The 55636-nt window shown below is 38.7% G+C and overlaps 7 protein-coding genes across 21 annotated transcripts; 3 read left to right on the top strand and 4 right to left on the bottom strand.

Moving 5' to 3' along the window:
• Positions 1-4492: 4492 nt before the first annotated feature.
• On the top strand, positions 4493-14424 carry LOC122768807 (tetraspanin-2-like). 3 transcript variants are annotated; one of them, XM_044025045.1, is made up of 9 exons: positions 4493-4685; positions 7033-7135; positions 11635-11732; positions 11972-12046; positions 12137-12229; positions 12305-12376; positions 12542-12625; positions 12707-12775; positions 13821-14424. In XM_044025045.1, exons 1-8 carry the CDS (start codon positions 4518-4520, stop codon positions 12770-12772), a joined length of 759 nt encoding a protein of 252 aa, XP_043880980.1. In that variant the 5' UTR covers positions 4493-4517; the 3' UTR covers positions 12773-12775; positions 13821-14424. The 3 variants fall into 3 exon arrangements, with proteins under 3 accessions (XP_043880980.1, XP_043880979.1, XP_043880978.1); XM_044025044.1 differs by having other exon boundaries at positions 13799-14424; XM_044025043.1 differs by having other exon boundaries at positions 13148-14424.
• A 1242-nt stretch (positions 14425-15666) lies between these two features.
• On the bottom strand, positions 15667-20912 carry slc25a55a (solute carrier family 25 member 55a). Its single transcript, XM_044023293.1, has 10 exons — positions 20809-20912; positions 19818-19930; positions 19517-19642; positions 19060-19115; positions 17885-17975; positions 17682-17800; positions 17346-17547; positions 17099-17253; positions 16937-17012; positions 15667-16829 (listed from the first exon to the last, which is right to left on the bottom strand). Exons 2-10 carry the CDS (start codon positions 19835-19837, stop codon positions 16670-16672), a joined length of 1005 nt encoding a protein of 334 aa, XP_043879228.1. The 5' UTR covers positions 19838-19930; positions 20809-20912; the 3' UTR covers positions 15667-16669.
• A 2721-nt stretch (positions 20913-23633) lies between these two features.
• On the bottom strand, positions 23634-34133 carry tshba (thyroid stimulating hormone subunit beta a). 3 transcript variants are annotated; one of them, XM_044023297.1, is made up of 3 exons: positions 34072-34133; positions 24843-25028; positions 23634-24161 (listed from the first exon to the last, which is right to left on the bottom strand). In XM_044023297.1, the coding sequence occupies exons 2-3, from the start codon at positions 25002-25004 to the stop codon at positions 23892-23894; spliced, it is 432 nt and encodes a 143-aa protein (XP_043879232.1). In that variant the 5' UTR covers positions 25005-25028; positions 34072-34133; the 3' UTR covers positions 23634-23891. The 3 variants fall into 3 exon arrangements, with proteins under 3 accessions (XP_043879232.1, XP_043879233.1, XP_043879231.1); XM_044023298.1 differs by lacking the exon at positions 34072-34133 and adding an exon at positions 25362-25541; XM_044023296.1 differs by lacking the exon at positions 34072-34133 and adding an exon at positions 25128-25355.
• slc5a8l (solute carrier family 5 member 8, like) lies at positions 25559-32610 on the top strand. 2 transcript variants are annotated; one of them, XM_044023292.1, is made up of 16 exons: positions 25559-25618; positions 26475-26857; positions 27082-27147; positions 27345-27396; positions 27698-27765; positions 27977-28131; positions 28276-28416; positions 28508-28637; positions 28745-28833; positions 29116-29228; positions 29760-29827; positions 29925-30011; positions 30115-30302; positions 31444-31553; positions 31639-31724; positions 32023-32610. In XM_044023292.1, the coding sequence occupies exons 2-16, from the start codon at positions 26504-26506 to the stop codon at positions 32134-32136; spliced, it is 1821 nt and encodes a 606-aa protein (XP_043879227.1). In that variant the 5' UTR covers positions 25559-25618; positions 26475-26503; the 3' UTR covers positions 32137-32610. The 2 variants fall into 2 exon arrangements, with proteins under 2 accessions (XP_043879227.1, XP_043879226.1); XM_044023291.1 differs by having other exon boundaries at positions 26199-26857.
• Positions 32845-34630, top strand: LOC122767809 (mucin-3A-like). Its single transcript, XM_044023295.1, has 4 exons — positions 32845-32986; positions 33297-33770; positions 33851-34003; positions 34091-34630. Exons 2-4 carry the CDS (start codon positions 33308-33310, stop codon positions 34216-34218), a joined length of 744 nt encoding a protein of 247 aa, XP_043879230.1. The 5' UTR covers positions 32845-32986; positions 33297-33307; the 3' UTR covers positions 34219-34630.
• sycp1 (synaptonemal complex protein 1) lies at positions 34546-44506 on the bottom strand. Of its 10 annotated transcripts, none has more exons than XM_044023281.1 (34): positions 44477-44506; positions 42565-42694; positions 41923-42004; positions 41779-41822; positions 41503-41667; positions 41316-41383; positions 41161-41234; positions 41009-41067; positions 40847-40913; positions 40692-40765; positions 40490-40598; positions 40171-40265; positions 39906-40090; positions 39750-39817; positions 39609-39670; positions 39220-39315; positions 39012-39113; positions 38818-38912; positions 38608-38725; positions 38442-38512; positions 38274-38355; positions 38122-38184; positions 37975-38037; positions 37809-37871; positions 37588-37704; positions 37384-37494; positions 36941-37033; positions 36776-36850; positions 36620-36706; positions 36373-36534; positions 35415-35477; positions 35216-35323; positions 35022-35075; positions 34546-34896 (listed from the first exon to the last, which is right to left on the bottom strand). In XM_044023281.1, the coding sequence occupies exons 2-34, from the start codon at positions 42691-42693 to the stop codon at positions 34762-34764; spliced, it is 3039 nt and encodes a 1012-aa protein (XP_043879216.1). In that variant the 5' UTR covers position 42694; positions 44477-44506; the 3' UTR covers positions 34546-34761. The 10 variants fall into 10 exon arrangements, with proteins under 10 accessions (XP_043879216.1, XP_043879217.1, XP_043879218.1 ...); XM_044023282.1 differs by lacking the exon at positions 44477-44506 and adding an exon at positions 44405-44461; XM_044023283.1 differs by lacking the exon at positions 36776-36850.
• A 348-nt stretch (positions 44507-44854) lies between these two features.
• Positions 44855-53302, bottom strand: LOC122767791 (monocarboxylate transporter 1-like). Its single transcript, XM_044023262.1, has 5 exons — positions 53011-53302; positions 49632-49900; positions 46847-46990; positions 45874-46647; positions 44855-45773 (listed from the first exon to the last, which is right to left on the bottom strand). The coding sequence occupies exons 2-5, from the start codon at positions 49846-49848 to the stop codon at positions 45538-45540; spliced, it is 1371 nt and encodes a 456-aa protein (XP_043879197.1). The 5' UTR covers positions 49849-49900; positions 53011-53302; the 3' UTR covers positions 44855-45537.
• Between the last annotated feature and the right edge of the window lie 2334 nt (positions 53303-55636).

The following is a 55636-nucleotide window of genomic DNA, read 5'->3' as shown; positions in this document are numbered from 1 at the left end:
ACATAACCCAAAGGATGCTTAGATATATATAACCATACTCTTACAGTGTGTTTTATGTAGATAATTCTTTCATCCTTGAGTAGAACATGAGATGTGCTGTCACTTCTCCCCCCTGAAATTGGCTGCTCCTCAGGATGGTTTATGAAGATAGTTGGTGTTATATGAGCACAGGTGGCCTCCATTATGACACCCACACTGTTGAGGTAAACATGACATCACATTTAAAGATCAAAGGGAACGAAAAGACATGCCACGCGCTGTCGCAGCCCACTGTACGTCACAGAAGTGAAGTAATGTAATGTCGTACTGGCAAATGTCAGACTGACGGATTAAACGCTATACATAAACGAAATTAACCCGGAATTACACTGAACGCTGGAAGAGAAAGAAGTAGTTAGTAAATAAAGTAACTTACATGTTTCGTTCACGTTTCCCAAAGCTTGTTTTCCTTCAAAAGTTAGCTGTAGGCGACTGGACTAGCTTGAGTTAAAGTTTGAAGAGGAAAAATCCAGGTATTTATTTAGCCCTTGAATCCGCTCCTGTCAACTGAGAGGGATATATGAGTTCAGACATGACAAACTCAAGGCCCGTGGCCGACAAAACATATATTGTTTTGTCTAATATTAGTGGCCCGGTGGTAAAATGGCACATGTACCAGTTGTACTACAAGTCCCATAATGCACTGCTGTAGACGCTGGGCAAATCAAGACCTGAGAGCACCAATCAACCCCTCTTCCCACTTCTCATTGGTTCAGCACTAATATGTTGGGTTTTTTTTACCTGAAATAACACTGATTTGTTCATATTTTAAATATTCTCATTTTGCTTGAAGGTAATGGTTATATATATATTTGAAATGGTTTGTTTAAACATGTCTGGCTGTTTATTTCATATGTTTGATTAAAACATAAGTCAGGTTTAGACTATATGCTATAACTCCCTCCACCAACATCTCCTTTCCAGTGAAAAGATCAAGATTATACAGAGCATAAAAGAATAAATACAAATTAAGATAGTTTCTTCGAATAAAATGTTTAGATCAGAGGATTAAAACATAACATTTTATGTGCATTGATTTCTTTTTTTTGTCCACTAGATGGAGACAGACATTTCTAGACACCCTGGCACATAATGCTTGTTTGTTCGTTTTAAAGGTCTCATTGAGATTTTCCCTCATGGCAAGAAAACAAATATATGACTCTGGTTGACACATGATACGGATACTGAAGCATAGCTTGATAAGCACCAGTATACACTGCCATATCACATATTTATAATCCAATCTTTGAAAATGTGAGGGCACTAATTGCCTTTGATTACCACAGTGACATGACCTGACCTCATGAAAACATTTGAGGGAGTTATTGTTTTTGGTACCATGCTTGATTTCTCACCTCTGATCATGAAGATGAGTCATTCTGCACCATATGGAGATCAGGTTACATTGCAGCAGATTTACATATCTAGCAGTTAGGAGGAGGGTGAGGAGAGGGACTTGGGAAACATAATGGGAATTTGACTTAATTATCTGGAGAGGATATGGTTTCAGTTTGGGGCATATGTGCAGCAAGAGAATATCAGCTCTGAATTCAGGACAGGATTGGATGACCAAACTGACAGCAGGTTAACATTGATACTGTCCACTGACTGGAGCTACATGGCAGCTATTAATCACCCATAATTCTACAGTATAATCATCTATTATCTTATTAGCTGGAAAATAAAACCTGCAACTGAATTTACTGTTTTCACTGTTTTAACTCACAGAGGCATGTGGTTTTACTGTCATAGCAAATGTGTTTATTTTTACATGCACAAGGCATAAAGATAAGGTCAATCTGTCTACATTATCCATCTTTCTAATATTTCAACTAATCAATCAATCCTTAGACTGTGTAGCCTAGTTGTCATGTGATCACAGTAAATAGCAGTGGGCAGTGTTGCAGTGATGTGATGTGTCCCGTGATCCTCTCTGGCAACTGATCAGGGAGTCGCCTGCTGTTCCCTCCCACACCAGTGCAACAAACAAAGGCACAAACACAAGAAGCCTGACTGTGAGAGCGCGTGAACCCAAACTGCCCCCCCTCCATGCCCACAGGAAAAACAGAGGAGTTCTGGTGATTCACAGGAGCTGGTCTGAAAGTCAGTGTGGAAAGGCAACATTATAAAACACCTCATGCACATTATAGTATTATAATGAGACTATGCAATACTGATGAACAGACAGTTGTAGACATACGTACACTGTAACCAAGGAAGTCTCAATTTAAAGTAACTCATGATAATTTGCTGTTCAAAGTTGCTTGAACTTCAATATTATGTGAAGCAAGCAAACACAAATTCTTCCCTGTCTGTACTATTTAAATTTAAATTAAATTATTTATTGTTTATTTAAAAGTTTGCCCATTTTTAAGTCATTGTATACTGTATATGTATTGTTTTTTAAGTTGTTGAACATCAACATTATAAACTCACACACACATGCAGAAAGGCCCTTGTTTCAACTCAGCAACAGCACTAACCACTACACCACCGTGTGTCCTATCAATGGATTAATTGACAGAAAATAACCAAGAGTAACATGCATTTAAACATGCATTACTGTATGTCAACACTCTATACTAGTGACAATACCCTGTTGACAACACAAGTTCTGTAATATAAATAAATAAATTGTACACCTGTGAGAATGTCCTGAATAAAAAATATTGAATCAGTAGCTAGTGACTAAAATACATATGGAAGTATAATAAAGAATAGTTATAGTGGGGATGTGTGGACTCAGTATTCACACGAATTAGCAGGTATTTTGTTATTGTGATGGATTCATGTTTTTAAGTAAAATGTCAAAGATTGTATAGTTTCAGTTTCTTAAAAATGTAAATTTGATTGCTTACAAAAACGATGCCATTTTGTCACAACTCTATTTCATTTTATAGACAAACTATTAAACGGTAATGAGAATCATCAAACGTGCAACAACTTCCATTAAGGACACTGAGGTCATGTCCTTTGAGTAGAGTTTACACTTCAGTCATATCAGTCTGGGACATCTCTCCAGGTCACTGTGCCTCAGGTGTACACTGTAGACAACATCCCACATTTTGAAAATAAATATGAATCAGTAAAATGTAGGCAGGTTTAAAAGCATCTGTGTACGATCACAGAGTTGATGAAGAGCCCATAAGAGCTCCTCAACAAAATCAGCAGCCCTTTAAACTAAATGCACTGTATTTAAATGGTTTCATCATCTCCAACTCACACAGTGTGTTTTGTGTGATTACATTAAGTATCTTCAATCAACCACTCAATCTTTGTTTATTTGTTGTTAGTGTAATTCAGTGAGCGTCAGGTATGATTAATACATCAATAACTGAGCAGACTTGACTGCTGGATGTAGGTGTATAAAATATAAACAACATAAGACATACATAGTAGATCTGAGAGCTGAATCTTAACAGTGATAATAAACCAGAGTGAAAGTAAGTAGAAATTAGTGTAAAATGTGAACTTAGACATAACTAATAACAGCAGCAGCTGCTGCAATAAAATAATCACAACAAATTAAAATAAATGAGGCAAAGAAAATATAATGTATGATTGATGGTGTGTATTCTGCCTTTTTCATCCCTTATTTTGTCTTCGAGATTTGATGATAGCTTGTGCTTGATGATTTAAACTTGTTTACTTGACTTCTGCTTTTGGTGTTGCACTATTTGTTTTTACTTGAATTTCTTATGTTATTGACCCCATTATAAAGCATCCGAAAAGGGCTATTCACACTATTATTGTTGTATAATATTATCAGAGGTGGATAGAGTACTGAAATGTTCTACTCAAGTAAAAGTACTTGACTAGTAAAAATTACTTAGTAACTTTTTTTAACAAGGTTGTGGTTATTTCCTGTGTTGTGCAAAAAGGGGCAACAAATCTCACATTAACTGTTTTTCCTGTCCTCATCTTTGATTCACCTGTCCTCATCATTCATTGTCAAAGATTCCGATGCATTTGTTTTTATTTAAAAAAAACAAAAAACAAGAACTAAAGACACAATAAATAAAAGTTCATATTCGGGCCAACCATTAAAACTTTTAAACATGACTTTAAAAAGCACAAGTACAGAAAAAACCTACTCAATTACAGTAAAGCGAGTAATTAATTACTTTCCACCTGTGATAATATTATTATACATTTAATATTATATGAATAAAAGGTGAGATAAATAGGCTTTTTAGACATGGTAAAATTACAGCCCGGGCTAGTGATATTATACGCTGTAATCAACATCGTCCTCGTGTATGTCGAGGGACTTCTTCGCTCGTGGGTCCCAGGTGAGTCCTGAACAGAACACCCACCCTTAATCACCTCAGAGCGCGCGCACGCAGATGGGCGGGGCAACGTCGAGACACCAGGCAGCGTGTGCGCGCAGCCCTGTGAGCTTGTTTCCACGCGCGCGCTTGTGTGTGCGTGTGCGCGCGCGCGTGAGTGTGGATGTTGTGGTCGGTCGGCATCGTTGCATGGTGTTTGATGTTCAAGTGGAGGAAGAGAGGACTTGCTACATAGGAGCGTTCAGCGGCTTCAGGGGGAAAAGATCCAGCGACACAGCAGGCGACATCATGGGCAAAGTGCAGGGAGGGATGAAATGCGTGAAATATCTGCTCTTCGTTTTCAACTTCATCTTCTGGGTAAGTCCCCGTGCACGCAACTTGATCACATTTGTGATTGTGTATTTGTTTATTGTTCTGCTTCTGTGTGGGGAAACGTGTGAGTGTTGTGTGTAAGATGTCCAGCAGACTGCAGGCTAACACTGTCGTTGTCGTTATGGCTTTTAGGATAATTTGACCTGGTTTCTTTATTCACTGGAGAACCGGGAGTGGTGCTGATTTTCTCACCAACCTCTGTCTCCCTCTCAATTTAATTCAATTCAAAGGGGCTTCTTTATTGGCATTCTGTAGTAAAATATTATCGATAAAGATCATGTGCAGTCTGTTTACCTTACATGGTAATTACACTTGAACTGTAAACTGTAAAACAATACAATATACTACAAAGATAAAAAAAATGTAATGGTCCAAAATGCTGTTGCATGACTCTCTCTCCCTCTTTCTCATTGTAAATAAATCAGTCATCTTCATTTCCTCGAGGCCCATTAAACAGCTCTGAAAGCACAGCCAACCACCAATGAAATGTATTTTAATGATTAATGAGTGTGTCTAATAAGAGTCAGTGTAACAGTGATATGATTCGTGTGCTGTGTTGTGTTCACACTGACTGCAGCACAGACAGTACAGAGCTGCAGTGTGCTGTGACTTTTCCAACACACCCACTGTTCAGATGCTCTCTCATGATTTTTGGCGTTGTGCTGTGACTTATCCACTGTGGGCCCGGGACATAAACACACCACCAGGTTATTATACAGCACGATACAAAGCTCCCACAATAAGTTCTGGGGGAAAATCTTTACAATGTTCCTGTGAGTGAGTTGGGAAAGCTGACTGTAGCCTGCCACCATACAGTCCTAGTGGTTTCTTTTTGAAGTGCCACAAGGGGGAGCTGAAATCTGAAAGTTTACAGATATGAACTAAATTAAGTTGTGTTTTGCATTTTTTGTGCCATGCCAGGTCTGGTCTATGTGTGAAGCACTGACTTGATCAGTTTTGAGTTGATGGTGGAAGGTTTTGTTTGGTGTGTGCATCTCCTCAGATAAGGTTACCCGTGGCCCCAGCTGCAGCAGAGGCTGCTTTGTTTATTTATTTTGTATTTATTTTATTTTTTTCTTGTGACTTGTCCTGTTATCGTCTGTCCACACATATGGAAAACATAGTTTGCAGTGGCACTTATTTTGAAAATGTGATTTACGTTCATCAGCAAACTAACTTATCATTTGCTCCAAATGCAGACTGGAATGAAGGATTATTGCAAAATGATACAGTATACACAGATTTAAGTGGCTGCACTGACTCATTTGTGCGCCGTTAAATGATCGCTTGTGTCACCCAATCAGACAGCGGCGTCTTTGTCCGCACAATTTTGGGACTGAAAGCAGAGCTGTTGTGGTTGCAGCTCAGCTGGGTCTATACAGTACGCTGTCATTTTGGGGTTCAAAGCCAACCAAGCAGCCAATGCCAGTGTGAATTACATCACTCAGGCACTGTGAGGCTGGCACAGCCTGTGGCTGAAATGCACCATGGGAGATGGACTGCTGGTACGAGCTTCAGTCATGATACTTTGATGGGCCGTACAAAGTGTTCTGTTCAGTTTTCAGCTGATATTTAAACCCTTAAACCCGAACAGATAAACAAAGGAGAACTAGGATCATTTATTAACTGACAAACAGCCTAACACTTATGAGCAGAGAGGTCCGCCTCGTTGTGGAGTTCTAGCTCCTGATTGGGTGAAGTCTTTACAGGAGTTTCTCCTGCATTTCCTATCAAAACCCTGAGATGGATAGATCTGTGATAGTTGTTAGAATATGGAGCTATTCAGGAAACATTTTCACTGAAGTATTTTACTGACAGCAGCTTTAAATATCTTTAAAAGATATTCTCAGCCTGCAATGATGTTGTGACAAACTAATCTGGCACATCTCACCCGACGTTCTATATTTAATCTTAGTAGATGCATGAAAAAGAGGTTTATTACATGATATTATTAAAACACAGCTCTTACTCAGCTCTGTTTGAGAGTCTGAAGAAGCCTGAAGATAACGGATGTTCTTCCCTTTTTTTTTTTCCCTTTTTTTCTTTGAAAAACCATTACTCACTCATTAGCATTTCTGGTTTGCTTAGAATGAACTGGAGGGGGAAAAAAACAGGCAGTGAGTACCAGTAGCCACTTTAGTGATGAGACAAAGATGAGAGTGATGCCTGCAGAATCTCAATTAACTGAAGAGTCAGAAAACAAAAAAACACATGAATCTCAGTCTAACTGCGAGGTGATTGAATCATAAGCCTTAACCCGGGAAAGTTGCACTGTTATTGTGATGAAGAAGATTGTGATGATGACATGAGTATTGTTTTTATCATCCCTCAGCTGTCAGGCTTGTTGGTGCTGGCTGTGGGACTTTGGCTCAGGTTTGACCCAGAAATAGTGGAGCTCCTGACAGAGGATGGCGCCCCTGACACCTTCTTCATAGGTATGTCACGATTTCTGCAGCTGTCCAATCACACGTCACTTTACATCTATAAGTCACTCCTTATTTAGTTACGTAATTTATACTCTACTCTTTGACTGAGTATGTGGCATTACTGTAGCACTGACATACCAGTAAAAAACATTCAACACAAATCATAAATTGTCACGACTTTAAAGAGTTTATTATATTATATTATAAGTCATCTTAAAACTGTAGGCCGTGAACACACACAGACCTGTGGTTATAGCCTTAATATAACCATATTTCAATGTCATAGGGCTCGTTACACAAGACAAAATGCACTGAATGCTCAAACCCAATTGCTTGAGTTCTACGATGCTGCTCGATCATAAAGAGGAAAGCGTTTTCCCTTTCAAATCTTGGGACATTTCAGGCAAAAAGCATCAGACCATTACTGAAATGCACCATTAGTGTTAGTGCTCTGTTTTTTCTGGGCTGTGGAGAGACTGGTTGATGTTCATGTACACAGCGATCCCCTGGAGTTATGCGGATCGATCGATCAAATGGTGACAAATGGTTCCAGCTGATTAATGAACTTTTGCTGCGATATCTTGAAGCCACTTTGTGCTCAACGTCTCGCAGGGCTTCTACAACCCAGTGGATGATTAAAACATACAGTTCAAACAACAAGACAAACAGTCCTCAGTGCGTACTCGTGTAGCTGGACTCAATACAATAGACGCCTCTCTCTCTCTCTGTCTCTCTCCCGCTCCCTGTGTGTGTGTCTCTCTCACTTTATGTGTGTGGCTCTGTCACTCTGTGTAGGAGTAGATAATTATAATGAGGCCTATTCTTGTTACTGGACTAACTTCTATTTAGACGGTGACCTAAAATGGTGATCTGACTTCTTCATTGCTCTGCTGTGCTTTCATGGAAGTGGCTGCTTCACTCAGGACATGAGTGACAGGTTGACAAGACTCTGACAGGACTCTGTCTACCTTCTGCAACGATCATTTTATCATGCAGTGGGAAAAAGAACAAGCACAGAGTCCACCATGCAAGACACGACTGGAAACCATACAGTACAAGAGCATTAGCTCACGTTCTCAATGGTATCTCTTTATGTAAATTATAATATGTGAGATCATTTTCTTTTCCGTTTACATGCAAATATCAACCTCCCTCTTAAAGTTAAATGCACATTCAGTCACACCCTGTGCCTGAATATAATAAACAATGAAACAATAAAACAACAATGATAGCATATTATATATTGATGTGATGTTAACGCATTGTTGCAAACACACTGAACTACTATAGACTCACGTTAGAACAATATGTTTTGACCAACATTAAAACAATTAAACCATTTTCAAATGAGTTGACACATTGCTGATAAAAGACTATCAGCTCCACTCTGTGTTTCTCAGAATAGCAGTGTTTAGATCTGGCCTCATTCCCATGCTGCACACAGGAAGTGATGTGTTTTATATCCAGACTAGGGACGGGGGGAAAATCGATACAGTCAAATATTACAATATTTTGTGTGGTAATATTATATCGCGTTTGAGACACCAAGTATCATTTTTTAACTGATCTTACTAATAAACATTAAACATTTTGTGGATTAGCGCAAAAAAGTGAATTGACATTTGCCAAGCGCTCAGTCTCACTAGAGCTTGTTATGTCCCAGCTCGTTAAAATGAAGTAACGTAAAACCAAGGTGGCATGTGGTAAAAAAAGAATTTATTTTACACAGGAGTTGATAATAATTTACAAAAAGGCAAACAGAAAAGGGCAGAGGATGTGGTACAAAATGAAACTCCACTTGAAAATAACTAAGGTTCACTTGACAACAAAAACCCACAAATTACAAGGGGGAACAGCATCTCTAAGCCTAGTGTCTCTAAACACAACAAATGAATCCTACGTGTAGACAGAATCAGTTTTTAAGGTCTACGGCCCTAAGCCCAATTTCTTGTAAGCCCAACTTTCAATAATACACCACTCAGCATTACTTGAGACTAGACTAGACTAGACTCAAACACAAGGTCACAATTCACAATGCAGCATGAGGCGCTCTGGCTCTCAGAGGCGCCCAGTGTGGACTGGGAGCCAGCTTCTTGTACTCTTCCGGTGGGCGTGAGGCAATTTCTGGTTCCGTGGCCGCACCAATCGCTGTCCGGTCCTCCTGAGACTCCGCCCATCTGCTCCAGTGGTATGTGAGGAACCACACAGACCAATTTGCATACTCAACTCAGGTTAGTTAAGGAGGACAACGTTCAACAACAGCCGTAACAAGCTGTTGTGCGAGTATATCACAATGTATGATTTTGCAAATACTCGTTACTTAAATACCGTGACGATGACATTTTTCACATCGAGTGAGGAAAAACTCTCTTCTTGAGGAGAAGAGTCACAGAGGAAGGATCCCTCTGCCTGGACGGTCAAACATGCAGTCGGTGTCGCATGTACAGACACAAGTTCAGCAGATTACAAAAAAAATATCAAATATACAGAGAGGAAATAGGAGAAGATTAGAGAGCAGGAGCATTTCCAAACCTAATTGCATAAATGACAATTATTATCATCACTATTATCTTCATCATCACATCCAGGGTATGACGACATGACATAAGAGTGTGAAGTTTCAGAAGTGAATTTTACTGCTCAAAAACCTGGATGTTTAGCAGTTTGACAGGATAAAGGCTTCCGCTGCTGTATACACACAAATACTCCCTCATTCAGGTCTGATACTATTGCATGTTAGCAGCATACACATAATCTGACTACATCGTCTCTGTGTATGAAGACCAAACAAAGGCAGAATGAAAAAAAAAAAAGCCTTTTGTATTGTTGGCAACAAGAGAAGGCTGCAGGAGACGATCGACTACAACTGATCCGTTTATCTACATACAGAACAGTATGTATGTGATGGATCCCCCGCAGGATCGATGTTTTTACAATATTATCCTGAGCAGAATGTCAGATCACTGCTGTTACCATGCACCTTTAGCAGGGACACTAAACAGACTGATGCCATAACAAAGACCAAGAGGCAGCATTCCCTAATGGTGATTCACTTTCCATTCTGTCACCTTTGTTGCCCTGTGTTTCCTCAAGTAACATCACAGGCAGTGTGCGCAAAATGGAGACGCTGAAGATAAGCGATGCAGACGCATACATGGCCAGCCGTTATTAACCAGCAGCTTGAACAAAGTCGAAGAGCACTTGGCAGTCGTCTGCTAGATAGCAGTGGTTTTTACCAGGAGGAAGCCGTATTAAAGTGATGGAAAACATCAACAGCTTCTGTGTGCTCACAGTCTCAGCTGTCTTGGCCCATTATATTTTCCTTCCTTTGAGCCAGACACCCAGATTTGAAGCAGCGCATCCCTTTCCTCCATTTCCCTTCAGCGTCTTTACCTCCTCTTTTGTTCAGCAGCAGCAAAAACAACAGCTTGCATTTTTCCCATGTGGATTAATTAAAATGCTGCAGTGGTTGATGTCTGTGTCACTGATTAGGCCCTTAGCACGGACCTCAGAGACAGGTCCAGTGTTTAGTTACAGTCTAAAGGGCTCTGTAGTGAGGACTGGGAGCAGCGAAGCAGACCGGGGAGGTGACGCCATTGAGGCACACGGAGGAAAAGAGGATGTGAGGTCTACTTCTGCAGCAATCAAACCCACAACAAATTTATTTGCCTTGTGTGTTTTTTTCACCCACAGATTGCATCTGTTTTCCAGCTTTATAAAACTAATTTATTAGATGAGTAATCTGGAAGTCTTGTCTCTCAGTAGACTCTCCAACTCCATTTCCACTTAATTCAGATGGATCATGGTGCAACACAGCGTTTGCCCATACCTCTGAGACATGTGGTTGTATTTCCAGTTTCTGCTCTTTATCAGTGGTATCAGCTGTTGGACTCACTCAACAAGCAATGATCCATCTTCAAATGACTATTGTTACATCTCAACCGATTAACTGTACTTAACTGTACTGTCTAATGGGGACACAACAAAATAAATAAATCAGTTTATTTATAAAGCATATTTCAACACAAGCAGGGTCATTGTATTTGCCGTGCAATTAAAGGACACAATGAATGCATTTCTTTTTGCTTTGCCTTTTAGTTAAGTTGCCTTTATTTATTTAGTTATCAGTCGTTACAATACGTTTAAAATGACACATCATCAACATAATAACGGTAACAAAGTCTAAAGAGTCTTTCAACCTGAAAGAAAACAAACGTGAATTTCACCTTTTAGATGTTATATTGTATTTAATAAGTCTGTATATCATTAGATTTATACAGTAATCAGCGGCTGCAGAGAATGAGACGCTGATAAAGCGTGGGAGGAAATTCACAAGGCTTTAGGCTTATAAGGAGTTTTCGACCTACACATATTCTGGTACTCAAACACAACAACAGTCCTTTTATGAACTGAGCATCATGGACAGTGACGGCTGTTGGGTTGTACTGCCATCTTTGGTTGAAACTGTGAACTGCAGTCATTCGATTTTTGTCTTTTCCTCTTTTCAGCCGTGTACATCCTCCTTGGTGCAGGAGGCCTGATGATGATTGTTGGGTTCTTCGGTTGTTTCGGGGCTGTGCGCGAGTCACAGTGTCTTCTTGCATCGGTGAGTTTGAATTCATAGCTATATTTTGTAACCTATCATACAAAGAATAACTTAACTGATATAACTGTTATTTCCAGTTATTTGTCAGTACAATCAATAGTATTTAATCAATGTTAAGTTGTATATCCATGTCCAAGTAACTTTGAGATAAGATAAGAAATATGAAATGCATCACCAACATGATAAGTAAAGTAAATGAAACCATCTCTTATTTCTACATGTTCTGTTCTGTTGTGCAGTTCTTCGCATGCCTCCTCATTATCTTTGGAGCAGAGATTGCCGCCGGTGTGTTTGGATTCTTAAACAAAGAGCAGGTACAGAGTGGTTGAACTTTCGTTTTTATCAGATCATAGCATGTGTTCAAAACCAGATGTAACTGATTCTTCATCTTTTCTCACTCTCAGATCGTTGAGGAGGTCCAGAAGTTTTATAGCAGCTCCATTGCCGATGTGCCCAGTTCCAGCAACTATACCATTGCAGACACTTACCACAGAACTGTGAGTGAAATGTTCAGTAACCTGCGTCATACACAGTAGTTGTCCCTCCGTGTTAACTCTTTTATTCACCTACAGTTGAACTGCTGTGGAGGTTCCACGTCGGACGTGTCCAATGACATGTGTGCAGACTTCCCAACAGAAACCCAGGTAAACCCTTGTAGTTTCTGTAACACCTTAGGCCCACATGGTGGCAGTATAGGCCGTGCTGTACAATTTAGCACTCTGACTAAGTCAGCAGGATTGTTGTGTTCCGTGGTGTCGGTGATAATGATGGTGTGAATGTGAATGTTAATGCTTTGGTTGCTTCTACAGGACTGCCTCTCTGCAATAACAGACTTCCTCAATGAAAAGCTGCATATCATTGGATACACTGGGATTGGGATTGCGGGCGTCATGGTGAGAGTTTACAAAATCCAGAACATGTGTCACATGAAATGAAATGATGAGCTTATGGTTTTCCTCCGCGTGTGTTTTCAGGTCATAGGAATGATCTTCAGTATGGTGTTGTGTTGTGCCATCAGGAACAGCAGGGAGGTTATATAGCTGGTGAGTTGAACGCTCCCCCCGTCCCCTCCCTACCACACACACACACACCCACACACCTTAAAGCCCACAAGCCAGACTACGTCAAGAATCATGATCGACCAATCAGAGGGGTTTCAGATGAGTCTGGGGAGACTGAACCCCCCCCCACCCCTGAATTGAAAGCAAAAGTTCAAACAGTTCAGAAGCGACCTTCAGATTACCGATCAGATTTGATGGTTCACATTCATGAATACAAGTGTCTTGCATCTGTATCATTCTGTAACAACAGAAAACATCAGATAAGTTATGATGATGTCCCTTTTTTGATCCCCCTGTAGAGGAAACTCACGAATGGAAGCGATCACAGCAAATTTTGTTGTTTGATTTTTGCAGTGCTTCTGCGGCGCAGGTCCAAGACGACGTGTGTAAAGGCAAAACGCAGCATGGATTCTGATATGACCACATATTGTAAATATCTGATCTGGGACCACATACTGAAGTGACAAAAATGTGATCTGAAAATCAGATCTAAGTCGCATCACCCAAAAAAGTTGGATCTGAGTCACTTTGAACTGGTAATCTGAACGTATCCCAACAATCCCTTGTCCTAACTAATTTATACCATCTCTAGTGTCTTGACTTCCTTAATCATACATCGGTTTCATGGTTTGTGTGTCAAGACACAAAATTACAAAGCTTTCGGCAGCAAGCGTGTGGTCACAGGATTGCTGTAGCTGTGGACTAATATACGCTGTCATTTTTGGGGGGGACGCCCTCTTAACTCAGGGCCCCGGATAGTTGCCTACATTGTTGTAATTCCCCTGCAGCCAGTCTGTATATAGGAAGGGAAATACCTAGTGTATGTATATCACAACTATTAAGTTTTCCAACACATCCCAGTTTACCACATTCAACACAGTGGATCGTCATCGGCACACCTTCTGGACCCCACTCGCACCAAAATGCTGATTTGTTTCTCTCCATTCTTTTTCCATAACACATGCTCCACTTTTGGCACGACTCTGTGACATTCCCTGGTTATAGCATCCTTTTGTTCCACTGCCAGGCGCTGCTGCACTGCAGCCACACCATGATACACAAGGCCTTCTTTGACACAGGAATGTTGTGACTGAGGAGTATTTGCTGTAAATATGGACTCCTGCTCTTAACATTATTTATTCTGTGCCCTCTGTATGCATTTCTCTGTAATGTGAAGGCCACACGTCTTCAAACCCTGTGTGCTTAAATGTTTTGAGGACAACCTTTGCAGATTGAATTTCCATTATGTGCCTATTTAGTCACACGTACAGCTACTGAACTATTTATGTCTCCCTTGCCCTGTACATAAAAACTGTGCTTGCTCCCTGTCACCAATCTAAAGTATTGCTACTTTGAAGCACAATAGTGGAAGTTTAGATATGATATCAACCCAAAGGGTTAGGGAGGTCTGATGATAAACTGTACATTTTTTAAACTTAAAGTAAAAGGTAATGAGTTAACACCTTCTCCCAAGCTCCTCTAGAGCACGCGTGAACTGTAACAGTGAGTTAGTTTGCATTTTGTGTGGATTTGAATCTTGTTGGTGTGCCAATAAGATGTGAATTTTAGAGTAACATTGCTTATGTCATACTGTTTAACATAATACAAATAAAAAAACGTGGGTGCTTTTACTTTATGTGTTTGGCTGTTTTCTGTCTCCTGCCTTTGAAGTGTCTCCCTTTGTAGCACACACACACCCGGCTGTGCACAGCTATTCTTCTTACCATGCTGCACTGATTTATGTTAATTTGGAGAGCCTGAACAAAGCATTATCCCTAACCACAATTCAAACTTTAGCTCTAAACTTAACCAGTTCCTCAAAAATGAGGTTCTGCTTCAAGAGGACCAGGTTTCGGTCCCCAAGGTCAGTGTTTATGCCAGTGTTTAACCACAGAGAACAGCACCAGAAATAAGTCATAGCAACAACAGTAAACTACAATTACATCATAACTGCAGATTCTTAATACTGACAACTGGCAGGATTTATATTAATTACTCTCATTTAACTTTTCAGGGTTTTTTTCCTGCCAAAGATAACCATTAACAAAACCAAACAAAGCAGGTTTGACTGGACTATAAAATAAAATGAAAATTGATTTGAGAAGCAGTCACTTTGATAATAGTGTGATATAAACAAGAGATCCAAAAAAAGAGTAGCTGGCCATGAGTTAAATATAATCAGGAGGATAACTATTGTATATCACATACAGTATTAGGCAGTGGTTTAAATTCACCACTGGGTGGGGCTGTTGTCTCCAGCAACTGTTATTTGTCCCATGAAACAAAAATAATAAAAACAGTTATTTATTTGCTGACTTCATTTTCCAGTACATTGAGTGTTTAAATATGATTATGATGAAGAGCAAAATGAAACATACATTATTCCTGTATTGCTGCTACTAAAAGGCATGACACTGTTTGTGGGTCAAGTGGCTGTGCATTTCCTCGTTTGTTTTATCAACTAAGGACCCCTACAAGTTAAAAATATATATATATTTTTTAAACGTGGAATAATTTCACAAAAAACCTGTAGACTAGAAAGTAATCTATTTAGACCATTATTGTCCGATTCAGGGGGAAAACTTATTTTGTGACTGATCAGTATGTAGAAATAATACTATACAACCACAGGAAAGTGACAGTAAAATCCTGTCATTAGAAATTCAACATAATTATAAATAACATTCTCATAAAATCATCTGTCCACACATTCCCATTCTGAAGGACCTATTTTATTATGTTTATTTGTGCCATTATGACATTGTAACAAATTATTTATAATAATGTGGCTAAAATAAAATAAATAAAGTGTAAGCCTATATGGTTACTGTGTTAGTAACCATTCAGTCAATGATTCATGAACACAGAATAAGTACATTTCAAATTTTAATGAATATATATTTATATGGATAGTATGTACAAAAAGACAACCACAAAATACAGTCACAGTCATTTTTTACAATTATAATAATAATGCTTGACCAAAAGCATCGTTTCATCACAGATAAATGCCCAATAATAATAATAAACGCAGAAACCAAAAAAAAAAAAAACAACTACTGGTGGGTAGTCAGTCGCATGTTTAAGTCTACACTGATGGTAAGTGATAAATAGATAATTGCGTCAAGTTTCTGCAGATGTTAAGATACAAAGACTTCTTTTATAAACTACTCAACAACAGTAGGGCTAAGGTCAAGTATTCAACAGGACACTGTTCATGGTTTTCACAAACCGTATGGTCCCACATCACACGGAAGGCTCTTGCTCAGTCATATTAAACAGGTAAACGAATGCAAGTAAAAAGGAAAACAAAGGAAAACATAAAAACAGATCCATTTGCAAGGCCTCATTGAGTCTGTAATATGAAGCATTTGTTTAAATGCAAAGGTTATGTAACATAAGACAGCCATAGAAAAAAAAAACATACAAAACTAACACTGCAACCTATTGTATTCAACAAATTCATCCAACACATACAAAATATGTGATGGAAGAAGTCACATAAACATGTACAGTTCTTTGATGAAGTGAGCGTCCCCTCCCTCACAGAGGGAAACTGAACGGGACAGTCTCAGGACAAAGAATGAATAATACTGCTACTCTCAGTCCCTCATCACAGTAAGGCTAACAGCTCAAGCAAACATTGGCCACGGCCTACTGAACAAGTTGTAAAAGTATTTAAGTGCAACATAGTGTCAGACCATACACAAGATTACATTTGAGGCCCTCACACCTTTTTGACTTTGTCAAACAGGATTATATGCATGGTGTTTTGTTTTTTTGATTTGCTATGAATTGGTGGTTTTCAGCTGCCACTTGTTGCGTCCTCTGAACCCAGAAGGTCCTATGCATAGCTAGTAAACCATTATGGTTTGTTTATGCTGACAGGAGGCTCAGAGGAGAGTTGTCCAGGATATATTCTCCAACTCCAATAAAGTACATAACCTGAGCAATTCCAAAGAGAGGAGCGATAACCAGAGCCCGGCAGCCTGCACCTTTAAGGAATGCAGACGGTCCCTCCTTCTGCATGATTTTACTGCAGACACAGAGGACATGGTTTAATAACACACATTTGCAGAAGGGAGAGGGGGGGTGGCATTTTTGTGTAACATATGTCATGTTATGTAATAATGACTGTCTTACCTTATGCAATCCCCAACACCCTTGTATGCCTCCTCACTAGTACCTTTGTTCAGAGACTGAAGTCTTGTCTTCACCACTGGAAAATAAAAAAGATAAGACAGAAATTTAGATAAGGTTTCAGGAACACAGTGATTCTACTAAGCCCACAAATGTGAAACTCACCATCACAAGGGTTAACAGCCACTGCCGCAGTAGATCCTGCTCCACAGCCAGCAAGGAAAGCCCAATAGAAAGGTGAGGACTCCTCAGGACTTGGTTTGCCCAAGCGATTCAGGTTAGCAAACAATGGGAAGTACACAATGGAAAAGGGAACATCCCTGAAAGAAATTACACAAAGAGTTGTTTCAGCCTGGAACCCAGACCCTGAGTAACTGGTCTCACAAGTTCACACTAACTTCCTCGTCTTTACCTCATCAATGTTGCCCCTAGGCCTCTGTAGAGCCCCTGGATTCCCTTGGTTTGAAGCAGTTCCTTAGCGATCTGCGTGGCTGACACAGCTCGTGGTGGAGCTGACACCACCATGCCGGAGTTATAGGAGCGGCTGAGCATCGTGTTGGTGGTCGTCACAAGCTTTGTGGAAGACATCATGACTGGTTTTTGGTGTTGGGCCACTTTGAACAAAGGGGGAAAAGAAATTAATAAAAAAAATACATTAATATAAACAGTAATACTGGGGTCAGGGTTGGCTGAGCTGAGTAACTCGTCTTATGTTGATATTATGAAGTAAAGCTTATAGTCCACTCACCAAGCCTGCCTGCATCTTGTAGCTGTATCTTGAGCATTTCCATGGGAGTTGTGACAATGACCTGACACATGCCTGCACCACAACCAGCCATCATCTCTTTGAACACCGTCAGTCCCTTCCTGTTACATTGAAGATAAATACTTAGTAAAATACACACTGGGTTGTACTTTCATTAAATTGTTTTGCAATTTGCTTTTACTCACCCAGTATTTGCAAGGTGATGGCGAAAGAAGTCATTAGCAGCAAGCTTTATTGCTTTCTCTGGGGTAACCAGTGTCAGATTTACGGCTGCGCCTGAGAAAAAACAAATGCACAGTTAGCACTGGTGTCACAATCTTGTGTTTTATTTAAAAAAAAAAAAAATTACATCAGAATAATAAATCCATTTTACACACATAATATATATAAGATCAGTTTACAGTAGTGTCAATAACAAAGATGTGACAGGAAAATCTCAAAGACATCACATTTTTACATTTTCAGAGGAAAAAATGAGAAACAAGCAAAAGAGAGACGAGGAAGGTAATGGGAATCAGACAAAGCAAACATCACATGGAGGAAGTGTAGAAAGCCAGTTTGTAACAAGGCTGGCTTTGTGTGGAGAAAACATTTAAGGAGATGTGACTACAGAAAGTCAGTAAACTGGTTAATGTAAACAAAAGATGACAGAAATACTGAGATGTTAGTGGAAGGACAGACATAATATTTCAAGGGCACAATCAATAGTGAAAAAAAAAAAAAGGATTTGTAATGAATGTGACAGGACAGTGAAGGGACAACAAAGGGGTTATTGACAAGGAGTCAAGTTACAAGACAAATAGATGGCAAAACAAAAACATGTGCCTATATTTTTAAATGAACAATATTGTAAGAACCATTTAATGATTTGCCTCCAGCGTGGCTGCGCCTTATCGGCTAGCCTTCAATATCCCAGGGGACCGAAGTCTGCAATATGAAAAACACAGATGCAAACAAACAGCATTCCTCACAAAAGCAGAGACCAAGAAAAAATAAAGGTCTCCAGTTTCCTCATATAAACTATGTCTACAAGATATTAATAGTGTGTTTCTTCATTAAATCAATAAACTCATCATTCAAACAGTTTTCCTACTGACTGCATGTATGCTACATTACAAAGTTTACAAAACCACTTTGTATGAGAACAGCTTTTAGCTCCTTCTCATAATCAACTCACAATCATACAGTATTCCATGCAAATCAAGGAACCCGCCATACACTTAATATAGACTGTATTCAAACCCACAATGTATTAAGATCATGTGTACCCTTTAGTCTTTAGATTAATATACACATTTAATCTGCTTCTATGTGTTCTGGTCTACTGGTTGTGCATAAATCAGACGTGTATAATTCTTACCTCTGTACATGCCGAAGTAGCCTTCTGATCGAACTGTCTTGACAAGGCAGTCCATCCTATGGAACAAGAAGGAAAACATTATTGATAAGCATCATGTTGTGTAAACTAAATGAATATAAATTTATTTACAGCAGATTGTTTCATGAAAATTGGGGTTGGGATATTGAGCCCATTCTATAGGAATACAGATCCTAAGCTGGTACAGGGAGCAGTAAATTTCCACTCTCCAAAGGCTGCTTTAGGAATGAGAGGTCATGTCATAGGAAAGGAATGATGGGGGTGAATAGCCGCCATTGACCAAGTGAGTGTATTCTATGGCCCGGCAGGTTTGTTTTGGGATTAGCAAGAGCAATGATAGACGATACACGGGCATAGTAGATTTGTCAGAGAGATTTGTCAGCGTGGCAGTGCAAATACAACAGTCCCTATATATACACACACACACACACACACTCACATGCTCTTGTAGACCTGATGACCTTGTCTCTGATTCTGCAACCTGGTCTTTGCCAAGTCAATGGGGAAGACACAGGTAACCCCAACAATACCAGCAATACCTCCATTAATGAGCTTGGCTGGGAGACTGAAACAAGACAACAAAACAGAATTCAAATGAAATGAAATGTAAAATTGGTGAACATCAATCAACATAATCTGTTTTAAGATTTGAGTGCCCACTAGATGGTTATAGCTATTGACTACAAAAACTCAGTCACAGCTCAAACTTTAGTTCCTAAAAGTAAGCATACAAGACTTACCTGATCTGCTGCTGAGACATGATGACTTAAGTGAAATAAGTGAGGATACGTGAAGAGGTAGAAGCGAAGTGATATGTTCAGAGTCCTTCAGTGGAACACAGATGTGTAGAGTCCTAGACAGAGATAACAGTGAGCATCCGTTACTCAGAATAAACTGGTGGATAGCAGAGGGAGTTTAAGTAGATACAGGCCACGCCCATACTCTGCTCACAGAGTCACGGGACCGTGATGCTGCTCTGCTATTTCTGTAATATGAGTAGTAGTGCAGTTAGTGGGTGTGTCCTGGCTCGCATACCGGCAACACCATATATGGGCATGACCGCACTTTTTTTTTCTTCCCTTTTTCTTTTTAAATTTTTTTCCATTTTGGGCCCCTAGTTCCCCAAGTGTTTAGATTAATAAAATAAACCACGTCCATTCAATTAAACAAATGCTTCGGTTCCTCCGATCAGTGCAGATCAACAAGCACCTGCATAACAGAAGGATCGAGTATGTTCCATTGTACTAAATTAAAACGTTAGAAAAACTTTTAAACAAAATATTTCATAACAAACCACATTTTGTATTAATCACACGCGATAACAATGACGGAGCCTTTCATCCAAGCCAAAGTATTACAATCACTAAAATAATTGTGTGCTCGTCACTGCATGACATTACAAAAGTAGGCTTCTGACAAAATTTTAAAAATGTACGGGAATTTGTTAACACGTGTGCTCTTCAGACAGTTGTTTAAATCAAACAATTAAAAATAATAATAATAATAATAACAATAACAATAATAATAGAAAAAGCTGCGCGCAGCCTTCAGATACAACGCTTAACGTTTGGTGCATAACGGTTGATAAGGTTAGCAAGGCCGCATGAGAGCAGAAGCCCACTCTAAAAGAAAAACGCTGCCAAAACCGAACAAGCACAGTCGAAAGAAACTTTGCTATGTTAAAAACACATCATATCAACATAAACTACGTATTTAAAGCTTTTGACCTACCGAAAAGATTGTCTTTGCTTGGTAAATGAAAGTGGTTCCGCTTTTATCTCGGGTTGTGAGTTACTACAGCAGCAGGGGTCAGAGACACAGCAGAGAGTGATAGGAAATTTCCACTGAGTTTAAACCGGTGGGCGGAGCGGGATACGCCCAATTCGACAAATCCGGGGAGTCACAACCAATCACGTTTTAGCTAGTGTGTATACGAGGCTTTTATTGGCTACATTTGACAAACCCTCTGTTTCATTGGAGGAAACGCGTGTCAGTCCAACTGCTCCGCCAATCATACAGCAGCAGAGAGAGATGGCGAACGGTGTAATATGATAGACACCTTTGTCTTTACGGGTGTCTCTTGAGAATTTTATCTGAAGTCGACGAACACCAGTGCACAAGAAGATACGTGTAAATTAGGTTTTACATTCAGTGACATCGCTGGTGCCATTTTGGGCTCTGAGTTAAGATCGTGGCACTGAAATTCATTCTGGCAATTTCCTGGTGCAATGACACCATTCTATTGTCCTCTATTGTCTGAATATAGACGCCCCAGTGGTGGAAAGAAACACATCAGAAACACAGCTGGAGCTACAATGCTTCCTTACAGTAGCCTACAGAAACATTGAGTCTTATTAATATGTTTTAAAAGCAATAGTCTTCTTAACTTAGTTGGTAGTTATCGCAGTAGTAATTTATTCCAGAGAAGCATCACACTCCTACTCTAACATAAGACTCGAACGTCCCTCAAGTTGGAACATGTTAGAGCAGAATTCTGAATGGCATTGGGCGTTACTCGTAGTCATTGTAAAGTTGTAGGTTTACAATAGTACAGAATATATTTGCACAATTTTATGCCAAATATGAAAACACATTTATTGCGACATTATCCTTTATTCAAACTGTTAAACTATGAAGGCGATTTACATATTTTATAGAAAGTGTTGGCATGAAGTCGATTCTCCTTGAACTGGTTTCTGATGTAGTGAGCTACTTTTCTCATGAAATGTGGCATCATGGCGGTAGTTTCTGTGAAGTCAAAAAGTTGTGTAACATCTTTCCTTCTGGTTTTGTTTAGCCAGGGGGAGGTGAGGGCTGCTGAGAGATGAGGGTGTAACCAGATACAACATAAAGGAGTTAGGTGAGGAGTTGTTATAGGAGAACTGTGCTATATAGCTGTACAAATATTATAAATATGTCTCAGGGTGCATGTTAGTGCACGATGAAGGCTACAGTCAAGAGGGCACTTGTTTGCATTAGAACTGGTTGGATATTTGAGCCTAAGCATTGTGTGAGACTACAGACTAGAGACTACACAATTAGACATGCCTGATTTGTATTTGTTTGTTTGCTTGTTTGAGGCAGAAATAAGTGACATTTACTTTGCTTGTCCAATTGCTGGTAGACCTTTGAAGCGTGTCAAACAAATGAAAGTGGTTGCAGTCTAATTAGCATCTGAACTACAGGTGTGGCAAGGAATGTAATCAGTTTTGCAGGTTTTTTCTCAACGTGTATTCTATTGTATTCTGGTGTTGTGACATTGTTCTTATGATGTATATATATGTGAGTATACACTCTAACATGGTCTATTTTAGACAATGACATTTACAGCCTACATTTTTCAGGACTGGCAGACGTGTTTCCAGCTGCTGAAATGAATTTGCATGCGGGTGTAAGAAGTGGACAGGACAGAGAAAAAGCATCCATGGGATTTTCCAACATACAGTAGAATTTTGTCAAAGGCCTGCATGTTTTTTGGACTCACTTTTTGCTTTTTAACTTGCTGCCACCACAACTTGACTATGCAGAAAATATGCAGTATTTTATCGACTCACTAAAATATGTTCTATTGCACACGCATGTGAAGATAAAAATGTCTCACTCCTTTGCAGAGAAATTAAAGTTCACATCTCCCATTAATTTAGTATGAACAAGAACCAAACAATCTCTCTCATAAACTATAGGAATATAGTTTATGAGAGAGATATATAATCTGTCAGGTTGCCATACATTGCATAAGCTTCCTCTAGGCTACAGAGCATGTCAGCATTTTTTTGGATTTCATCCATGTTTCACTCAGATAGTATACAGTTTCATTAACTGCCTTCAAGGGTTGATCCAAAATAGAAAAATTCTATTTAACAATGGCATTTCACTCTCCTTTGAACCGTATGTAGGTTACTGTTGCAACCATGGTAGAGGTATGTTTGCAGGAATAGCACACAGCAGGCTTTCACCTGCCTCCATTATTTTTTCATTTTTTTGTCATTGCGCCGCCTGGTAACAGGAATTACACCTTCAGTAATATATATATATATATATATATATATATATATATATATATATATATACATATATATATATGCAGCATATAATTCTGGGTGCCAGGGCCCAGAATTAACAAGAATACAGCATGTGACAGATTCACATGATGGACTTATTCTACATTCTTCTGCTCTAAGCAACTGAGCTATTTATAAACTCCCACTGTCCTTCCAAATAAACTTATCATGTGTATTGGGAAACTCCCACACACTAAACTTGAGATTATGAAAAATGACTCAGCTGTTCGTAAACACACTATTTGTTTGACGTTGGTGTTACCTCTAACCCCTCTGTGTGTGTCATGCCACACGTTTTGGGTTCAACATTGTCAGTGAAAAGCCATTTCATGGGCAGTGTTGTGAAAACAATCATGTGATTTCCAGGATGACTCTTGAGGCAAATATAGTTTTCCAAGGTGACAGTGTGGAGCGTCACAGTCACCTGTTTGTTATGTGTTAGCTACACAGTCGACTACTGGACTGTGTTTCAGTGAAGCACAGCTTAGTCAGGGAGCTATTTAGAGACTTCACCTTTAATTGAGTAGTACACACAAACACATCAGGGTATACAAGAGGGTACATTGCCATTGTGATGTATCAGAAATACACACCAGGGTGAATCCCATTTGTAAACTGAGAACAGCACAGACATGCTGGCCAACAAACGAACAATAAAACCAGTTGGTACAATACGTAACAGTGGAGACATTGCAGACAGCAGTAGATACAGTATTCACAACAAAGGAAAGATTGAGAACAAAATAAAAAGGGTCAGAAAGGTGTCATGTAGTTGCTCTGACCAGGAAAAGGGTAGATACGTGTGACTGGTTTGCTGCACTTTACTCTGTCCGCACTGGTTCTGTGTGTGCACTCGTCGCTGTCAGTCCTGCAGGCCCCACAGTGGCAGCTAAGAGCCACAGGGTAGGTGAAGACAGGGTTGGAGTCGATGGGACAGCCTGGCAGTATGGCGCTGTGGTATTCCACCCTGTCATAGGTGCAGCCTCTCTGGATAGGGAAGCGTATGCTCTTCATGTTGCTGTCCTGCAACATCACACACACAAACACAGGAGACTTGTCCTGAGTTTTTATTTCAGATACAGTGGAAAAAACCTTTTTGTAAAACAATACTAAAAAAAAGAAAGATCTTATCTTAAAGTTTAATTACCATTTTTGGATATTTTGTAGATAACTCAGGGGTAAGATGGAATATGTAAAAAGTAGAGGTAAACTGAAGTTTTCACAGTGATATGTGGAAGGGATATTGCTTAGTAATAATATGGCAAAAGCAATGTTACACACAAACAAGTAAAACGGCTAAGAATGACGCAAAAGTGACGCTTATAGGGGACCAGTATGTCGATGATGTCATTTTCCATAACCATAACATTGAGCAATATGACCTGAATTATATTTCAGTACAGTAACACTTAAGCTTGAGATTCGGAGAGACCTAAAAGACTTTGTACAACTTTTCTCCATCTTCTCAGTCCTTCAGGGGAAGAGCTCTTGGTGGTCTTCAGGTTCGGAATTCTCAGATAGACTATTCTCACAGCCAAATCTCATGAGAGTAACGGGGTTACCCGCAGGAAAACGCAAATATTAACAGGATGATCTTGTGATTTTATGAATCAATATCGGACCATTCAAATGAAGCTTTTCCCAAACCCAGCTCTATACCACACACAAGACATTTTAGTTGCCCTGGTCTGGTATTATTCTTACCCTTGAGTAGCAAAATCCCATGCAGATGGTCGTGTTGATGGCCACACAATAGTCACACTCTGGCTTCTCCACATACAGGGTGAAGTCTGTGGGTAAACACATGGGAACTGTTGGGCTGAAGAGCAGGAAAAGGAGCCAGAAATTAAATACAGCAGTCTCCATGTTGAGTCCAACTGATTTTTGGACCTGTATGGAAAATAAGAGACAACACAGACAAAGAGAAGATAACAGCAATGAGACGATTTTAAATGAAATGGTATTGCCTGTTCTGCAAGTGACGGTCACCTGAACGAGAGCTGTGGTCTGCACCCCTAATGATGCTCTGAGTCTAAACATCCCTGCTGAACAGACATTATATAATCCCCCCATTATCATATCTTGCAGTTCTCATCTATCTGTGACAAACAGGAAGAGCTAAACCTTTCCTCAATTATGTAAAATGACATGAATTAATGATTTTGTTCATGGACAAAGTCCAAAACGTCAAGGAGCATGACGCAACGGATTCTGCAGCTGTACCTGATTGTATCTGATCTGAAGCAGTCTCCGCTAGATGTCACAAAATACCAACAGGCTTTGTCTCATTTTATGAAGCACAAGTTACAGTTTAACCTGGATTTTACTCCCTTTCAGAAAATAAACCCTAATCTAGCCCCAATTTGAATAAAAATTAACTTCTTTAAAGACAAAATGGTGCACATTGACACGAGGCTGCAACACTCAGCATGTCCCCAGACTAAGAGACTCAGAAAGGGATCATCACATCTCTTCTCACAGTGAGTAAAAGAAAAATCTGCATTTAGATACAGACAAACAGCAATGCACTGACTATTTAATGTACTGATCTGGCATGCGTTGTCAGTCTCTAGTGTATCAGCGACTAGGAATAAGAAAATGATTGCAGTCCAGTGAAAACAGGAAGAGTGCACTGTCCTTCCTGCTCACCTTTACAAACATTAACAGTGTGAGCTATTTCTCATTTAACCTGCTTTGATCTTCAAAGTAGGCACTAATTAGGATTCAAGTAAAAGATCCTTGGTTTTGACCAAGAAGTATCGATGACAAACAGAAGACGATTCATGCGGTATTGAATGACTGATCCTGGAAGAAAGCAGTAATGTAATGCTATTGATGCCAACTGTTAATAAATATCACTATTAACTGTAGAATTGATTTTGCAGCTTGGAAATTCCTCCCTGTGTCACTTCATTTTAAACAAGGATGTCTTGACAACAAAACATGTATTGTTTGTCACCAGGCAATAACCCTTTCCCTTCACTATCACTAAAATAACGGGCAATTTAAGAGCCATGTGTCCTTGATGGATTATTAACTGTAGTGTGTCAACTTTTATAGTCTCCTGAATGTTTCTGGGTGGAGCAGACTGGAGGTGAATCAAGAGTCTCATGGACAGTTTGTGTAGGAGAACTAGGAAACAACAGACAACAATAAACCAATGAATTCTCTGGACTTAATTGTTCTCTGCTGCTGCTTTACTGTGTTTTGGTGATTGGGATACATACACCTGGACTTGGGAACAGTGTCACAAGACTGTACGGAGAAAGACCATTAAACATTAGCAGGATTGCATAATAGAGGAATCCTACTCAATCAAAGCCTTCTTCACGACAGGTCAAAGAAACAGTGGTGGAGGAACGAACATGGTTGGTACGGGAGGCGAAGTGGCCACTTTCTCGGTGTGGGATTATGTGGTGTTTGCTGGGACAATTTTGGCTGCTGCTGGCATTGGGCTCTTCCAGGCCATACGGACCCGCAAGGAGACCAGCAGCGATGAGTTCTTGTTGGGTGGACGGCAGATGACTGCTGTGCCGGTTGCAATGTCACTGACTGCCAGCTTCATGTCTGGCATCACAGTCATTGGCACGCCGGCTGAGGTCTACCGCTTTGGAGCTGCCTTCTGGCTCTTCACCTTCTCCTACGCCATCATGTCTGCTATCACTGCGGAGATCTTTGTCCCATTTTTCTACCGTTTAGGGATCACCAGTGCCTATGAGGTGAGATGTATTAAAATGATTTTAATGATCCAATGGCGGGTAGAACAGACAGTAATATAACATTTAAAAAAAATAATAAAGTACTTCTTTGGCAAGCCGAACTAATAGAAGACATTTAAAAGTTGATTTCCTTTACAAAGCAACAATATTAAAACAAACATTTTTTTTAAATAATGGATGTGTATACTATGCAAGTAACTGTCAATAATGCCTTGTATTCCTAGTACCTGGAGATGCGCTTCAGCCGGCCCATTCGAATAATTGGGACGTCGATGTACGTCGTGCAGACGGTAACTAAAAAGAACTAGTAAAAATACAGATCAGCGTAGAGTGGAGCAAATAATCATTATTAAAAGCAGCACCTGCCTTCGGTCTGTTTGACTTTATGTAAAACTGATGTTGGATCCTTGTTCCAAGAACCAATGAATATGAATCCCTCGCTTTTTGTGCTTCTATCTAATTAGCTAATGGTTGCATCTCTTCTCAGGTGCTGTACACCGGTTTGGTCATCTATGCTCCAGCTTTGGCACTAAATCAAAGTAAGATGAAGGAAACCAGAACTCTCAAAACAATGGTAGACTTTTGGGTTTTAGCCTTCTTAAGGAAGCGGCTCTATAGGTTAACATGCATGTCAACAAGATGTTTTGCTTATAAAGCAACGCAATGAAATAATCAACAGTTTGTGAACTTGAAAAGCAAATCTGCAAGAGGATATTCAACAATTTCATCACCACACATTTGACTATTTATTTATGAACATTGACTGTCTATGCAGAATTCTCATTCATTCTATTAATTAAATGAATGATGGTAGAGCTTTTTTCCCCCTTTAACACTCAGTCACTGGACTTAATCTGTGGGGCGTGCTGGTGGCTACAGGAGCAGTGTGCATCCTCTATTGCACTTTGGTTTGTACTGTTCATTTCCTAAAAAAGTATTTCATATGTAAAAATTTGCAAACCAAATCATTTCACATGGCCAATTTTAGACTTCAATGACAACTGCTTTACCCGGCGGCAACTTTTCATGAAAATATGAAAATACAGTACAGATATAATAAACATTTAAAAGAGGCCATATGGAGACAGTGACATATCTCTTGCATGGATTTGTTTTCAGGGCGGACTAAAAGCAGTGATCTGGACAGACGTGTTTCAGATGGTGATCATGCTTTCAGGTTTTGTGGCTGTTATAGCGAGAGGAGCTGTTCTGCAGGGAGGCCTGACAAAGGTTTGGGAAGATGTCCGCCAAGGAGGGCGACTCGATGTGTTTGAGTAAGGAGACATAAATAATGCTGGTTCCTCCTGTATCAGAGGAGTCCACTTTACTACATTCATATGCATTATTTTTTTTTAAGGAGAAATGTGCTCAAAACATTATATTCAGTAGTCCTTTGTGTCGCTGATCTTTTCTTTCAGTTTTGACCCCGATCCTCTGAAGCGACACACATTCTGGACCATTGTAGTCGGTGGCAGCATAATGTGGGTGTCAATCTACTCTATCAACCAGTCCCAGGTGCAGCGTTACATCTCCTGCAAATCCCTGGCACATGCAAAGATGTGAGCTTTTGTGCACAGCAGCGCAGTGAGCAGTAAATCACACGCCGAAGCAAAGGTTCATGCACTGACATGTCTCCTTTTCATCTGTCAGGGCTCTGTATGTGAACATGGTCGGCTTATGGGTGACAGTGAGTCTGGCTGTGGTTTCGGGCCTTGTCATGTACTCCATTTACAGGAATTGTGACCCACTTTCAAACGATGACATAAGCACTTCTGATCAGGTAAACTCACTGCAAGTGTGGTTGTCTTTTCACCCTCGACATCATGTAACCATCATCTAAAAAGCATTCAAGTTAACAGAGGAACATGGTTTATATGTGTAAACCAGCTGCTGCCATACCTTGTGATGGACATTCTGGCAGAATACCCTGGAATCCCTGGCTTGTTTGTGGCTGCTGCCTACAGTGGGACTCTTAGGTGAGGCATATAGGAAAAGTTTATTATTTTACATCAGGACTTCTGTGTTGATAAGGAAACACTGTGCAGGGCTAATAAGATAATGTGCAATATATGGCTTAACCTGCAGCCTGCAGCTCTCCAGTCATTCCATCACCTTATGATTTATAGTCATATAAATTAAAGATTCTTCTTTTTCCCAACTTCCCCCAAACCCCACCTGCATGATCCCACCTGACTTGAGGCGTATGTGTAATCGGATTAATTAATCAGAAAAAATGATGTTTCTCGCTTTGTTTTCAGCACGGTGTCCTCCAGCATTAACGCTCTGGTCGCTGTCACTGTGGAAGACTTCATTTTTCCTGTGTGCAGAGACCTCACAGACAGACAAGTGTCCTGGTTGAACATGGGCCTGAGTAAGTTCTTTTATCACTACTTTCACGGAAGCTGGATAAATGACGTGTGACATGAAAGAATGAGTGAACATTTCTTTGTGATTTACAGGAAAACAGACGATAGGTTTAACAAGAATGTAAACGTAAAAAAACATCATCTTGTTTTACATTTCTTTAGTGTTTCTAAAGTTGCCACTGTAAATACAGTTCTGTAGTCGTAGGGTCACCACCAGCTTTTGTCTGATGTTACTTAAACATGTGTATGTGATGCTCAAGCACGTCTTGAATGAACCTGGTTTAATACACTGTTTTCACAACAAATGTTTGTTGACATGAAAATGTAGGACAAACACAGGTTTTTACCAGTAACATTAATTAGGGTTCCATTCCACATACCAGAACCAGGGTTGTGTTACATTGCTCAAGAGTAAGGGAAAGTCACACTAAATATTTGACACTTGTTATTTTAAAACAACTGTACATAAAGTTATTTTAGTTATTAAGTTGTTATTATTATTATCATCACAATGTTTTGATGTAAACATCTGCCAGGTGTATTCTATGGGGCTGTGTGTATTGGAATGGCTGGAGTTGCCTCAGCAATGGGAGGCGTTCTGCAGGTAAACCTCTCCCCCCTGTTGAGCAGTAAACAGCACCACCATCAGCTGAATATTAGGAACTACAAGCTTCCCGACACCTTTTTTCTTCTACTTCTAGGCAGCTCTGTCCATATTTGGTATGATCAGTGGGCCTCTCCTGGGTCTGTACTTGCTGGGCATGTTTTTCCCCACATCAAATTCAGTGGTGGGTATTTACTCAAACATGAGATCAGGAACTCCATCCAAAACAAAAAAAGGAAAAAAAGAAGACACATTGATGAGTTACCTGATTCATGTTTGCTTTTTAGGGAGGACTAGTGGGAATGATCTGTAGTCTAGCGCTGACCCTGTGGGTGGGGATCGGAGGCCAGCTCTACCCGCCAACAGCTGAGAAGACAAATCCTCTTCCCCTCACCACTGTGGGTTGTTTAAACAGTCAGAACTATTCAACGACAGCTCCCTGGACCAGTCCTGTAACACATACCACGCTGCCCGAGTGAGTCACGCAAAAAACAACTGCTCTTTTCATGACACAGTCAACCTTATTGTCTTCAACGCAGATCACACTGAAAACAAATGGAACTTTAAGCAAACATAGTGCACCCACTTTTAAAGTATGTTATGTTTGTATGGCAAAAAACTCAAACAGCCTAGAAAATAGCTGATATTTGATATAAATAACAGGACCTGTTCAGGTAATTTAACGTCAAGTGTTCTTTGTGTCTAGTTTGTCAACATTTTTTTTATATCACACAGTTGGCTTGTTCACAGAACATAGATCACATGGTATATTTTTGAATGACTTCACTGTTCAAATGGACAATTTAAGACAAATATGCCCAATATCTCCAGTTTTCAAACTCCACAGTGGTCAGAGTACTTCAGAAAATGAGCCTTGCCTAATTATAAAGCCCCCTTTTTGTTCCCAGCCTATAACACTGCACTCAAACTGAACTTGTTGGTTTGGTAATGTTCCCTAACAAACCTCTGAGGTCGTCACAGAACAGGTGCATTTATACTGAGCTTAAATTGCACTCAGGTGGACTCAATTTACTACTAATTATGTGGCTTCTGAAGGCCTTTGGTTGTGCTGGATTTAACTTTCACAATAAAGGGGATGGTGAATGCTTATGCACTCAACAATATATATTTTCCCCAAACTTTTAAATTATGCACTATTTTGTGTTTGTCTCTTTTTATAAAACCCCAAATAAAATACATTTAAATTTGTAACTTGACAAAATGAGGAAAAGTTTAAGGGGGTGAATACTTATGCAAGGCATTGTATATATGTATATATATATATACACACAGTGGTTTCTACTTGCATAAGTATAAACTGTACTGTATATGGCTCTGTTCACTTCTTGTAAGTCAGGTTAGTGTGACAGTGAGGGAAAAACAAACATTCACCCTGAGCTTAATCAATAACAGTCATTATTAAATTGGTTATTTACACATGTACTTTTCCAACTGTGACTTGTTAAAATGCCATGAAAACTAACCATGCATAGATGACTCCTGTTGGTGGCACAAATAAAGGAATACAATTATCTTGAGAGCTTCTGTTGCCATCTCCAGGCAGTTAAAGTTTAAGTAATAGTTTGCTCACTAAAATGATTTCCTCTGTCGTTTAGTGTGAGACCAGCGTTGGCCGACTCTTGGTACTCTCTGTCCTATCTGTACTTTGCTCTCATGGGTGCACTGATAACAATAGTGCTTGGTCTGCTGGTGAGCATGGCCACAGGTGAGACAGAGAACAAAAACAAATGCAGCTGTTCTGTAAATGTTTCATGTATTACAGTAACAAGCTCGCAAATCTGTGTCTTTAGGTGGATGTAAACAAGAGGACGTGAACCCTGATGCGCTTGTGAAGAAGAGTGACCTGATCTGCTTCAGCTGCTTCAGCAAATCACAGGTAAAACATTACCTGTACTTTGTTTAGTACAGTGTTTCCCAAACCTGGTCCTCAGGGAACACTAACCCTGCATGTTTTAGATGTTGCCCTGCTCCAACACACCTGATTCAGATGAACAGCTCATTACCAGGCTTCTGCAGAGCTTGTTGACGAGCTGACCATCTGAATCAGGTGTGTTGGAGCAGGATATGTGGATATTTAAGAGCTCAGTGTGTTCAGATGTTTATTGTTTCAGTTTGATATATATTCAATGAAAAAACAGCATCAGATTTTATCATGCTATTCTTTCTCACTACAGGAGTTGGATGTCACGGAAAAGGACAGAACATTGATGTTCATTGAAGCGAACAGTTCAGTACTCATGGACTTTGATGGGAAGAGCGTCAGTGTTGAAAAAATTACCAAACTGTAACAGGATCTTGTCAACACACATTTGAATTGTTCATATATATATGTTTGAATTGTTTATATATATATATATATATATATATACATATATATGTATATATATAGAGAGATTGATATTTTTCTTAACTGACAATGCTTGTACAAACCAAAAAAAAGCACCAAGCACTGTAATAGTAAATTTACAGCATAAACTTTGATAAAAGACTGACCTGCACCCTTTGCTCCCATTTCCTGTTTAGCAAATGTTTTCCTTTTATTGCCCTTTATTCAGACATCCACCCTGATAGCAGCTTTATATCATTCACACATGAAGTATTCATGTTGCCCTTTGTGTATTTGTTTATTCTCTGTACAAATTATTTACAACTTGTATAAATTTTTTTTGATGTGTATTATGTGTTTAACGGTTGGTGTTGTTTTACTTAACTCGTTGCTTTTTAATTTGTTTTGTAATATATCAATAAAGATATAATAGTAATAATAGTCATCACCATCATTAAACACATTAGATGAAAATGTTGTTTATGTAATGCTTTGGTTTCTACTGAAATCTGGGCAGAAACATTTGAAATAAGCAAGAGGGAGTGACAGAGAGAGAGAGTGAAAGTGGGAGAAGATAGGAGATTGAGCTTTGCTCTAGGTAATAACCTTGTCTTTCGTCTCCTTGGCAACACACAATAGAGGAAGTTTATAAAAGGAGTGACCTGCCCACTTTGACTGGCCACTCTGCCAGCAAATCTACTTCAGTCGTTGTAAATTTGTAGGAAGTGGAGAGTCAAGTATTACATGGAGGCAGAGTCATTGGTGCCAAGGAAGTGAACTGACATAGTTTGCATTTGTACCAGCATAACGAGGTGAGCCAGACTGTTTTTTTATATCATTGAATTATATAAAATTAATTGAATCAAAGGGATCAATGTTGAAGCCTTTAGGGGTATAAGAAATGTTAGGCATAACTACAAAGAATCAGAGATGATATAAACTATTATGTAATTTGACAGCACGGTCACACTTAGTGCATAAAGTCACTTCTTGCTGCAACTAAATTAATGTAATCTGAAAAGGTCAATCTCGCTTTGTTTCTTTTAGAGTTACCCTGTTCAAAAAGAGACTATTTTTAAACAGTGTTTACAGTGTTTTTATACCAATGTTTTCTCTGTACAGGACTCAGTGACATGGGTACCATCTTGTTTCACGTTCTGGCTTGTTGCCTTCTGGTCATTTCTTTAGCTGAGGCACAAACTATCCAACCAGATTCAACGATCATGCCAGCAACACCTGCTGGCTTAAAAACGACAGAAAGCACAACAGACGTAACATCAGACGTGACTGAGGATACAACCACTTTTGCCACCGTCACCAATGAAACATTCAGCGACACCACAGTTCAACCTCAGACTTCTAAGTCCACAGCAATGACGACTCCTCCGACAAACAGCACCTCTCTGTCAACAGCCACATCTGACACTAACACACCAACATTTACTGTCCCAGTGACAGCAACGAGCCAGACCACAGCAGTTGACACAAGTATGCCTGATACTACAGTAATTACACCTGATACTACAGTAATTACAACTGCAAATACATCTCATACTGCCAACACAACGTCCAACTCAGACGACAGCATAACACATGGTATGTATCAGGGTACATGCCCATTACGATTGAATTAGTTTACTGGCTTTAATCTGCTGCTTACTTTTTCACTATAACAGGTGTCGGATTCAACAATTCAGAAAAGAACATCACAATTGTCTTCAGTGTTGCACTGGGAGTGTTTGCTGTGGCTTTTGTGATATTCATGTTTCACAGATGCAAACAGAAAGCCCAATACTTGCATCAACCGTTCCACAACTCTGACGACCCAGGTAAGATGCTCCCACTTCATCACTCAATCAGTACAAACGGTTTGGCTGATTATTAGAAGTTTAAATACCTGAGTGATTTTTCCACAGATGCTTTTGTAGCTGGCGATGACACACTAGTGATTTCTGGAGGACTTTATGACGGCCATCCCATCTATGATAATGTACCGACAGTCCAAGAGGACCAGTCTCAATTTCGCCTCCAGTTTCTTCCTTAAGGAGAGAAGGTTGTCAGATTGGATACACTGGTACACTCATCCACCTATTCCAAAGCTAAAGCGTCATATTGAAATTTGAATTTGAAGCTAAAGGCAGAGAGGAAGGGAAAAATGACAAGAACGGATATAAACAGTTTGAACAAACTTTTACTAATATCACTTGCATCGCTGCCAGTCATAGAGATGGATGGATTAATATATTAAGATGTTATAAGATATATTAAGTAATAGTAAGAGAGTAAGATAGTAATACCCTCACCACCAACTATATGAACTTTGTGAACACCAGTAAAGAAAGCCTCAAGAAACATAAGTGGCTCACACGCTACAATACCAATAGTAATACTGTTCAACTAATTCATAACAGTACTGTCTCTGCATGTTTAGAAATAAACTTGACTTTAAAGATCAATATTGTCTATCGAATCCTTAACAGAACACTATCATCTATATGCATATGAAGACCATTGGAATATGAACTCTTAAACCAATGTAATATATATATCATAAATACTATATATCTGACCAGTAACAGGACTACACTTAAGCAAAGACTGTCTCGTTGTTTTTCCTCTTTTTCTTGTCACGGCCAGTGACTGCAGTCCAACCAGCATCTCTCATACGTTTCATTGCAGCCAACTTCAAGAGGTTCCCTGGTGATTTGTGAGTGATGGGGCTCTGTATGTGGAAAAAAATGTTAAAGTGATGTTTTAATAGAAACCAGATGATTTATTTAATCTATATTCAAGTACAAAAACGTATACAGATGTTTTTTTAACAGTATTAGTTTAGCAGTGTGTTACCTTTTGGGAGATGTTGAGTTTGCAGGATGGAACAGCAGATATATTTGCAAAGGTCTGTCAAAAGAAACACAAGGTCACAGCAGTTTTCCTGATATTGCATTAATAATGATATAATAGTCACAAAAGCAATGGAGTTAGCATGAAACAAAGTGCTTTTAATGAATAAACACTAGATCAACAAAAATAAGACTCACCAAGAGATCACTTTGATCTGGGCTGTCAGACTTGGGGTCGAGCTCAACTGTGACCTTGCCCAAAAGTGCTGCTTTTTCACCAGAGGGTGGTGTTCTTATTCTGTAGGACTGTAAGAGACATCAAAGAGTAAATGTCAGCAAAGGTCACTCACGTTTTTATTAATTTGGGGAAAATGTCAGAATAATAACTGTCTAGTACCCTGATCTTTGAGGTTCTGTGGCTCAAACGTCTAGGAGGTCTTGCGTCATCATTCCCAATGTCCTACGATGCAAATTGAAAGATATAAAGTTCAATGGAGTAACATTTGGATGGATTAAACCTTTAAAACAAGAGAAACTGGGAGGTTTGACCAGAACTTCTAGCTGATTTTTAAGAAAGTCATATGAAAATGAAAACAACACACAGGGTTAGACAACAACCATATCAACATTTTTATGTAAAAACTGTCTGTGTAGGTTGGAAATTGTGGGTAGGAAAAGAGTTTGTTTAGAGATTTCTGTGATTATTTTCAGTATAAAACAGCTTTAAGTTTCAGTATAAAACTTAAAACTGTTATTGTTTAAAAACTGTAATAGGTATCAAAACCTTGATTTAGGTTAAAGGCTCAAGTTTGGTGCCCCGTTTCAACCACATGTCTACATCAAAGTATGACAACAATGTGAGGATCCAAAGTGGGCTCGTTTTTTTTCCAACCATTTTCCATTCATGTGTATGTGGAAATTCTTCAGTTTTTTTGCAAATGTGTCACGAGGAGTAGTCTAAGCACTTACAAAAGTCATAGCACACCATTCCCATTTAAAAAGCAAGTTTATGTCAAAGCTGTGGGACGAGTTTCACACCGAAATTTGGGTGGGAGAGGAAAAATAATATTAAGAAGCCTGAACAATTATAGTAGATGTCTGCTTTGCAATGTTGTTCTCATTACTCCAGAATGAGCTGTTTATATTTACATCAGAGGTGGGTCTTCTCTTTGGCCATTATGACCACTGTTTTTTTTACAGTGGCCCACAATGGACAAACTACATATCCTTTGACTTCTAATGACAACTGAAAGCTACCATAGGTTCTCCTACAGGATTGGAAGGAAAATGTGGGGTGAGGGAGATTGAGCTGCAACATTTCATGGGCAGATATTGCTAAATCCTACAAAATGTACCTTTGGGCTCATCATACTCTTTGAAAGTGCAGCATTTCCACCATCTCTGTTGTAGGTGGGTGTATTCCTGCTCATGGTGAAGTCAAACACATGTGTCTTTGCAGCACTCGCTTTTGGAGTCTCTGAACACCTTCTTCCTCTTTTAACGTTTGAAGCAGGTGACTGGAATTTCAAATACACCCTCTTGGTTAAATGATGACAAACAAGATCACAGTGGTCGCAAATATGCATTTGTACAGGTTTTTACCTGCTTGCTTCTTGCGTCTGACGGCTGGTTGATTTTTATCAATGACACCTCTTTCTTCAAACAAGTTAGCTCCTTCTGTAAGTTTTCCTGATCACAAAATATGTCAAAATGATTGTCTCTCAATATAAAGTGCATTTGATTAAACCCTGAACATACCATCTGTTTTCTTTCTGACTTCAGCTGTTTCTTCAGCTGATAATTTTCAGTCTGATGCTTTAAGAGATCCAGCCCCTTATCAAAAAAATATGATATCACTGATTCATTATCTCATTGTTATTAAATGGTTTTAATAATTTCAGTTATTTTTTTTTTATCTCATACCAGTGATTTACTTTGGGCAACAGCCTCCATCTCTTTCTTCTTGTTTTTATCCAGCTCTGCATCCTTTTCTTCAACCATTCGGTCACATTGGCTCTGGTGATGAAAAGAATAATGCAACATGTTTTTCTAGCAAGATATCTTTTTTTTAAACCCAACATATTCAGCGATGCCTTTCTGCATGGAGTTAACATGTTCTCCGGTTTCCTCCCACAGTCCAAAAACATGCAATATGGAGATTATGTAAACACTCTAAATTGACTGTGAGTGTGAGAGTGAATGGTTGTTTGTCTCTATGTGGCCCTGTGAAGGACTGGCAAATTGCCCAGGATGTATCCCGCCTATCGCTCTATGTCAGCTGAGATTGGCACAGCTCCCCTCACGACCCTCGTGTGGAGGATAAAGCAGTAGAAGATGGATGGATGGATATTCAGTGATAATTCTACCTTATGCTTCTCCATGAGTGTGACCATATCTGCAATCTTGTGTTGACACTTGAGTTCTACATCTTCCCTGTTCTTAATGGCCTCCACTGCTGTTAACCTGAGCTTTTGTACCTGTGATACAAAAATGTCATTAATTATTTCTTTATTCTTGGTTATAAATGTGACACTATAACATACGTGACTTTATAATATTATTTTAGTAACCTCATTGTCAAGTTCTGTTGCAGAGCTCATTTTATGTTCAAGATCCTTAAGGAGTTTCTGCTGTTCCTCTTCATGGAGTCTTCTAAGGTTCTGGGACTCATCCTGAAGACTGCTGATCTGGACAAAAACAAGCATCAACATAAAACAGGAAAAAGCGTATTAGTTCAATAATTATCTCAATATTAAAATTTGGATGAGGAAAAGAAAACACATCACCATACCTGATTTTCAAGATGTTTGGTTTTTGCAGCTGCATTTGCTATTTGTTTCTTTAGCATTTTATTCTGAAAATATTCAAGTGAACAATTTAAATATATAAACACAAGACAGCCAAATCAAGTGCTGTGTATATTTACAATATTAAAAAAAATCCCAATCATCACAAACCTCTTTTTGGTATTCCTCCTGGACTTTAAGTTTATTCTCAATTTTCTTCCTGAGATTGTTCACCTGAAAATAAAACAAAACAGTTCTGTTAGTTTCACAATGTTAAACAACAGCCACATTTTTAATTTGCAGGCTTTTGAAATTAACCTTTGTTTCCATTGTTTTGATTTGTTTTTCCTTTTCTGTAATTTTCTCCTGCAGATGTTCACACTACGCACAAAACATAAATAATTAAGGCTTTGACAACAAATGTCTTATTAAAGTACTGTGAGAAAAATGGATTTGGTTAGCATTCTTACATTTTCTCCCAATATCTTCTCCAGCATCTCAGTTTTTTGACATTTCCCTTGGACTTGGGTTTTAAGAGAGTTTACTTCCTCCCTGTTTAAAAAGGTATAATCATCTACATCACCAAAAGCACACAATGTCAAAATATAGAGAGTAAAAACTCTATCATTCAAACTGACCTCAAGCTTTGGTTTTCTTCTTCAAATCTTTGAATTTCTCTTGTGAGCTTCACAGTCTTCTCCTCACTTGCCTGGTGAGTGAAGGCAGTTTTAGGAATTATGGAACAAAAAACACACATTGCACTCATGGAAACTGTTATTAAGATTACAATACAATGATTCAGACCTTCATATTTGCCTCAGTTTCTTTCACATTAGAGGATCCACTCTCCAATTGCTGTTGAAGGGCCATCTTCTCAGACAGAAGCTCATTAAAGCTGGACAAGAGCTCTTCATATTTTACTCTTTAAATTATATGAATCAAACATTAGATGTAAAGTTTGAAACAAAATTCTATAAGCCAATATTATGGATTGGTTGGTTATTATGAACACACTCATGCAATGTGATGTCTCTCCTCAAATGCTCCTCGTGCTCTTGATTTTTCTTTATTTCAGTCAACAACTGTTCTTCAAGCTCCTGCATTTTGATCTGAAAGTGTATAAAAAGCACATCACTAAATGTTGTTTCTTTATTTAACACATTTCCCTAAAGCGGACTGGAGCAACAAAATAAAAATTAAGTTTCAACCTCAGCCAGAGCAAACTTCTTCAAATCTTCTTGTGCCTTTTCAGAAGCTTCACATTCCTTCTTAAGTAGATCATTTTCACTTAAGGCAATCTCTGCTTCTTTCTGGACAAAGACAATGTGTTGTTTGTTGTATGTTTGCATATATACATTTTCAGTATCAAACAACATGGAAAATGTTATAAATATCACCATAAGTCGCTGGACTTACTGTTTTCTTCGAAAGCATGGCTGTTAGTTCCTTCACTATAACTTCACTTTCATGGATCTTACCCTTCAGAGAGTCAATGGATTTTGATTTTATGTCCTAAGAACAACAACATTCAGAGACTCACTTTCTGTTGTGTTTCATTATAAAAGCAGTATTTTTTTCTGGCTTCTCCCTTCTAGGGGTCGCGACATTTGATTTGGCAGGGATTTTTAATGCTGGACTTCCAGACCACTGGATGTGGGGTGGGGTCACTTGAGTGTCCAATTAACCCAATCATTCAATAACAAAATACCCCAGCTGTTGACCAGTCAGGATTCAAACAGGCCAAATTCCCTTTCCACTAGGCCCTGGGGTAATTTAAAAGCAAAGACAATAAAAACACATTTTACCAGCTCATCTTCAAGTGTTTTGATGTGCCCATCCTTCTTTGTACTCTGCTCCATGGTTTCACCTGTTGAGGTAAACATATTCCTTCAGCTTGACACACCTTCAAATAAAAATATCTACATATTTCACACAGCAAGCCTGACATAAAAGGGTGTTTGTCCTTTCAACTTCCTTGATGTTCGCCATTAATTCACCATCAGTTTGTCTAGATCTTGAAAATAAGTGAAAACAAAGAATGACATGAGTAGAATATGTGATTTCCTTGGAAGACACTGTGAATTTTCAGACATTAATAATACCTTTGTATCTCTAAAGCCAATGCCTTCTGTAGATCTTTAATGGTTGTCTGAAACTGTTCCTGCTTCTCTGCTTGTTGATTTTTAAATTTGTTGAGCTCTTGCAAGCTTAAATCCTTGCTTTGGAGGATCTGTGCATATTCTGCTTTTCTCTGTTCCATGGCTGTAGCACTGGCTTCATATTGTTTCTTTAAGGGGAAAGATAATGTTTCAATAAAAGCAAATAGAACACACGATAGAAAAACATCAACAATCTCAACATACTCACCTGCGTTTTCTCATAGTCATGCTCAGCGGTGTGCAGTTTTTGAAGAAGAGTTTCCCGATCAGATTCTGAGCTTTTGAGAAGTTTATATTGTTGATCTGTAAAGACAGTAAATATGGTATTACATCTACGGGATGATGTTCTTTGGTGTTGTCAAAATCACTAATAACTAATCATTTTAACACGTTATAGTTTATGCAAGGAATCTGTTAACATATGGGATTTGAACCCAGTTTTAGGGTCACATTAGCCTTTTTAACCACTGCTTTTTTTTTTACAAAACAAACAAAAACCTTGTCTTGAAATCCTAACATGTTCTTACCTGTTTCATATTGGAGTTGTTTGCAATGCTTTTGGGTTTCATGGAGGTCAAGATGGATTTTCTGAAGTTCATTTTCTTTTCTCTCAAGTTTTGTTTGAAGCCCTGCAACCTGTCAGTGCAACAGTACCCATGAAAATTTGATTCAAAGGTTAATGCTTGTAAATTACCAATCCAATAACACGCAGATCATATTTTAACAAACCTCTTCCTCCTTCAGCTTATATTCTGCACGATATTTGTCTTTCATTTCCTCAAATTGGAGAAGGCCCTCGTTTACTGGAAGAAGATGAAGCCATTAAAGACATAAGCTTGTCAGTTTATAAAGAATTCATGCTATGTCATTTCAGTGAGAGATACCTTTCCGCATTTCTTGTTGGTCGCTTTCTACTTGAATTTGAAGACTTTCAAATACTGCAACTATTTTCTACAAAAAAAAACCAAAAACACCATGTCTCTTGTTCAACCAATTAAACATTTATTTATTATTTTTTTTAAATCCTGAGCTTGCAGGTATTTTACCTGAATACGCTCACTGTTTTCCATAAAAAGGTGATGTGTTTCCTCTCTCTCAGATTCAACTACAAAATGACAAAAAACATTAAAAAAATCTGGCAATACCCTTGATGTCAGATAATTTCAAAAATGTTTAAATAAAACTTCCTTTTACTGACATAGATGCATTTTCTCAGCAGACCGCTGAAAGGTATGTTTGAGTATATTACACAAGTTCCTGGTTGCGTTGTCTCTGCATAAAAAAACCCATTAAATTCAAAACAGATTTTTATTTGTGTTTAAGTATGTATTCAGTTCTTTTACTAATTCATACTTGTTCCTCAAATCCTCATTTTCACTCATCTGTTCCTCCAGCTTTGTGCTAATACTTTCATTTGCAAACTGCAAAACCAAAAAAACAAACATGTTGTAATTATGATTATATCCTCAATCATCAAAGAAAAAAAACTGCATATATGAAAATGCCAGACAGAGATAGAAAACCTGTTGTTGAAGCGCACCTGCAATTCTAGAATGGTTTTGCGCTGAGTTTCTATTGTTCTTTTGTTTTCTTGGAGTCTCCTTTCCTTCTGCACAGTGTCTGAGTCAGCTTTGACCTTCCAACACTTAATTTTCTCAAATTCATCAAGCAGCTTGGCATAAAGCTGCCCAGGGTTGCAATTATGCTGGGGAATGGCCATAGCGATGGTAAGTAAACTGGGACACTTCAGAATATACGCGTTGCAAAAGCAGAGTACGTTCAATACACTTTTCACATTTGTATACGTTGAAATTACCTCATCTTTTTCCATTGGTGGCACAAATTTCCTCTTGGGAACGTCTTTAGAGGAGGGACAATAATTAATTATTCATACCATGTACGACAATTGCCAATAAGATGTGTTGAAATTTTGTAGCAAGTGTTGTGTTCTAGAAAATACCCTGTCTTGGTTTAGCTGGCATAGCCATACTGGAAAAAGGCATGTTTTGCCCTTTGCCCTTGTCAAAACATGCACTGTAACCCTAGGGGAAAACAACAATGTGCTTACTCATCATTTGCATTAATGCATACTGCTTTTGAAATAATCTCCTTCCTTTCTTTTAAGAACAATTGTACATACATAAAGCTAAGGTATAGCATCAAAAGGTTTTGCCTTTATTGGTTCAATGATGATTGCAGTTGGTTATCTATTGGCGAACAAAACTTACCTGCATGAAAGATCTACAATATAGTATCCTACATACTATTTGCACAATACCAAATTGTCCCAAATTTAAAATCCATGTAGGCAAGAGGCTGTAGTGCAGAAAACAAGTGACTCTATGCACAAACATCAGTGTCTGCTTGGAATTGTCCCTGTCTCGCTTAAACAACCAAAAAGGATCAACCAGCCATCATTCATACATGCAAATCTGAACTATCTGGGGCTAAATTATAATCTGAACTGATGTGAAGAATATTTATGGACACATTTCAGAATGAATGAAATAAATTAGATTCATAAGATCCATAAATCCAAACTAAGTCTTCTATTTGGAACAATCCTGTGATGATATCTTGTTTTGCATGCATGTCTACTTACCTGCTGCATTGTATTCATGAAATCACAATCTTTCTTAATGACTTCCTGAGGCCTGATGGCAGATACCTGTCCACTGTTCACCCTAGGTGGCACCAAGAGCTTAAAGTTGAAACTGCGATCTCTCTCCATCCTGAAATGATCGCAGAGTTCAGTTTCAGCTGTTAATACCTCATGTAAAGTACAGTAACAGTATGTACAATGATGTAATACATACAATATGATATAGATAATAGTCATGTGAGGGAAACAGATTTTGGCCTCAGTGATGCTTCATTCATATCAGACAGTAAACAAAAGCCGCTGTAGATAGATACCGTATTAAGTACACATTTAACTACTCATTCACGCAAATATAAAAAAAACAAACAAGCATCAGAATGGAGAAGAAAGATGATTTAAGTGACTCTGACTGTGGCATGGTTTCTAGTGCCAGACAGGCTGGTCAGAGTATTTCAAACTGTTCATCTACTCTAGATTTTCATGTGCAATAATTTTCACAAATGGACAGAAAAAGAGAAAACATCTCAAAAGTGGTGATTTAAGTTAGGAGAATGGCCAGACTGGATCGAAATGATGCAATGGTAACTCAAATCACCACCAGTTAAAATCAGGGTATGCAGAAGACCATCTCTGGATGCACAACATGTTGAATCTTGAGGCAGGTAGGCTACAGCAACAAAGACCACACTGTGAGCCATACCATTTTATTAGTTGACCTGTGTATGAGAGGGGGAAAAAAAAGCTGCCAACATTGCCGGTGGCCACATACTGTACCTGTAGCCTTGATGTACTCTAGACCAGTGTAAACTTTTTAAATATTAATTCAGCCATTTCCAAGAGATATACTGTGTGTTTAATAAAATAATCACAAATGTATCGACGTTTATTTAATACTTCTTACAGGTTGTAAAATTGTTATCACATTGATTTGATGCTGTTGATAGCTGACGTCATCAACAGCAACGGAAGATATCCTCAACGTGCAATACACACACCAGGCATTTTATTAGACACACCTGTTACGCTGTTTGTCAGCTAATTATTTGACAGCAACTAAATTAATTTAGCCAAGCAAGCAGCAGAAGATCAAAAATACTATCAGGTGTCCTGTTTACCTGGGTTACCCAATCCTAAAATAGACAGATAGAAATTATGTTGTTACTGTATAGCACTATGTTTTGAACAGTGGAAATAACAATAATAATAATTATTATTATTATAATTAGTATAATAATACGAATAATAATCATAATCATAATTCATTTTATTTATAAAGCACTTTATTTATTTTTTTTTTAAATCTTAAAGTACTACAGAGGCAGGTTATAAAGCATAAATTAAAAATACATCATGAGCCAGGAGCAGCCCTATTTATATGACTTCCTGAAAAGAAATTAAGCGTGTATGTCTCTGAAGATGTAGTAAACAGCAAATGGGAAACCAAATGTTTAAATTTTTATAGCTGTGTTTAAAAAACTAAAGCACACGGACATTAAAGTAGCCCACAACTCAAGTAATAACACATTGAACAAATATTACATTTATTAAGGACTCGTTAGGTAATTTCCTAACTTTAATGCAGACGTACTTCAGGAAAACGTTTTTAAAATAATAGATAATGTCAGTCAGCGCTTACATGTATTAATTCCACGGACTGACCTGACGTTAACTTAATGCTGCAATTCCACTCTAACCAGCAAGTCGACCGTTACTGCACATGTAGCTAGCAAGTTAACCGTTGTCACTTAAAATAGCATATGAGGCAACAACATAAGGACAAAAACGTAGCACTTTTGTTGTCAAGACGTTATTTTGGGGAAAAACGAACAAGACTACACACCTGTTGTTAGTATTGTTGAATATTAGGTAATATTCACTAATTCGTATGAAAGACGAAAACAACATGACCTACCTGACATTCGGTCTGACGTGGCTGACGTCATCAACGGCAACGGAAGACATCGTCAACGTGCGATACACACACCGGTCACTTTATTAGGCACACCTGTTACGCTGTTTGTCAGCTAACTACGTGGCAGCAACTAAATCAATTTAACCAAGCAGCAGAAGATCAAAAACCCAGTTAAATCGGTGTCCTGTTTACCTGAGTTACCCTAATCCTAAAATAGACAGATAGATAAAAGCTATGCTGTTACTGTTTGAGTAGTAAACAGTAACTTGTCATTTTAGTAACATTTCCTTCATCCAAAATGCTTATTACATTTACTCAAATATGGATTTGTAAATGTCATAGAAAAACAACTTTATATGTATAAATCATACAATGGTGTGGACTAGATTTGTCAAATTGCAGTTTATTTCATTTTCTGACATGTATTTCATAGTAACTTGTAAGTAGTACATGTTCCTCTCAAGTGAATACATACAGCTATGCAACAAAGTTCAAGCTCCTTATTATAAAACGTTTGTAATACTTAGCAATCCTCAACAAATTAACAAGAAAACATTTTAAAAGAGGAAATGGGAATTGGCATGATTCATTTCATGTGACATCAAGTAGAATATACAAAGTAATAATGGCACTAATGGTGTTTACAGATGGTAAACCGTGTTATCACAGTAAATTTCTTATCACGCATTTTAGAAGGTAATTATATATAATGTGCTACAGTGAGGGTAAAGAGTTTTTATACAATCTGAAATTTAATAAAATAAAACATCATATTAATATATAATGACATACAAGGTGAGGCAAACTGGAATAGTCTACAAAACACATATATAATCCCTTGAAGAATATTAGAGGTGTGATATGCATCTTGTTAAATGGATTTTAAAGGGCTTTAATGTATAAATATTTTACATAGTGTTGCAATGAACCTATGATTTTTATGGCAGTCCTCACAAACAAACAACACATTATAGAACAGGTGATGAGTGTTTATCGGAGTATATGTGTTTTTAAAGAACACACACCTCAGAGACAATAAAAAACTATCATAGCATGGTGTTTTAGACACTGTCTTCTCTCTTCTCACTCTCTGCCACTTCATTAGCAGCATTGTCCCTGTTGGACCTCTGTTCTCTACCTCCCACCCTGGCCCTATGCTCCTCCTCTTTTTTCTCTTTTTTCAGCAGTCGATAGTTTAATCCCATGCCAAAAAACAGGAAAAAGCTGGAAACAATGAGGAGTATCCCGCAGCCCTGGTACGTGTACTTGTAATCATGATAGATATCTTTGAACCTTCCTGTAAAAGACAAAACAAATCAGCTTACAAACAGAAACACCCATACATTAATCATATTGTCAGTCAATTTAGAAGGTCATATAATGGATGATGTACTCACCAAGGAGAGGGGGCCCTAACAACACAGGGCCACACTCCACAATTGTGACCAGACCAACAGCACTGGAGAAACGCTGCGCTCCCACCAGGTCCATTAAGGTCTCAAAAAGCACTGAGCTTAACCAGCCAAATGCAAACCCAAAGAAGATAGCATAAATGACAAAGCCTTTGTAGTCTACTGACATTGGAGCGAGAACGTGGCACACACCATTGTACAGTACAGAGGCTGCAAAGAAGTACTGTATTCTGGGCCGCACCCATTTGGTGTTGGCCACCATTCCCATTGAAGGCCGGGCAACCATGTCAACAAAGGCCAGCACAGACAGTAAGAAAGCTGCCTTTTCTTTCGGGATATCTTTACTTTTCGCATAATTACTGAGGAACACCAGTGGTGCAAAGAGGCCGAAAAACATGATAACATTGCCCATGATATAAAGTAAAAACCCTCGGTGCTTGAACAAAGAGAGGTCAATGAAACTGTTAATGATCTGCATGCAAGTCCTCCTTTCTGTGGTCCTCTCTACAGGCTTGGGTTTTGGTCCTATAGGTCGCATGAGGGAACCAGCGACGCAGCAGTTGAAAAGCAAACCACCAAGAATCAGGAAGCTTCCTCTCCAGCCAAAGTGGTCAAAGAACCAGGTGTTTAAAGGAGCCAGGGTGGAAAGAAATACAGGACTGCCTGCCATGGCAAGGCCATTGGCAATGGGGCGCTTCTTGTAGAAGTACTTTCCAATCATGGTGAGAGCAGGGTTTAGATTGAAGGCCAATCCCAAGCCTAAAAAATCAATTAGAAATGTGTACAAGTTACATTTTTCAAATGTAAGGATTTATGCATAAAAAAAACTTGTGTTTGGTATTTTTCACATGACTATATTGATTAGAACACTAGATGGCAACAGCGCACAGATGGGAAAAAAAATGGGTGAGTCATGGCAAAACTTTACAGTATAAAAAAAGGGGGTAAAAATAGGTACCTCCCACCACACCAATACAAAAGTACAGGGCTTCAACAGAATTGCAGAATGAGGCAGCAACAAGGCCCAATCCAGACAGGCACCCTCCTGCCATCATAACAGGACGACTTCCATATTTATTAACCAAGATGCTGCTGATAGGACCTAAAACAGCAGAGAAACAAACAGACACATTCATGTTAAAAGCTGAGGTGATGATTTTGCATGCAATCATCAATGCACACTTCTATATACAACCACCAGAGGGCTCTGGTGCCACAGCTGTGGTATACCAAATTCAACCAACTTCTGCAATTTTTTTTCCCTTTTTGTCAGTGCTGCACTGCAGTGGATGTGTTCTCATGCCATTAATATTGCAAACTGTCAGGAAAACCATCAACGCTGTAATGAAATAATCATTTATTTGGTTCTCAGATTCATAAAAATTGACAGAGGAATAATTTGTTTGTGAATTCTTCCTAAACGGACTCAAAACTCATTTTAAATGATTCTTAGAGGTACCCCAGTTCAGACAAGTGGGTGGGGGGTGTATGTGCATGTGAATATGTGTGTGTGTGTGTGAGAGACAAAGAGAGAGGGGGAGAGAGAGAGATGATGATGAATGCACCTTGGATTCAACATCAATTCAAGAAAATCACTATGACTTGTAAACAAATGCCAAAAATGAATGTGGGCTCCAGGTCACAAAACACCATCTCCATCTCCAGCCTATAACAACTGGCCTATATGAGTATGAAGGTCCATGCAGTCTGCCAAAACTCTGCACTACCCAGCAAAGCTTAATAGAAACTGACAGTTTTTGTTTAGAGGTTGTCCAGACTCATTTGCCAGCACGGTGCAAGACAAAGGGTTTTTAAATTGTGATACAGGGAGACTGCACTCCAACAATGAGTTTTTTCCGGGTTGCTCGGAATAAAAAGGTTGGAGATGAACCAGTGTAGAGTATTGTAAATGTAATGAATCAAAAATGGAAAGAGCACTAAGTATGCAGGAGTGTGGTTGTTAATAAACTCCCGCTGAAGTGCTCAGAAGGCCTCAGAAACAGCAGCGGAGTCACCTGTCATCTTCTCGCATCACTGATTAACACCTTTATTGTCATAGTTACATCTATCTTACTGCTTTATACATGAACAAAATGACTGTTGGAGGGTTTTATTACAGTTTAGGCCTTTCAATATGCAACTTATTCATGTGCCTATTTTGCTATTTTCATTGAATTGAGAGAATGTCTATTGTGATTTGTAAAATCTACTTTTTTATATGTTTCGGCAGCATAATCTATAGTCAGTGTCTGTTTAAAGCATAAAACAGTGCTTTTTAAAAGGCATGTGAAATGTTCTCTCTTCCTTTCTTCCACATCACAGAAAACATACAGAACTGTTTTATGTACTTTTTTGTTACACCCCTATATAGAACACTCATAAACGTGTTAGGACGAGTGCTTAACTCACTTTTGTGGATAATTAAATTAGGTAGACAGAAGCTTAAAACCATAATGTGAAGCGAAAAACAAAAAACATTCATGTTATTTTCCCTATTCAATTCATGTCCTCTTCTGCGTAATAAGTAAGTAATCATGCAGTGCCTAGTTTAATGCAATAAAGCATGATTCCTTTAACGGGTTATATCTGGACACTTGCCTTGAACACCATGGAGATGTAATATAAAGTTTTTCAGAAGTTTTATGCAGTAGATGCAGTTCTAACTTAACTAGAAAATACTGTCTACTTTAATTTGATTGCTTGCAGAGCTTGCAAATAAATTTCACCCTCATGCTAGAATAGGAGGATTCAATATAAAGTGTTTTATGTGATGCTATAGTTTCCACCTCACATCAGTTTGGCACAATATAGGAACTTTATTGGAACTCTCTGAGATTAGAAAAAGAGGTTAGCGTCATGATTTTAAATAATTAAAATGACATTAAAATAAAACGAGGTGCAGTGTTTTGATTTCAGAGTTGGAGGTCTTGGGGGAGCTCCTTGTTCATCCTTTCTTTCGTCTCTCCGTGTTGAATATCACACATGAGAATGAAGCTCTGTCATCATGGGGCTTCATGGCCAGAACTGTGTGACATCACCCAGTGTTTAATTCAACTGATTAGAGTGGAAACACAACCGAACCCTTGTTGGTCTTTCAAAGGGAAGCAATCAAAGGGAAAGAGTGCAGTACAGGGATAAACCCCATTAATGTGCCCCAGAGACGGATTATGCTCGACTTTACTGTATTCTTCAGTCGGGCTAGCGCACTTTTGTTTACTCTTCGCATGAAATGTTTGATTCTAGCAGTGTTATAATTCTTATTTATTTCACATCATGGTTTCAATAAAATTTTAGTGCAGATCATGCACTCATTCATTGTGTGGGTCACAGGGAGCTGGAGCCAATCCCAGCTGACATGAGGCGAAGGCGGGGTCACACCCTGGACAGATCGCCAGTCCACCACAAGGTCAACACGAAGAGACAAACAATTTATACATATAACAATTTGTGCATGCATTAGTCTCAAAATCTGAATGTCATGCTCATTTTAAATATGATCAAATTTTCACACGTTGAGTTTCATTTGACCTGTTTGAAAAGCACTGCATAAGTTTGATCAATTGATTAATTGATTGGTGTCTGTGTTGGAGCACAAGTAAAGGATTGGCTTTCACCACAACACTGCCGGAATAAATCTTTTACAGTGCGGAGTGACAGAAATCGATTCAATCTATAAATCCTGATGTGCTAAATGTCAAACAAACCCATGTTTTTCAGGTTATGCTTGAGATCGTATAGCTCACCTCCGCCATACATCACTGCTAACATGATGGAGGAGATCCACGACACTTGGCTGCTGGATGCGTTGAAGATCACCTCAATCTCTTTGAAGAAGACTGTGATGGACTTTGGAAATGCATAGGAGAAACCAATGGAAATGAAAGCACCGACCACCACCATCCATCCCCAGCCACCTTCAGGGGGCTCATACCCTTGAGGACCACCAATGGCAGGTGCCATTGTTGCTCAGAAAGTTCCTCTTTAAGTTCGCACAGTCAACAAATATGACAACCTGTTCAGGAGAGAGAGAAAAGCACTTGGTTAGTGGGATGTTTAAAAGGTACCACTATGAACCATAATGACGCAAGGAGATCATGTTATTACTGAAGCTAGTTCAAATATAACAATCCACCTTTGCTGTTTGTTACACAGGATGATACTAATGCCGATCACTGGCATTATGATTGTGATTTATTTATTTTGCATTTATTTTATTGTGTGTTGTTACCTAGGTAGAATAAAAAATGCAAAAATAAGAAATTGCTAAATGACTACTACAATTGTGTGCAGTCCTATTCAACCTTTTAACCTCTTTTGATACAATGGTAGCCATGTTCCTTATCTTTGTAACCTCAGTATTGAATGCAATCTTTTTTTATGTATATATATAAGCCCACAGATGTAGTTTTGTCTCATCATAACTAACCAGAGTAGCTTTAACTTTCACACATTCACCATCAATATGTGCATAAGCTGTTCAGTACAGATAACTCACTCTTGTCTACAGACCTGTGTACAGCACATCTGAGTACCTCTGCTTTGCTGATACATTGTGCATACTTCCAAAGATCAGATTTGTCACAAAAGGAAAAGAGTTTAAGATCAAGGATGCTATTTTCAGCCCCACTTCGCATTGAATTGCTCCCTGCATGATATTGACAGAGCTCCCACCCACTGATCGTCTACAGTCTCACTTTAGAAGTGATTAATAATACGAGTCCATCCACAGCGTCAAACAGCTTACTGTATTGTATACACAGAGGAGACTATTTGAGCAGAACATTGATCAGGCCGTAAATGCAGGTTGAATTTACACCACTCAAAGGCTCAGTGTGATCCTTGGGACTGGGTGATGATGTAGTGTTTTCCAGCCAAGAAGGGCTTGATTTTGTTGATAAATTAGTTTAGCGCTCTGGAAACTTATTGGATAAGCCAGTTGTGTGCAGCAAGTAGTGAATATTTAATGTGTTAAAGAACTTTTGTTATTGAGCTGGGATTTTAGCTGCTGCTATGCAGCTGTAAATGCACATTCTGCATTATTCCACAGACACAATAAGAGGGTAATGGAAAAGAAGTAGAAACTTGGATCTCCTCTTTATTTATTCAGACATTGTGGATCACAATAATTACACAGTAATCACTTGGGTATAGGAAGTAAATTCTGCATATAAGTTCTGTATGTTTTATTGATTAGATGAGTAAATATTTTTGCATGTAAATAAACAATTTCATGTCTGCAGGAAGAACACACATGTTGCTTTTTGGTAACTTATTGGTGTAATAAGCCTACACACAGAGATTACCTTTGAGCTAGGGTTCCATGTGAGCACATTTCTACTGTGGAAGAAGGTCACTTGAGTTTGTCTGAGGTGTTAAGATCACATTTACACCGACTAATATCAAAAATAAATGTATTGTTGATAATAAATGTATAGTTTTTTGTGTATGGGGCTAATGTAGGTTATCTAGCCCAGGGGTCTCAAACTTGAGGCCACTGAGCATCTACTCTGGCCAGCAGGGGGCCGGTCAAGTGAAAACATTTCAGTAATAGGGTGGCCGATAGAGCTTAAATTCATATCGTGAAATTCCACTATGATATCTCAACGAAAAATAAATAAAAGTGTCTGTGTTGATGTGCAACAATGCATAGTACACAATGACATTGCATTTATGATGCAAAAGTAATCTACTGCTAAAAAATAACATACCAAAATAACCCGATATTAAGTGGTGGGCCACATGAAATTTCAGAGGCCTCTGATCTATATAGACTATAGCAGAAGGGCTCTCTTCAAACAAACAGCATGCACTGTTATTAATACAATATTAATTACATTATAATTAACATATACAGTATACAGGACATGGTGTTATTTATTTGACTTCATTACTTTACTTTATAAGCCATTACTGGTTTCTACCACTGAGGCAACAGACAACTTGGAGCTGTATTATTGATCTGGTTGGTTTGGTCAGTGTTATAAAGACTCAGCAGTAGCAAGACTCCAGTAATGAGACTGGTATACTTCTTTTCTTCAGAGTCAGTGCTGAGTTAAGCAACCCTGCATACAAAAACACAGTAGATACTGAACACTATTCATTTTCTTGTTTTGGATACAGAATAATCCAGGTCATTCGTGCTGTAAAGAGAGGCAGCAGTGGCAAAGAGAATAACATAGTGAAAAGCAAGGGTTACGGGAGATCATTATAAATATGGATGGTGCAATTTTCTATAGCTATTATTATACTGTACACTTCTAGAACAACTTCTAACATCATACTGACAAGTTCAAGACAAAACATTTTCTATTTTAGCTTTAATTAATGAATACATGGACTAGGCCTATTTCTTAGCAGTTAATACATATCAACATTCAAATTATGTTAAATTAATGATTTATCATTGTAACATGCAACTGCCACATTTCATGAAATTTAATTTTCACCATTCTAATTCACCTGAAGCTGAGGATGGTATCATCTCAAATAGGACAGTTTTCTAGAGTCATTTTGTGTACTACCAGTAGGAATGATAAACTCCAGCACTGACATAGGTGTTAAATAGAGGGACAAGGTGAGACAGACAGACAGTGAGCACAAATAAAACAGATAATACATTTTATACAAAGCACTGGTTGTTTGGCCTGTGGAGTGGAAAAACAAAATCTAACATTTCAGGGAAAAGTGGACAGTTGATTTATTTACTCCAGGTAGGAGAAAGACTTAAGTAGACAAATGGGCTACCGTTCTCTCTTCACACTGTAAAGGTCTAAATAAAGCATTCAAAATGAGTGGCCTTAAAGTGCCACTTGACAACACACAGATATCAGCACAAAGCAGGGTGGGCCCAGCAGAGGACATGAACAGAAGTCAATAAACCAAAATTAGGAAAAATGCAACTGATTTAAAGATCCTGGTCATATATATTCAACATTCATAGGGTTTGTTTCCATAGATTCTTGATCGTAGAATGTTTGAGAAAAAAAATAAAATTTTGTCGAATAAACAATTCAATTTGTCATAGGGCAAGAATGGAAAACAACGAGCAACTGAAAAAGAATATCCAAGTTGTTTGTTTTAAAGTGATGCCACTGTGCACATTATCTTTGTCAAGCGTCTTACCTTGGCAGAAATTCTCAAATCAGCTCTGCAGATAAACAGCAGTCTCCGTGGCAAACTAACACACTGTCAACATTATTGAAATGGACTCTGTGTGCCTGAACATGTATGAAATACACAAAAAAGGGGAAAAAAAATATCACTGCATAGGTTCACAGATACTCCAGACTTGATATGTGGATCTTGATCCACTGCGACAGTCCAGCAGTTGCCAGTGGAACCTCCACCTCAGACTTCATCGGCTTCAAAGTGGAGAAGTTGGGTTTCTTCAGTGCCCAGGTCAAACAGCTGGACAGCCTGGTCACAGTGGTGCAGGAGGGTGAGGTCAGCCATGTTCTTATAGGCTGTGGGAGGCTTAGTTTTGTGCCCCCACAATTATTTCTCCACCCCTCTGTCATGTGCTGAGCTCACACACACACACAGTTTGACTCCATGGCCCTATCGAATAATGTCTGCACTCTCAGAGATAAGATGCTTTATAGGACACTGGTTTCCTGCATTTGCTGATTCATCTGTGTTATTCAACTTAATAGTGGAAGTTGTAAGTATAAGAAATCTACTTAACTTAACATTGTTTACTTCATCCACCTGAAAGAAAGATCTCTGAAACCCTCAGAGGTCAGACCTGGTCGAGCCTTTATCCAAACCTCCCAGAGGAGACATTAATGACTCAGAGCTTGGGAAAAGGAAAGGCTTGAGCACTGGCAGTTGTTGAAAACAGTACTTGCACATTCTTGACACCCTTGATACATTATTTCTCTTTGTTACACTGTTTTATGTTGTTCCACTCCATTTTTCACTTCTAAGAACTTTTATTACTTAGAGGTCTCTATAGAGTGCTACCATAAGTTATTGTTCTTGCTGCTCCCTCACTGAGAGGATCGCAGAGGCACTCGCAGAACTCGAGACTGTTCACTGTCCTAGCTCCCAAATGGTGGAACGATCTCCCCATCGACATCCGGACAGCTGAAAGCCTCCACATCTTCCGACGCCGACTAAAAACACATTTGTTCCGACTCTACCTCGACTAAGACGACAAAAAAAAAATAAAAAAAATAATAATAATTGTATTGCACTTATGACTAGCACTTCATAGTTTGTTCTACTTGAAGCTCTTACTTACTTCTAGCTCTTATTTGTACCCAAATGTTTAAATGCACTTTTGTAAGTCGCTTTGGATAAAAGCGTCTGCTAAATGACATGTAATGTAATGTAATGTAATGCATGGGCTGGGAGGAATGGGAGAAAGACTTGGGCCAAAGATTTTCATGTTTCCACATGTTTTTTTTTGTTTGTTTTTGCAGTACTATGATGAGCAAATTCCCAAACTTCCAAATAGCACAGCCCATTTTCAATTCAAAGGAAATCTTTTGTGGCCCCAAAACCTTTAAAAGTTGCAGTGTGTATTTTTGGATTATTTTAGGTTGTTGTTGATGTTAGTATACTGCTTCTGTGTCCTTCATCTGGAAACAGGTTCTGTCGCAAAAATATCAGACCTAACTGAGGGAGCATTTGTGTGCATACACTGGCATAGCAAGCAGGGGAAGCAATAATTGTATCCTGTTAAACCACTTTTTTATTGAAAATTGATGCAGTACAGCTTCAAATCACAACTATATGGATATAACATACAACTACAGGATCAAGAACTTCCATAAAATGCATATACACAGTTAACACAGTCTTCTGGATTATTCATGGAGCCAACCAGGAAATAAGAATATAGTGAATATCCACAGCTGGTTGAAAAATAACTCAATTTGAATGACATCTATGGGGAAATTATCTTACTTCCCACATGATTTATCATACTAGTTAACATTTTCCTGATGAGTTGCTGTTCTCAATCACTAGTTTCAGGGCTTCTCCAACAGCACATAATGTCACCTTTGTAAATTATGTTCCAATTTAGAGGAAAATGGACAATAAAGAATGACACATATGTGATTTACAGCTGGCATTGTCCAATAGGTATCTGGTTGCAGGGAATGTCTGTGCACTGTGCAAAATGTCAACATGATGTTGGCCAATTCATGAATCTGGAGTTTTACGGCGAGGTGGTGCTGGACTCAAGAGCAGGCAGGCAAAGACACACAGGAAGAAGCTCTGCACAGGAGAGCACAGAAGTTAACAAAGCAAAAGACAAACAAGTAACTTCAACTTAAAGAGATCTTCAAGAGAGCTGCGACATTTACCATACAGAGGTCTGTAAAAATCTAGCGACAAGAGGCTGGAGGACCAGGAAATAAGTAGAGGCTTGATGATTAGATTGGGAGCAGGTGTGCTCCCGCCGCAGGTGAACTGATTGCATGCAGATGTAAATGCAGGAGAGAAAGGAGGAGACGCAGGCGGAGACGCAGGCAGAGCATGACAGTTGAGGCTCCAAAAGCTCATATTTCTATTGGTGATGTCATGACCGGTAGCCACTTAATATTTCCATACATATCATTTATTTCATTAACAGGCAGAAAATGAGATATGAGCTTTAATTAGGCTTTTGGATTTGATTATCCATAGATATAGAGTGGTAGAAGATGAGTGAGTGAGTGAGAATGCATCCATGTGAATGTAACAAGATATAAAGCAACTTTCTAAAGATAATAATTTTAAAATAAAATATTTTTTTTCT

The sequence above is a fragment of the Solea senegalensis genome, linkage group LG4 (genome assembly GCF_019176455.1).
Source record: "Solea senegalensis isolate Sse05_10M linkage group LG4, IFAPA_SoseM_1, whole genome shotgun sequence".
In the NCBI taxonomy this organism is placed as follows: Eukaryota; Metazoa; Chordata; class Actinopteri; order Pleuronectiformes; family Soleidae; genus Solea; species Solea senegalensis.
Note: the sequence above shows the minus strand (reverse complement) of the source record. Positions and strands in the feature narration are given on the sequence as shown.

What these genes read in the sequence shown, in the direction of transcription:
- sycp1 (XM_044023281.1), bottom strand. Translation starts at nt 42,693, where the DNA reads ATGGAGAGAGATCGCAGTTTCAACTTTAAGCTCTTGGTGCCACCTAGG. An exon ending in AAGGACAAACACCCTTTTAT is followed by an intron (nt 39,671 to 39,749) that starts GTCAGGCTTGCT and finishes TTACCTCAACAG; the next exon opens with GTGAAACCATGGAGCAGAGT. An exon ending in GAAGAAAACCAAAGCTTGAG is followed by an intron (nt 38,356 to 38,441) that starts GTCAGTTTGAAT and finishes CTTTTTAAACAG; the next exon opens with GGAGGAAGTAAACTCTCTTA.
- LOC122768807 (XM_044025045.1), top strand. Translation starts at nt 4,518, where the DNA reads ATGGTGTTTGATGTTCAAGTGGAGGAAGAGAGGACTTGCTACATAGGA. An exon ending in CAGACACTTACCACAGAACT is followed by an intron (nt 12,230 to 12,304) that starts GTGAGTGAAATG and finishes ATTCACCTACAG; the next exon opens with TTGAACTGCTGTGGAGGTTC. An exon ending in TTGGGATTGCGGGCGTCATG is followed by an intron (nt 12,626 to 12,706) that starts GTGAGAGTTTAC and finishes GTGTGTTTTCAG; the next exon opens with GTCATAGGAATGATCTTCAG.
- LOC122767809 (XM_044023295.1), top strand. Translation starts at nt 33,308, where the DNA reads ATGGGTACCATCTTGTTTCACGTTCTGGCTTGTTGCCTTCTGGTCATT. An exon ending in AGACGACAGCATAACACATG is followed by an intron (nt 33,771 to 33,850) that starts GTATGTATCAGG and finishes TCACTATAACAG; the next exon opens with GTGTCGGATTCAACAATTCA. An exon ending in CCACAACTCTGACGACCCAG is followed by an intron (nt 34,004 to 34,090) that starts GTAAGATGCTCC and finishes ATTTTTCCACAG; the next exon opens with ATGCTTTTGTAGCTGGCGAT.
- slc25a55a (XM_044023293.1), bottom strand. Translation starts at nt 19,837, where the DNA reads ATGTCTCAGCAGCAGATCAG. An exon ending in CATCAGGTCTACAAGAGCAT is followed by an intron (nt 19,116 to 19,516) that starts GTGAGTGTGTGT and finishes CTTGTTCCATAG; the next exon opens with GATGGACTGCCTTGTCAAGA. An exon ending in GGCTGTTAACCCTTGTGATG is followed by an intron (nt 17,013 to 17,098) that starts GTGAGTTTCACA and finishes TTTATTTTCCAG; the next exon opens with TGGTGAAGACAAGACTTCAG.
- tshba (XM_044023296.1), bottom strand. Translation starts at nt 25,217, where the DNA reads ATGATAATGGGGGGATTATATAATGTCTGTTCAGCAGGGATGTTTAGA. An exon ending in AGACCACAGCTCTCGTTCAG is followed by an intron (nt 25,029 to 25,127) that starts GTGACCGTCACT and finishes TTTTCCATACAG; the next exon opens with GTCCAAAAATCAGTTGGACT. An exon ending in TGGGATTTTGCTACTCAAGG is followed by an intron (nt 24,162 to 24,842) that starts GTAAGAATAATA and finishes GTGATGTTGCAG; the next exon opens with GACAGCAACATGAAGAGCAT.
- slc5a8l (XM_044023292.1), top strand. Translation starts at nt 26,504, where the DNA reads ATGGTTGGTACGGGAGGCGAAGTGGCCACTTTCTCGGTGTGGGATTAT. An exon ending in GCCTACAGTGGGACTCTTAG is followed by an intron (nt 28,834 to 29,115) that starts GTGAGGCATATA and finishes CTTTGTTTTCAG; the next exon opens with CACGGTGTCCTCCAGCATTA. An exon ending in TCCCCACATCAAATTCAGTG is followed by an intron (nt 30,012 to 30,114) that starts GTGGGTATTTAC and finishes TTTGCTTTTTAG; the next exon opens with GGAGGACTAGTGGGAATGAT.
- LOC122767791 (XM_044023262.1), bottom strand. Translation starts at nt 49,848, where the DNA reads ATGGCACCTGCCATTGGTGGTCCTCAAGGGTATGAGCCCCCTGAAGGT. An exon ending in AGCAGTGATGTATGGCGGAG is followed by an intron (nt 46,991 to 49,631) that starts GTGAGCTATACG and finishes CTGCTGTTTTAG; the next exon opens with GTCCTATCAGCAGCATCTTG. An exon ending in GTTAGGGCCCCCTCTCCTTG is followed by an intron (nt 45,774 to 45,873) that starts GTGAGTACATCA and finishes TGTCTTTTACAG; the next exon opens with GAAGGTTCAAAGATATCTAT.